At 44.6% G+C, this 60948-nt stretch overlaps 3 protein-coding genes across 3 annotated transcripts; 2 read left to right on the top strand and 1 right to left on the bottom strand.

The window, feature by feature from the left end:
- Positions 1-536: 536 nt before the first annotated feature.
- LOC311100058 (FUN14 domain-containing protein 2-like) lies at positions 537-10012 on the top strand. Its single transcript, XM_084140800.1, has 5 exons — positions 537-594; positions 6682-6847; positions 6982-7057; positions 7265-7393; positions 8782-10012. Exons 1-5 carry the CDS (start codon positions 576-578, stop codon positions 8857-8859), a joined length of 468 nt encoding a protein of 155 aa, XP_083996926.1. The 5' UTR covers positions 537-575; the 3' UTR covers positions 8860-10012.
- A 2491-nt stretch (positions 10013-12503) lies between these two features.
- On the bottom strand, positions 12504-13155 carry cmc4 (C-x(9)-C motif containing 4 homolog). Its single transcript, XM_084140463.1, has 3 exons — positions 13079-13155; positions 12892-12956; positions 12504-12782 (listed from the first exon to the last, which is right to left on the bottom strand). The coding sequence occupies exons 2-3, from the start codon at positions 12947-12949 to the stop codon at positions 12637-12639; spliced, it is 204 nt and encodes a 67-aa protein (XP_083996589.1). The 5' UTR covers positions 12950-12956; positions 13079-13155; the 3' UTR covers positions 12504-12636.
- Positions 13156-13528: 373 nt separating this feature from the next.
- On the top strand, positions 13529-17776 carry LOC311099685 (lys-63-specific deubiquitinase BRCC36). The gene is made up of 8 exons (XM_084140403.1): positions 13529-13744; positions 14146-14267; positions 14460-14545; positions 14652-14740; positions 14832-14887; positions 15106-15237; positions 16529-16572; positions 16699-17776. Exons 1-8 carry the CDS (start codon positions 13640-13642, stop codon positions 16845-16847), a joined length of 783 nt encoding a protein of 260 aa, XP_083996529.1. The 5' UTR covers positions 13529-13639; the 3' UTR covers positions 16848-17776.
- Positions 17777-60948: the final 43172 nt, after the last annotated feature.

The raw sequence follows: 60948 nt of genomic DNA, 5'->3' as shown, positions 1-60948 counted from the left end.
ATAAGGGTAGTAGGACATATGAGGCACTAGGGATCGAAATGGTACTGTCTCGCTCTGCCTATCCTTTCTTTGGATTGGTGGATACATCTAATTATTTCAATACTTTTTTGAATATTCGATGAGGGCTGTTGACGTCCACCGCCTGTATTCAATGGAGAGATACTATACTACAGCCTCATATCATGAATATGCATAGTCATCTCGAGACAACTCCGATATAAAGTGTTTTTTCTCAAAGTTGCCGGGATGTGTGCTACTTATATCAGTACACTCGTAACAACCTAAGCATTATGAAACTCCTATTCGATCAAATAAACCTCACATAGCAAATAAGCCATTCAATTTTTTGTTAACCAAATTAGACACTCATTCATTGTCCTCTATACAAAAACTCATCGCTTGGAGAGCAAAAGAAATTAAACGCCACCTGCTGGAGAAGACAGATTTTTGACAGAGTTGGGCCTCTCGCTTCGCCTCTTCCTCTGTGTACTAGGCCAGTTTTCTGCTGCGTCACGTGTTATTTCGGATGGGCTGTGGAATCAAATCCGGGTTGAAACGAAGTGACTTGAGAAAAAATGGCCGAGAAGAAGAAAGGTGAGAAACAAGCTAGCAACAAATATTTGAAATATAATAAATAATTTAAATAGATTGATCTAGGTAACTATCCACAAAATTGAGTCTTTAATCTGATTGAAAATATAAAAATACTGTCACGCAAACTGCGTGCGTTTGCCTTTCTTTACGTTAATGCACTTGAACACTGTCCTTCAGAAAGTTAACTAGCATGTGCAAAATGTTATGCTAGCTAACAATCGCAGTTAGTTAGCTAGATAGCAAGAGCTCAGTGTGAAATGCGCATCAGCGTGCCTTGTTTGCAAGTCACAACGCCTGCTATTTTGAAAAATGCTGACTAAATCCATGTTGTTCGCAGCTATAAATGTAGTTAGCTAGCTTCCAGTGCCCCTGGTTGTGTTGGTTGGTAGTTAGCTAATTTTAGTAGTTCAGTAGCTGGTTAGCCTAACTACACAACATTTACTACGACACACACATTGGGTCAGCAATAACTTAGTTATATAATACTTGGCATTACACCTTCCTTAGCTGATATGACACTTGACTGGTGTGTCGTATAGGGGATAGTGAAGGCCATGTTATGGGACCCTGCCTACTTATTTTGTCCAATCTTGTAGAATTACTAACCACTTAGTTTTCTTCTTCGATGAGGTTTAACGGCGGTTGGCATCGATAAAGGGTGCATTACTGCCACCTACTAGACTGGAGTATAACTCCCTTGTAAAAAATCAAATAAATAAATACATCAACAAATACCCTACCATCTAACTTTACACTCACTAAAAACCCACCACCCTACTCCACTATTCAAATATAGTCCTACCTCAGGCCAACATCCTGAAAGGACGGGACACCACCACACCCTGTAACTCTTCTGACGTCAAGTCTCGTACACCCAAATACCTCTCTACAGCTGCCACCACAACCTACATTTTCTGCGACTTACATTCCATCCCTGTAGTACAGTTGATAACCATTGCTATAAACGCTAAAAATCCAATCTTACTGAAGCATATATTACTTGTTGGCGTATCCCTCTGTACTGGTACAGATCTACTACTCACACCACTCCTCTCAGGATCCCTCCCCCTTGACCTATCTTCCTCTACTTTCTTCACAACTCTAACCCTGGAAACCTCAACCTGCCTCTCTCGCACTGGACATTTCTGATCCCCAGCCCCATGGGACCCCTACAATTAACACATACCACTACTTTCCCAGCTACACATTCCTTTGTCTCATGCCCTTCTGTACACTTCTCACACCTAACCTCCCTCCTACACACTGCTGCCACATGGCCATAAGCTTGACACCTGTAACAACGTAATGTATTCGGCACAAAAACTCGTACGGGATAACTTATATATCCTAACATCACTTCGTCGGGCAAGAGCTCAACATCAAAACTTAAAAGGACAGACAATGTCTCTTCTGTTTCACCACACACGCCATCCTGTCTGCGTCGCACCAAACGAAGAGCATCACAAACACAGGGAATCTTCCCCTTCAGTTGGTTAACTTTCACATTTACCGCTACCCTAGTAATCACTCCTTTCAATGGCACCCTTTTCTTGAGAGCAAAACAATTCACATCTTGTCCCCATTCGTTTAACGCGGAGCGCCTGCTCACTCTGACCAACAGAAACACTTATCACCAGACCACTTCTGGTTATCTTCACCGATTCCACAGCACCCAACTCTGGGGGCAAGGGCGCCGGAGAAGATGGCTGCCGTTTTACAGCCCTCTAACCAATTGTACTAATATGTGTGTTTTTCTGCGTTATTTGTAATTTATTTGGTACATAATGTTTCTGCCATCGTCTCTTATAACCAAAAAGAGCTTCTGGATATCAGGACAGCGATTACTCACCTCGTATTGGACGAATAATTTTTCTTCAACGAGGCGGCCGCGAAGGATATCCTACAGACACCCGACAAGGCCCAAATCCCCGTCATTCGCATGAGGAAGAGACAGAGATATTGTGGACGTAGGTCGGGGTGCCTTGTAAGGATCCGACGGCGAGCGAGTAAACTGCCGCTCCCATCAATCCTATTAGACAATCTTCAATCATTGGAAAATAAATTGGATGACATAAGATTACGGTTATCCTACCAACGGGACATTAAAAACTGTAATATCTTATGTTTCACCGAGTCGTGGCTGAACGACAACATGGATAACATACAGCTAGTGGGCTATACGCTACATCGGCAGGATAGAATGGCTGACTCCGGTAAGACAAGGGGTGGCGGTCTGTGTATATTTGTAAACAACAGCTGGTGCACAAAATCAAATACTAAGGAAGTCTCAAGGTTTTGCTCGCCTGAGGTAGAGTATCTTATGATAAGCTGTAGACCACACTATTTACCAAGAGAGTTTTCATCTATATTTTTCATAGCTGTCTATTTACCACCACAAACCAATGCTGGCATTAAGATTGCACTGAATGAGCTGTATAAGGCCATAAGTCAACAGGAAAACGCTCATCCAGAGGCAGCGCTCCTAGTGGCCGGGGACTTTAATGCAGGGAAACTTAAATCCGTTCTACCTAATTTCTACCAGCATGTTAAATGTGCAAGCAGAGGAAAAAAAACTCTAGACCACCTTTACTCCACACACAGAGACGCATACAAAGCTCTCCCTCGCCCTCCATTTGGCAAATCTGACCATAACTCTATCCTCCTGATTCCTGCTTATAAGCAAAAACTAAAGCAGGAAACACCAGTGACTCTGTTAATAAAAAAGTGGTCAGATGACGCAGATGCTAAGCTACAGGACTGTTTTGCTAGCACAGACTGGAACATGTTCCGGGATTCTTCAGATAGCATTGAAAAGTACACCACATCAGTCACTGGCTTCATCAATAAGTGCATCGATGATGTCGTCCCCACAGTGACCGTACGTACATACCCCAACCAGAAGCCATGGATTACAGGAAACATCCGCACTGAGCTAAAGGGTAGAGCTGCCGCTTTCAAGGAGCGGGACTCTAACCCGGACGCTTATAAGAAATCCCGCTATGCCCTCTGACGAACCATCAAACAGGCAAAGAGTCAATACAGGACTAAGATTGAATCGTACTACACCGGCTCTGACGCTCGTCGGATGTGGCAGGGCTTGAAAACTATTACAGACTCCAAAGGGAAGCACAGCCGCGAGCTTCCCAGTGACACAAGCCTACCAGACGAGCTAAACCACTTCTATGCTCGCTTCGAGGCAAGCAACACTGAAGCATGCATGAGAGCACCAGCTGTTCCAGATGACTATGTGATCACGCTCTCCGTAGCCGATATGAGTAAGACTTTTAAGCAGGTCAACATTCACAAGGCAGGGCCAGACGGATTACCAGGACGTGTACTCCGAGCATGTGCTGACCAACTGGCAAGTGTCTTCACTGATATTTTCAACATGTCCCTGACTGAGTCTGTAATACCAACATGTTTCAAGCAGACCACCATAGTCCCGTGCCCAAGGACACTAAGATAACCTGCCTAAATGACTACCGACCCGTAGCACTGACGTCTGTAGCCATGAAGTGCTTTGAAAGGCTGGTCATGGCTCACATCAACACCATTATCCCAGAAACCCTAGACCCACTCCAATTTGCATACCGCTCCAACAGATCCACAGATTATGCAATCTCTAAGACTTCTCTCCAAAAGACTTCTCAACAGCTTCTACCCCCATGCCATAAGACTCCTGAACAGCTAATCATGGCTACCCGGACTATTTGCACTGCCCCCCCACCCCATCTTTTTACGCTGCTGCTACTCTGTTAATGATTTATGCATAGTCACTTTAACTCTACCCACATGTACATATTACTTCAACTACCTCTACTAGCCGGTGCCCCCGCACATTGACTCTGCACCGGTACCCCCCTGTATATATAGCCTCCCTACTGTTATTTTATTTTACTTCTGCTCTTTTTTTCTGAACACTTTTTTGTTGTTTTATTTTACATTTACATTTTAGTCATTTAGCAGACGCTCTTATCCAGAGCGACTTACAGTTAGTGCATACATTATTATTTTTCATACCCCCTGTGGGAATCGAACCCACAACCCTGGCGTTGCAAACGCCATGCTCTACCAACTGAGCTACATCCCTGCCGGCCATTCCCTCCCCTACCCTGGACGACGCTGGGCCAATTGCGCGCCGCCCCATGGGTCTCCCGGTCGCGGCCGGCTACGACAGAGCCTGGATTCGAACCAGGATCTCTAGTGGCACAGCTAGCACTGTGATGCAGTGCCTTAGACCACTGCGCCACTCGGGAGACACAATTTTACTTTTTTATGAAAAATAAATGCACTGTTGGTTAAGGGCTGTAAGTAAGCATTTCACTGTAATGTCTGCACCTGTTGTATTCGGCGCATGTGGCCAATAAAATTTGATTTGATTTGATTTTTCACCCACCCTGAAACCACAAATGGATCAGCCAAAAGGCAAGGGTCCACTTTTTCCAAACATTTCACTCCTACCAGACTCATCTTTATCCTGACCCTCGGTGCAAGCCTCTGGCTCCGAGAACTTCACCACACCTACCCCCTCCGATACTTCGCCCTCACTCACTTCCATTTCTCCTCCTGTCTTCGATCCGGTGTTCAGCTCACTCTGCTTACACTTTCTACCATTCTTCTTTAACAAACAATCTCCCTTTTCCCTTCTATTTTTAACTGATTCAAGCTCACCCTCTTCCTCCCTCTCCCTCTTAGACCTCTTGCCTCTCTTTTTCCCTCCATTCCTCCTCTGTATTCCAAGTATACGTCTCCTTATGATAATACTGCACTTCTCCTGACATACATCTTGTTCTTGCCCTCTCAAGGGACGCCATTTTCCTTACGGTCTATCACTAACCACGTTTCCATCCACATTTTTTATGCCAGTAAAGTCATACCATATTTAAAAAATCACGACAGCCGTGATGGAAACAGGAAGTTTCGTTACAATTGTATAAATGCCGACAGATAATTTGTTTGTTCGACATGGTGGGATCTTTTTTTGCGAGAAATTGCGGTGGAAACTCCTTTATGCGCAAATAGTGATATAATAGCCATCATATTGAAGTAATCTTGGAGTGTGTGTGGTCCTCCCACTACGACTCGGGAAACCATGCAGTTTATTAGGCTACAGATGAAATAATTTATGAACTTCAGAGGGTGGTGAAAGTACCTGGTGATTATGATGCTCCTTTGCAATAAATATCGAGGGTCTTATTCTGGTGACATGATGGTCGACGCTTGACTGCTGTTTGACAAATAAAAATATTCTTGCTGTCATCCATAATAATCTCATCATGTAGACTAGCCTACCCAAGCACAGCCTACCCGCATAGCCACATGAAATAGGGGTGCTGTGTGTGTATATGAATATAAGTAGTGCACTGGGCCTTTACTAGTCCTGTATTAGCGACCGATATCGCCGTTTGTAGAGCGGGCAATACATTTATTTTTTATTTTTGTAAAATGGCAGCCAAGCATCGATTATCCTTTGGCCTCTGCATGTCTCCGAAGGCTCCGCAATTGCGTCACACCCTCCATACGGAGCCTCCGTCCACATTTTTGGATCAAGCATAAATTGGCTTTTAGGGTAGGGATGTCCCAAGGATCCCGGATAGCACTGACCTTAAAACAAACAGGGCCAATTCCATAAAACGGAACAAAAGTGTTTCACTATCTATGGTATGCATCAAAAAGGATTTGGTGTCTGCCAGGTCAGTTTGTTTGTTCTTGAGACCAAATCTCTTGACTACTGAGCTGATCACAAGGCTGTCTGACTGAAAGTGAAACTGATGGCCATCTGGTCTCTCTGGGCTGGTCTATTTTAGGCCTCTATTTTGAAGTGTCCAGAGGCCTGGATTTGTAAAGGTCAGTGTAGTCTACTTTCTGGCATCAGACGCAGCATAAGACACACAGTATTTCCACTGTTGGAGGTGAAGAAGAGTCCATCCAACATGCATTTCACAGTGTCCTGCAAGGTCATGTGAGCCATGGACAATCAAGCATATGACTTTGAAATCAATGAAATAATTGGCTATATCAAATTACAACTAGATAGTTACATGGTGGTGGGTCTGACACATTTTTTATTGTGATTTGTTCTTCTAGATAAGAGTGAGGAGGTGGTAGAGTATCTTCTAGATAAGAGTGAAGAGGTGGTAGACTATGCCAAGAAACAGAGATGGTGGAACAAAATATTTGGCAAGAACTCTGGGCCAGTAGCAGAGAAGTATGATGTTGCCACGCAGCTTGCCATTGGTGGAGTGTCTGGCTGGTGAGTCAATCAGTCCTGATTGTGTAATATGAGTAAATAAACGGAAAAGCCATGTGAATCTGCTGCGGTGTTCTACAATTTAACCAGTTATATGACTTGGCAGGTCTCTGTTTGACAGCTGTTTTTCCTCTTAGGTGTGCTGGGTATTTGTTCCAGAAAGTTGGGAAGCTGGCGGCTTCAGCAGTGGGTGGAGGCTTCTTTTTGCTTCAGGTAGGGCGTGACTTCTAATGCTCTGCATCAGTTTATTTTGTTTTGTGTTTGAAAATCCATAGTTCTAAACAACACCTGGCCAACTTATTTACCTACATTTAACACATATTTGACACTCATGTTTCACATTAGGACACATGGAAGTGTGTTATGGCACAACCCCAGACACATTGCCATTATTGGCGGGTGTGATTCATTTCCTTCTAGATTGCCAATCACACAGGATACATCAAAGTGGACTGGAAGAGAGTGGAGCGGGACGTAAACAAGGCCAAGAAGCAGCTGAAGTTGAATACAGAAAAGCCCAGTAAGGAAGTCAGGACAAAAGTGGATGAGGTAAGGGGTCATCATGGTCTACTATAAAATGGTGGATGTTTCCTATCTGATTCATGTCTTATGATCTTTTTGGTGTTGTGATTCTATCGTTTCAAATATGATGTTGAAGCTATCCACACCTTTTTACTCCAGAGTATAAAAGAGAACAATGTCAAAGATATGGAAGCCCGTTCCTATGTATCGAATGGTAGCGGGATGAACAGGCTGTGGCTCGGGTGGTTGATATCCTTGATTATCTTTTTGGCCTTCCTGTGACATCTGGTGCTGTAGGTGTCCTGGAGGGCAGACAGTGTGCCCCCGGTGATGCGTTGGGCAGACCGCACCACCCTCTGGAGAGCCCTGCGGTTGCGGACAGTGCAGTTGCCGTACCAGGCGGCGATACAGCCCGACAGAATGCTCCCAATTGTGCATCTGTAAAAGTTTGTGAGGGTCTTAGGGGCCAAGCCAAATTTATTCAGCCTCCTGAGGTTGACGAGGCGCTGTTGTGCCTTCTTCACCACACTGTCTGTGTGGGTGGACCATTTCAGATTGTCTTTAAACGCTAAGGAACTTCTCCACTTCGGTCCCGTCGATGTGGATAGGGGCGTGCTCCCTCCTGTTTCCTGAAGTCCACGATCAGCTCCTTTGTTTTGTTGACGTTGAGTGAGAGGTTATTTTCCTGGCACCACTCTGCCAGGGCCCTCACCTCCTCCCTGTAGGCTGTCTTGTCATTGTTGGTAATCAAGCCTACTACTGTTGTGTCGTCTGCAAATTTGATGATTGAGTTGGAGGCGTGCTTGGCCACGCAGTCATGGGTGAACAGGGAGTACAGGAGGGGGCTGAGCACGCACCCTTGTGGGGCCCCAGTGTTGAGGATCAGCGAAGTGGAGATGTTGTTTCCTACCTTCACCACCTGGGGGCGGCCCGTCAGGAAGTCCAGGACCCAGTTGCACAGAGCGGGGTTCAGACCCAGGGCCGCGAGCTTAATGATGAGTTTGGAGCGTACTATGGTGTTGAATGCTGAGCTATAGTCTTGATACCATTTGAAAGGAAACACTTTGATGTTTTTGGAAATGTGAAATTAATGTAGGAGAATATAACACATTAGATCTGGTAAAATATATAATACAAACAAAAAAACATGCGTTTTCTTTTTTTTTTTGTTCCATCATGTTTTATGAAAAAATGTATGCCCTCACTAACTGTAAGTCGCTCTGGATAAGAGCGTCTGCTAAATGACTAAAATGTAAATGTGTATAATGGCACAATCATAACTTTAATAATGTTTTTTTTTTCCGGGCTTGGCCTCATAAGCTCATAAAGAACGGGCTTCCATACTATGAACAATGCTTATCAATACTCTGCACAACTTAACCATGCATTGGTGTTTTTTTATATATTTTTTTCAGGTGCAGACATTTGTGAAGAAGAATATTGTCCTCACAGGAGGTTTTGCTGGGGGATTTCTGCTGGGCTTGGCCTCCTAAGTCTACTAATTGAATCTGTCTTTATTTAATATTGTGTCAAATACAAGGCTGAAAAAAGCTTAAACCTAAGCAGCTATCTAGATATGCAAGTAGACTACATATCAATTATATCATATGTCAAACTGTAACTCATAGCCTTGATGTGTGTTTTTGGGCTTATGGGCATGTGTCCATTTGAAAACAGCCATTTAAAATACTATGTTTGTAGTTGAGGCTTATGCATGACCTGTGCACATTTGGTAGGAGCATTGTCTTACTAGTTAATTTATTATGACATTTTCCTATGCATTATTTTGGTATGGGACAGTACTTATTTGAGAGATGGTTTGAAATCCACCAAAATAGGTTTATCTGGATGCATATAAATGTATTCAGTCAGATGGAACTGGCGCAAAGCCCTTTTAACTTGTTTTCCCTAATGTGGGATTTGTTTTGTAATATCCTTCATTTTCTAAATTGTTAAGATCAAGGTTGTATGTGTGTTTATATGTTCCTTCAAACCAAAGGGTCTCAGTTACAAGCAGAAATACATGTATGAGTAAGTACTGTACAAGGGGACTAGGAGGCTGCAGTAATGGTATTACAGAAGTTATATTTTCTTACCTAAAAATAATTGAAATTCCAAAGTGTAATTCAAGGACAATCATGGTGTGTGCATATTAACCATCCCCAACACTAGTGACTTATTTACCAGTGGATGAGGATGCGTGTCAAGTACTTACTTGAGACCAAGGAGTTAGAAAGCCAGACTGGACATCTGGCTTTATAAATCCCTGCTTGAGACTGAAATCTGAGTCATATTTGTTTTCAAGTACAGATTGTGTTGATTATAGTTGCACCATCAAAAGCTGCCGCACAGCATAAAAGATTCCAGTGTACTTACAAATGACTATGGACAATTTGGAAGATATCAATAGCCCTTTGTAGGGAACACATGTGATGAGGAAATGCACTAATATAAATTCAGGTTTGCTACAATTATTTATCCAATGTTTGTTATTCTCCTCAATGCAACCCTTACCCAAGTACTTAGCAAAGTGTAAAATGTGCAGTTCAAAAGCTTAATGGGTATTTTTTTCACTGTTTAAAATTCAATATTTTGTTACAAACAAAATGTAAAATTCTGGGAGAAGTAATAAAAAAGTGAACAGTCTTTTAGAATGATTTTGTTTGCCAGAGTTTCACTGATAATACAGCTACAGTCAGGGGCGTAACTTTGTTTTAGAAGTTGGAGGGACATAACTTGGTGGGGGGTCTGGGGGTCCTCCCATTTTTGGTGGCACCTAAAGCTAATTTCCTGCATTTCTACACAATCTAATATGACCCATGGCCCTTCTAGCCATCACTATTTAGAACAACATAAAGTAAGCAAAAATGCCAAGTCATCAAGCTAGGTAAGAGATCATTATTAATTATGTGTAAGTGATTGATAAGACTGAACTAGATCAATGATAATTAAATAATCAATATTGTGTTGCGCCTTTAACCAATAGCCTAACAAATGAACAAGTCTTACAAATAAAGTACAAAGACTTTTGATTGTCTTTATTAATTAAGACATACTCTACATCAAATTTCAACCAGACCTCCTAGCCAGCCCGAGCCGCCTGGACACCCGACCCCCACCAGTCTAGTCAATAACTCAACTCTCTCCCCAACACAACTTCCTTCCCATCTTTTTTTTTATGTCTCAAGGAAAGGTTTGGAAAACAAAAGTTGTATAAAAACACCTACACATTAACACACAGAAACAGTACACCCTCCATATAATTCATATCATAGGCCTACTAGTATTGTAGAGCTCCTTTTACTTGCACACAATATAGCTGGATCGCCCCGTCCTGTCCCTAGGGGTCCACCGCCCTGCAGCGCCCCAACCCAACACACCCCACTCAGCTTTAGGATCTTAGTGAAACATTCATTATTGGTTTCAGGTGTGTTAGGCCAAGGCCAGAGTGACAACCAACAGTACAGCAGACCCCCGGGGCCAGGACTGAGCAGCCCAGCAGCTAGGGATTGCCTAAATAGGTATCTCCCCTGACGTGGGCATGTTTTCAATACAGACTCCTTTTGTCGTACAGTATTCCATATAAGGCATCCAGACCTTATGAAAGTTGCACAGTATACCCTTAATTTTGTAATTAATCAAATCTAGTAATACATAACTTCACATGTATTCTATCCATTGTGGGAGGATAACAGGGAGAAGGGAGAATCTGTAGACATGCTGAGATAGAACATACTCTTTGCCAGAATTCAGCCAGCCTTCACAGGACCATAACATATGCAAATGTGTCCCCTTTCGTGTTTTACACCTCCAGCAGAATAATTACATTTCTGTGTGCATGATATTCAGTTTCACTGGTATATGGTACATTAAATGGATGGTCTTAAACTGCAGTAATTTATGTCTGAGACTATATGAACATGACTGGGCATTCTAACATATCTGTATCCATTCATCATCATCAATAGTGTCTCCCAGGTCTTCCTCACATTTTTGTTTGACATGTTTTGTGTCATAGGGAAAAGCCTCTATCAACCCTTGATACAGTTCGGAAATCAACTTGAGGTTTGTCAGACTGCCTTAAAATAGTTTCAATCTTTGAAGCTTCTTGCTTGTCCAGTGTTTGCTGTACAGAGAAAATAGTGTTGTATCACCTCCGCTCCATCACAGACCGGTCTTCCCTGGCTGCCTGACCCTGATGAGACCCCTGTCACCATCTGATCCTGCTCAGATGAGGCCTGACAAAGAATTACATTTAACATTTATACATTATGTCTGCTAAATGGCATATTATTTATTATTATTATATTATACATGAATAGAATCAATGGTTCAACAATTGAAATGACCATTATTCCCAGATCCCAGACTGTAGCCTACCCATCAACTCAAGATGGAACTTTGTATCCATTCACTGATTGCTATAATACACTGCAAAATTCCCCTGAGCTCTGTAGACTGGTCTTCCCTGGCTGTCTGACCCTGCAGGGACACCTGTCACCATCTGATCCTGCTATGACATGATGAGCATAGTGTCGTGTACTGACTGCACCATGACAGTGAAGCCTGTAGAGCTGTTTATACCGTGTCAGTGTATAAAGTAGGGAATAGCTAGGGAAACTGACTGATCAATAACGTTACATTGCTATACTGACTAATAACTGACATTGCGCTGAAAAAACAGAATATCAGTCTTCAATTGTTTGACCGGTGTTTCATCGTTTGATTCAGGTCTAGTGTGATTGAGGCAAAAATAATCGCTGAAGTTAGCTAACTTTGGCTAGCTCTGCTAGCTAATGGTACATCATCAAATGTACTTCTGTTGAAATGGGACAAAACAAAGGCTACAAAACATTTCCATACACACAACAGCTGTTAGATACAGCTACCTGACATAGCTATAGGCTAGCTAGAGCTGAACTGGCTGTGATAGCTACTAGTTTATTCACTTCCTTCGAGAGGGGATGAAACATTAGCTAACGTAAAATGTCAGTTACACTACTAGCTCAGCACTGGGAATAACATAATTTTTCAAAAATGCAATTTCAGAATGTGGGCGAGTGATGTCCCTCCCGTCCCCAGTAAAAGTTGCGCCCCTGGCTACAGTACTTGAACACTGGACTCCATTCCCCTAGGATCATTTACTGTCATTATAAACAACTTTATTACATTTGAAGCATTGTCATTATGTACAGTTTACAAATAAGACCGTTGTCCGGTGTCCACAATCAGGTCACAAATAAGACCGTTGTCCTGTGTCCACAATCAGGTCAGGATGCACCTGGGCGTTTAGGCTCTGAAGACTTCTGTTCCCTAGCGAACCCTGAGCAGCAGATGGAGTTCTCACCTGCGTGCTCACAGCACATACGCATAGCTCTTATCACATCCTCGCACCTGCTCTCTATGTACTTGTTTGCTGGAAGACAAAGACAGCGGGCTTGTAATACATGAAACCCAATCAGATATATCAAAAGTTATTCACGTTAGAAATCATTTAAATAGATAATGTTGTGGAAAAACCTCACCTTGTAAACACTTCTGAATTGCGCATGCTTGCTTCTGACAAGGATCTTTCTGTGGCATTTTACCACTATCAAGAAAACACAGACATGCAAATATACATATTTGATTACTTGGACAACCAGCATAAACTATTAACCACCTGTACATATTGCAATTATCCTACGATATTAAACTGTCATGATTCTACACCTGTTTGTTCTTCAAGAGCTCTACAAACGTCCCCGGAATCCCGGGTGTTTACCAAATGTCATCCGACTGGATTGGCTGCCCTATGGACTTTGCTGATTAAATTGCAGATAATTATAATTACATTATTTTGTAATGTCTATAAATGTATTTTCTGTTTGTGGATAACGTACGACTGTATAAAAAGTGTATGATTTTGTGGGCTAAGTGGTAAAATATAGCTAGGACCACATGGGGAGAATCTCGATTGCATTCTCCTCGCGTCCTCTCTCCTCGCCTCCTTCTCAAAATCCATTGGCTGAGAAATCCACAGGTCCCGCCCCTCTGATATTCTCCTCCAATGGGAAGGAGGCGAGGAGAGAGGCCGCGAAGAGAATATAATTGAGATTTACCCATGGACTAAATCCGCCGCCTTGCAACAACGGACTGTTATTGATGTAACACACGTTTTGATACGGAAGTAGCTAACTATCAAGCTAACTCTAGCTCGTGGAGTTTGATAAATAGCTAGCTAATCATTTATGTTTTTTTTTTTTTTAAACGAGGCAGTTATAGTTCTATAACATGGCAGTGAGCGCAGTTCACCTCGAATCAGATGCCTTTTTGGTTTGCATGAGTCATGCATTAAGTACCGAGAAGGAGGAAGTAATGGGACTCTGCATCGGAGAGGTAACGTTTGCTAGCTAGTTAACGTTAGCCTTTTAGCTAAATAACTTTATCAATCAATCAAAGTTTATTGGTCGCGTACACCGTTGAGCAGATGTTATAGTGGGTGCAGTGAAATGCTTGTTACTATCGCAATACAGATAGATAGATAGATAGATAGATAGATGGCTACATGCATTCTAGTATGATTAATCAGGCTGTAACTCACACTTGGTATATACAATTAATTGTGTATATTCCTGCCTGATTAGTCAGACTACATGCATGCATCCCTTGTTGTTACATTCATATTCTCAGTTGGCATATGTCCCCAACTTCGTATAGTGAGTGACACATTTAATTGATTCTAACTAGCAACCCTGCTAAGTATTCTGCTTTCTCAGTCACCTGGTTTGTTTACACAGGTGGATAACAACCGCATCGTCCACATTCATTCTGTTATTATTCTCCGACGCTCAGACAAGAGGAAGGATCGCGTGGAAATCTCGCCTGAGCAGCTATCTTCAGCGGCTACCGAAGCTGAGATATCCTTTGTGCAACATGTCTCATTCATGAACTTAAATCTCTGTCTTCTGGTGGTGTCTTGCAGGATATCAATGTGACCGTCAGTGTCATGGATGTCACAAATGTCACTGTGACAGGTAGAGGTCTCATAGGATTCCTGAGGACACAGCCATTGTATCATTTTGCTAATCTATTTCCTTAGTAAGAGCTACAGGTTGGCTGAAATGACTGGACGGCCGATGCGTGTAGTTGGTTGGTACCACTCTCACCCCCACATCACTGTGTGGCCATCACATGTGGGTAAGAACCAGAGCACCCCTCTACCACATCAATTCCACAACTTTAGATTTCACTGTCATGGCAAACTGTTTCAGTCGGTGTCTGAGTCATTCATTTTCTACAACAGATGTAAGGACACAGGCCATGTACCAAATGATGGACCAGGGCTTTGTTGGGCTGATATTCTCCTGCTTCATTGAGGATAAGAACACAAAAGTAGGGTTTAAGTGATAGCAATTTAAAATATATAAAGTTATTTTGATATACAAAGGGGCATTGAATTAATTAAATGATTATTTTCTCTTAGACCGGTCGAGTTCTCTACACCTGCTTCCAGTCTGTGCAAGCCCAGAAAGGCTCTGAGTAAGTGTGCCCCTGTTTGGTAACCACTGTTTGCAGTAAAATTAATATCCTATCCAGATCTCAGTTAAACAAAATTAGGTGTTATCTCCCTCATGACTACTAATTAGAGGAAGATTCAATTGATTCAGTCCTTTTCAAAGCAGTTGTCCACAAAAAATAAGCCATTTAATAATATCGGCACAAATACTGAATTGCGTCCCTGATCTGTGTTGATAAAGGTACGAGAGAATCGAGATCCCAATTCATGTGGTTCCGCACGAGGCCATTGGGAAAGTGTGCCTTGAATCAGCAGTGGAGCTCCCAAGAATCCTCTGCCAGGAAGAGCAGGATACCTACAGAAAGATTCATAGGTATGTAGCCTCGGAAGCCCAGGGGTGCGTTGATTTTGGTTCAACGTTTGCTTCGTTGCGTGACTGTTTGTACTGAATGATATGTTTCACCAAAACGTTACCTGGAAACCCAATGTTGAATTACATTGAATTCTATGTAGGGCAGAAATGAGCGTTTGAATCAGGAAAGTTTCTTCTCACGACCTCTACAAGCCAGAATGTTAAATACAATTATATTTTAATGTACTTAACCAAGTCCGTGCAGTTGGTCATTTTGGCGTTAGGAATGTGAGACAATATATCCACAGGAAAGTATAATTACATCAACTTTTCAACGCGCTGGTAGTGCATTCAGATTTCTATCACCTGAAGCATGTGCACAAGAAAAGAAATACATGCACGAGACACATCCATATTTGCCGAGCTCGTGCACATGTTTACATGGTTCTTGTGCGCATGCTTCAGGTGATAGAAATCTGAACGCACTACCAGCGCTTTGAAAAGTTGATATCATTATACTTTACTGTGGATATGTCTCACATTCCTACCGCCAAAAGGACCAACCGCACGGACAACCGGTAAAGTACATTAAAATATAATTGTATTCAACATTCTGGCTAGTAGAGGTTGTGAGAGGAAAATGTACTCATTCAAATGCAAATTTCTGACTGACGTAGAATTCAATGCAATTCATCGTCAGGTTTCCAGGAAACCCAAAACGGTGCACACCATTCTTCAACAGCCTTTAAGGTACATTTGGTGGTTGTGGTGAGCTGTGGCCTGATAAATATGGGTGTGACCATTTTCAAATGGCAAAACTCCTGCAGCACACCATACACAATTGCCCTCTGGGCCACCATAATCATGTCATTCATCAACTGATTGTTTAGTACAGTTCCATTCAATTATTTAACGTTCAACACTGTTCTGTCGTACTGAACGCACCCCAGGCTTCTAAAGTTTTGTTCGAAAGCCTGGGGAAGTTCTCCTCAGGAAGATGATAAAAAGGGGTGGAGTCTAGATGGAAACTAGTGATGCATTGAAGGTATTTGATTAAACTGGCCTGGGTTGCACCGGGCTATGGCCCGTCACATGACCGGGCGAAGCCAGTGAGGGAGGCGCTCCCTGGTACCTCTTTTTTGGAATGTGTTGAGCCCCCCTGCAACTGCCTCTGCCACACTGAACAACACATTTCCCCTTTGTCTACCATAATATACAAAATTGTCATGCTGCAAATGCAGGACTCAGGGCAGCTCATTGTGTATTGCTCATTGTTAATGGAGTAATTTTAAAGTATTTCATTCCTTTGCAGCTTAACTCACCTGGATCCGATCACGAAGATACACAATGGCTCAGGTTGGTGTCATGTATTTGTTGACAACTGATATTTGATTGTATCAGCATGCACATTTTAATATCACAGACAGTGCAGCTGTCTTGACTGTGCTTTCTCCTCCTGACGTGTGTGTGTGTACGTTTCAGTGTTCACTAAGAACCTGTGCAGTCAGATGTCTGCTGTGAGTGGTCCCCTGCTGCAGTGGCTGGAGGACCGTTTGGAGCAGAACAGACAGAGCGTCATTGAGCTGCAGCTGGAGAAGGAGAGACTAACTCAGGAGCTGGCAACCATGTGAGGGAGAGGTAAGGAAAATACTAATGTTTCTGCAGTGCCATACACCTTCTCACACGAGGACAAATGACTAAGGGAATCTCATCATGGCTAACTGAACTGTGGACGTGAAATTTAAACCACCATCTACCTGAATCTTTCTCCATCTGAACAAAGTTTTCGCTCTGAACACTTGTCTTTGCCTCCCAATGCCACCACACACCTTAGGGGGTGTTTTCCTGTTAGGTCATGCTCTGTGTACTACTAAACGCTATACTGTATTTTCAAGAACATTGTCACTCCCATACTAAAATGTAGTTTTTAAAATTCACTTTAGTTCCTTGGCACTGAGCATTTGATGCGTTTTTCATTTTCATCAACCTATATTTATGTTTTGAATGGAAGGTACAATGGACCTTGAGCATGAAAGGATGTCCCTATGTGAATTGACAATTTTTAAAATGTGACGTAGTATATCCAGGTATTTGCTTATTCAAGTATTTTATGTTTCATGCTTCTTTATTTGTGCTCTATAAGTCATCTCCTTGACACATATATCTGATTGCTTGTAGTTATGAATGTTTTCATGAGTTAGTTCATGGAAATGTATTGCTATTCCAAACCATTAACCTGATCAGCTCCTGCAGAGTTTGAGTTCTATGTGAGACTTTTGGTCAGAAAAGCTCAGAGTATGTTGGTTCTCTTAGAATGGCAGTACGAGAGGCGGTTTGTAATTAAGTATTTCATATGAGGGAGGGGTGGTGGAGGAGTTGGGATATTACTCTGTTTGGTTAATACAGCATTTTTAGCTAAACGACGTCTACATGTCAATTTATGTCTGTATTTTGGTGGAATCATCTTAGCTTATTTAGCAGCCAATTGCTTAGTCATCGTTGTGCCTTGTCATGCTTGTATGGGTTCTGTTTGAGGGATTAAACAGCCCCCCCCCACCGAGTCGTACTTTTTTTTTCTTGATGACTCACTGTCTTAAATATTTGTGTCAGTTGATTGAAGCCATACCAGTTCCAAATCTAGGCTACACCACATTCATATGCAGCTCAAATTGGGTGAGCAGTCATTTAAATATGACTGGCTTCAGAGTCATATTTCAAACATCTACATACATTTAATTTTTAGTACAGGAATAGGTCTGCAATCTACCAACAGCACGTTTTGATGTTGATTGGTTAGAAAAATCCCACATTTTCAGATGGCCTGGTTTTGTGTGTACAATAGAAATGATGATTATTTTATTTTTTAGCTTTGAAAAAGATTGTCTTCTGACCTTCTCTGAGAGTTGCTATAGGAACAGCTCTGCCCATCTGCTGGAGTGGTTCAGTATTCTGAGTCATTGTGCTGCTGCATTCACATCAGGCAGAGAGAATGAGCAATTTCCTGAGAGACATATCTTCATTATGGACTTATTCAATGATACCTCACGATGCTGAAATAGCCTTTAGTGAGGTGAAAGAGTTGGTATGTGAAAGGAACTATAGGGGGCCCTGTTAGCAGTAATACCAACCCAAAATCAGTGACATAAGCACAAGGCATCATGTATGGCAGATGGTGTAGACGGTATTAATTTTTTGTTAAAATTAGATGTAATGTCTCTAGAGCTGACTTGAAATCTGGCAATCTAAATGCTTTGGCTGTCATCCTAATCACTATCACAACAATAATCATCCTCATTACAGCCTCAATCATTTTCAAATGTTCTATGTTATTCCTCTAGGTCGAGGCATTGTCCTCCAGCGATACAAGGCTTTCTGCATCTCAAAAATACAAACAAAGACAGCAGATGCATGCTAAAAAGGTACTGAGGCTGGACTGGCCAGAAAACTGAAGTGAATATTATGTGCTGTATTCTCACTTGGTCTCGTGTAATCACATTTTCATCAACATCCCAACACACAGATGCTCTGGTTCTCTGCGTGTCATAGCATTGCTAATGTGTGATGGCATTCCCTGCATCGTTCACTGTGCATCCGAGACTCTCTAGTATAGGGATGGAGGGAAGGGAACCCATGATTCTCAGGAAACTGAGGTTGGGTGACAGGTTGATTTATTAAAAACTGCTGACCCGGAACTGCGTCTGCACCAATGCTGCCTACTGTAATTCATGGTGACTTCTGCCTCAGCCCGGCCAAGGTTATATAGAACTGTGATATACTGTATTGTTTCAGAATAGATACATGGCTAAAGTCATCCTCCGTTAAACCTTTCAGATGACTTTTTAACGTGCCACAGAAGGGAATGCTGTTTCAGGTGTCATACACTACCATTGCCACAAATGAAGCATAAAAAAAGTGCACCAGGCTGTAATTTGTGGTAGATTTATTCAAATACTGTCATTGCAATTTAATCCAGAGGGGAACATCTATTTGCATTTCTTTCAGTGGGTGTATTCCAAGCAATAAATTCAATTTTATTGACCTCAGATGGTGAGGGTTGAATGCTTTTCAGATTGGATATTTTATTATAATAATAATAATTTAGTGGGTGCTTATTTGTTCTATTTCACACAAGTGTGTATTAATAGGCATTTGTGAATTGGGGAAATGTGTTTTTTGCATATCCCAACTCTCCCTAAGAAACCCTCGGAGAGGGGTCACGGCCAGGGTCAGCCATTATCAACGGCGACCCTGGCGCAATTAGGGTTAAGTGCCTTGCTCAAGGGCACGTCAACATATTTTTTGACTGATGACTCTCCAGTTTTCAAAGGTTTGTTTATCTTTTCTTATTATTTATTTTTTGTCTGCTATTGCTATGGAATCCTTGTGCGAGACCAGTGGCCATGACATCATCCCATTTACAGTAGACAGCATATCTTTCCATCCCCCAAGGACTCAAGCATAGAACAGTGGTTTGATGGAAAGGTCAAGATAAAGCTGAATTAATAATAACATGCATCAGCTGTAATTTGCTCTGTGGATGGAAATAACCACATTGTCATAGCCCATTGTTTGTGCTGGAAAAACTGGCCTTTCTCCCTAAGCACCCCCAATTCTTAAAAAAAAAAGCCAGAGAAACTAGGGCTAAAAATCAGTAAAATATGCTACAATACAACAAATAAAAATGTCCATATGAAATAGAGGCATTGAAAACCAAACATACACCACTATTACTGACCTTTTTTTTTTTTTTTTTTTACCTTTATTTAACTAGGCAAGTCAGTTAAGAACACATTCTTATTTACAATGACGGCCTACACCGGCCAAACCCGGACGACGCTGTGCCAATTGTGCGCCGCCCTATGGGACTCCCAATCACGGCCGGTTGTGATACAGCCTGGAATCGAACCAGGGGTCTGTAGTGACGCCTCAAGCACTGATGCAGTTCCTTAGACCACTGCGCCACTCCGGAGCCCCTGTACACACAAATGGGTAATTTGCATAAACATCTTGTTTTTAGACTACTATGGTCCCTACTATGGAAATGATGTTGATGGTGTGGATGATGAACATAAGAGAACAGTACAGTACTCGATTTCAAACAATGGTATTTCCACAAGGGGGCAGTGCAAGCCTACTTACTGTGATGTTTACACATCAAGGGGTCTTTTCTGCTGCTTGCATGACATGCAGGCCTGAATTTTCATCACATAACTCAACACACCATTTAAAAACGCTGATTACTTTATCTTACTAGATCCTGTACGTTTAGCACATGTAGGTTGCATGTACTCTCAAATATTAGCTTTGCACATGAGAATAAAAGCGACAAAAGCACGGACTGGATCTGGTTAGTCCTATGGACTATTGGCACTCTTATTGTTAAGCCTCTCTGGTTGTGGAGGATGTGAAGATCTAGAGAAAGTGACACCACCGACATCATAGCAGTTCCCCTCCCATAATTTCTGTGTTTATTACTCCTGGCAGAAGGGCACTTTTTATTGAGTGTGAAGAGAGGAATGGAGTGAAAAAATGAATCAGAGTGGAGGGAGGGCAGGGTAGGGAATGGGAGCTGCGGTGGAAGGCCAGCCCATGATGGGACACAACAGGGTTAGGGCTACAACAGGGAGTATCGGGAGGCTGGCACACAGGTGCATTTCTGGCTTCAGGGTCTTGATGAACAGTCACGTCCCAGATAGTGACAGTGCTTTATGATCTCTGAAATAGACAGGGGCCGATCAGACACTGTCCTCTGCACGGCCGTACGCAAACGCACACATATACACACTGCTCCTAAAGCCCCTTAGTGAAAACCTGAAGCCACTGGAAGCATACATTAAATTAACTTTACCTGCCCCATGCAGACCCGGCGCCAGGATAAAGTGACTAAGGGGGAAGTTGAAATCGGCGTTATATTAAATTCGAATTATATTGAATTCTGCTTATATCACACTATACAACAATAAACATAAAGTTCAAATGCCGAGACTCAGATCAATGAGTCCTTTTGAAGTGACAGGTAGGCTACAGATTTCGCACCAATCTCCGATGCGCTGTATCAGCACAATGGACTGCGTCCTACACACGAAAGCAAGGCCGTGTTGGTAATGAATATAGTCTACAAGATAGATAGGGTAATTCACCTATTACAAACAGCCTATGTGAATGCAGCTGTCTTACCAAAATAATACAAACTAAATTAATGTGCAGCCCACACTGATGCAACCAATACAGTTTTTAAACTCCCACAGCCAGGGTCGCAAAATGCAACTAAATGGTCGCAGTCTGGAGACCTACCTTGTAGACTTTTCACTATTGGCACACTCTCTAACTTTCGTTTTACTTCAATGAAAAAGGCCTCCATCTTCACAATCAACAGTAGCCTAGGGCAAGGCTCCTCTCTCTCCTCAGCAGCAGGCCGGCTCCGGACAATTACAATTTTAATTATCGGCTTTTCATTTATTTTATATGCCAAATTACCGGCTAACGGAAACCCTGCGCCCCAGTGGCTTTCCATAGACCCCTTACACACACTTAGGCGTCCTCTGTCCATTGTGCTAACACAACGCAGTGGAGATACATATTTGAACTTTTTTGGTATTTTTATATAGGGACATAAAACTAAAACTGAGGGGCACAAGTTTCAACTGAAGGGGCGAAGACCAATGCTCCCTGTAAACTGTGCGCGTGCACGCGCGCACAGTAGCCCCAAGACTGCCTCGCAGCTCCCGGCAGAAATATCCCACAGAGAAAAGCACGAGATTGAACTTTCTAGAGCAGTGGTCACCAACCAACCGCCGCGATCGACTGGTAGATATCCAATGCATTCCTAGTCAATCGTCAAACATTTCTGTAAAAAACCCTACGATAAAGCCTTGTATTCCTATTTTTATTTTTATTTGTCTCGGACTGTTGTCAGTAGGTGCACCCGATTCAGCTGCCCTGCGCGCCGGGTAGGCGACTGTTGCCATGTTGAACCATTTCATGTGTCTGAAGGCACAAACTCTGCCTTCCCAGAGAGCGAATCAAGTGCACTATAAATCTATCGCTGGCCAATTGGATGGCTCAGATTACCATGTCTGCAGTAACGTAGCAGGCATAAACGAAAGCTACAGCAAAATTGATACTGTGAGATTTCAAAACGTTTAAAACCATGACTAGAGAGACTGTCGACCAATACAGCAAAGAGCTGCTGTTTTTATGAATGTTTAAGTTCTTACTCAGCATTGTCAACACTTTGCATTCAACACTTTTATAAGCCATAAATGGCTTTCTTCCTATTTTCACTCAGGGCTACAACAAGCACTGCAGCAGTAATGAATGATTAGGAAAGTAAGACATTACCCACAGTGGGTCTGTGTTGTTATCGTCACCTCTAGGCTTTGTTGAAGGACGTCACTCACTAACGTCACTCTGCATGCTTTACACTGGCCTCCCTGTTCTTGAACCAAACGCTAAAATAAACATGCTACCAATGGCTGAATATAACAGGTGCATTTATGCTCTTGAACAACAAAGGAAAAATATAAATTCCCCCAACCCCATATTAATTCCAAATAATTTGGATACATAGATAATATACTACTGTTAACCCATGTTCTTTTTGTCATTGTTTGGATACATTTTGGATCCTGATATTTCTAGAGCCTGTGTTTATTTACCAGTTCCAGCTCATGGCCCGAAGAGCTCTCTGAGAATCTGTCTTAGTGTTTCTGCCACCACCTCTACCATGAGGACCTTCATCTTTTTTATGGGTCGCAATCTTTGATTTTGTCTGAGATGTATTATTTCCATTACAAGAATGGTTCTCCGCTCTTAGTTAAGATCTGAAGCAGTTTGTTGCATACCCTGGACAATCAGCAGCAGTGTCGGCTCCCCCCTTTTTGATTTACTTATTTACATTTAATAACAAACTGTGATGTCGTAAATCACAGCATGCATGAAAAAAAAAAAAGATGAATGTGGCAGTTACAGCCGCCCGTGGTGGTTGTATAGGTGAGGTAGGAGTCAAAGTGAATACTAAAATGTGATTGCATTTCCCAGGCCTGAACCACGGTGACAGGACACTCACTCCCAGAGATCGTCAGACCACTGATTTCTTATGAGAGCCATTGATTCCTCACAAGGGTTTATTCCAACCCTATTGCATGGATTATCTATGTTTCGTTTCCTTGTTGTGAGTTACAGATAGCCTTTAAAAAGGCTTTATGTGGACATGTTCTGAGCCAATCTTTTCCTCTATACTAGTTTTATTGTCCATCATTCATAGCCTTGGGGCTGGAGAGTTACATTGACCACAGAACCGTAGAATTCCGGTAAACCATTTCATAACTTCCATTTTCTAGATGGAAGTACACAATATATACAAAAGTATGTGGACACCCCTTCAAATTCATGTATTCGGCTATTTCAGCCACACCCGTTGCTGACAGGTGTATAAAATCGAGCACACCGCCATGCAATCTCCATAGACAAACATTGGCAGTAGAATGGCCTTACTGAAGAGCTCAGTGACTTTCAACGTGGGACCGTCATAGGATGCCACCTTTCCAACTAGTCAGTTCGTAAAATTTCTGCCCTGCTAGAGCTGCCCCGGTCAACTGTAAGTGCTGTTATTGTGAGGTGGAAACGTCTAGGAGCAACAACGGCTCAGCCGCAAAGTGGTAGGCCACACAAGCTCACAGAACGGGACCACAGAGCGCTGAAGCGCGTAGTGTGTACAATTTGTCTGTCCTCGGTTGCAACAGTCACTACCGAGTTCCAAACTGCCTCTGAAAGCAACATCAGCACAAGAACTGTTCGTTGGGAGCTTCATGAAATGGGTTTCCATGGCCGAGTAGCCTCACACAAGCCTAAGATCACCATGCGCAATGCCAAGCGTTGGCTGGAGTGGTATAAACTCACCGCCATTGGACTCTGGAGCAGTGGAAATGCGTTCTCTGGAGTGATGAATCACGCTTCACCATCTGGCAGTCCGACGGACGAATCTGGATTTGGCGGATGCCAGGAGAACGCTACCTGCCCCAATGCATAGTGCCAACTGTATAGTTTGGTGGAGGAGGAATTATGGTCTGGGGCTGTTTTTCATGGTTTGGGCTAGGCCCATTACTTCCAGTGAAGGGAAATCTTAACGCTACAGCATACAATGACATTCTAGACGATTCTGTGCTTCCAACTTTGTGGCAACAGTTTGCGGAAGGCCCTTTCCTGTTTAACATGACAATGCCCCCGTGCTCAAAGCGAGGTCCATACAGAAATGGTTTGTCGAGATCGGTGTGGAAGAACTTGACTGGCCTGCACAGAGCCCTGACCTCAACCCCATTTTTGGGATTAATTGGAACGCCGACTATGAGCCAGGCCTAATCGCCCAACATCAGTGCCCAACCTCACTAATGCTCATGTGGCTGATTGGAAGTCACTGCAGCAATGTTCCTACATCTAGTGGAAAGCCTTCCCAGAAGAGTGGAGGCTGTTATAGCAGCAAAGGGGGGACCAACTCCATATTAATGCCCATGATTTTGGAATGAAATGTTCGACGAGCAGGTGTCCACATGCTTTTTGTCATGAAGTGTATATAAAATGAGATATGAGAGAGAAGATGAACAGGTGAACCCTTCAGATACACCAGCAGTAGCTCCCCTGATAGAACACAACAGTGAGCTGTGACACTTCCCCTTGTTTTTGTTCAGGAGCAGGTCTCTCTGGTCCCAGCCCTGAACCCTGGCCCACGCTTCTCCAGGCAACCCTCTCTGGTTGACAATCTTCCCCTGTTTAGTGAATTGTGTTTGGGCCAGAAATGCAGGAAAGGTGCCTATATGTGTTCAGTCAGATGAGTCGAAATGTGGCTGCTTGGTTCACTTGTGGTTGTCTGGATGGATGATAACACTGGTGCTCAGACAGGCTCTTGTGACTTCAGCTGGGCTGCAGACAGTTGCCTTTTGTTGCAGTGAGCTGTGTTGAGCTAAGCTGAAATGAATGCAGTCTACCTACCCTTGGGGGGGTGGTGTCATGAGTCTCCTTTTTGAAATATGTGCATTTTCCATGTCCTGTTAAAGGTCCAATGCAGCCGTTTTAATCTCAATATCAAATTATTTCTGGGTAACAATTAAATACCTTACTGTGATTGTTTTCAATTACAATGGTCAAAAATAAACATAAATAGCTTCTTAGCAAAGAGCAATTTCTCAAGCAAGAATTTTGCTAGGACTGTCTGGGAGTGGTCGGAGTTTGGAAGGGAAAATGGAAAACTTGCTGTTATTGGCTGAGAGGTTTGGAACTCTCTTTCTTATTGGTCTATTAAGTAATTTACCGCCTGGTGATGCCACCAGGCAGGCCAAAACTCCATCCCACAAAAACAGGCACAAATTTCAGGCGGTCTTTTCAAACAGCTCTTACACTAAAAGGACATTATCATCATTTTCACAGTTCCACATTATTATTTCAACCTCATAGTGTGGAAATATATATAAAACACAGGATAATCATGTTTTTGACTGCACTGAGCCTTTAAACATTTCACTTAAGTGGCTCCATGTATGAAAGGAAGGATTTTTTGTCACGCTGTCACTACCAAGCATAGAGGGACTCACGGTCGGTCGGTTTACCCTGCTGAGAAGGATCCAAATGTGCCTCCCAGGTACCATGATGAATCAAGGACCACATTAAAGTCCAACATCTGAAAACTTGGTTGGTGTGAGTGTGTGTGTATGTGTGTCTATTTCTTCTCTGGCGGCAGTAAAAATGTAAATAGCAGCTCAATCAACATGTTGACCTCTCACTCTCTCTATGGCAACCTGTGAGGACAGTGTCATCAGTAAGCTCTACAATAATTCTAGGAAACACTTTTGCTGATTCATAAAGTGGGCAAATCCTAACTTCAGTAACTCTCTCCCCCACTTGTGTTTAATAAATGCCTGTCACAGCCCAGGCAACCCACCACATCATGATGAGGGAGAAATCACATTTATAACTGCAGAGGCCATTACTGTGATTGTGACTAAACAACACCAAGCAAACATTTTTCAACAAATGAAGCGGAAGGGCCATTCAGCCCTCTTACACAGATCAACTTGTCCCAAATAATAGAGCGAGGTAGAGGAGCCTATTGTGAACTCTGCAAGGCAACCATGTGCACCAAGCGTGCCACAGTCACTGCACTTCCTGTGTCACAAAGACAAGATGTCACTTTGAATTAGGACCAGGCGTGGGTTAGAACATATACTGTAGGCCACTGTGACAAGAGGTCTTTAGTTGAAATCAAAGTAATTGTTTGATGTGAGACCAGAATGACTGTGTGCGTGATAAGACTGTTTATTTATATTTGTGTGTCTATGAGAGGGATGGGATGTGTGCCTTCACATGGGCGGATGGATATTATACTGTCTCTTGCATGCCCTGGAATTAGAGAGGCTATCTGACTTGGACTGATGTAATGTAAAGAGGTTTCTAACCCTGAAGATGGACAGGACATATGACATCACCAGCCAGTAGCCACAGACTATTTCTCCTCTGGAAAGAATAATTCAAGGCTTATTGTTGGCATGGTTATCTACAGCATGTATTGATTATATAATAATCAGCAACCGAATGTGAAATGCACTCCACATTAGGGCAGTGTGCAATATCAAATTATCACTCATTCTATTTCTGTCCTGTGACACTGTACTCATTTTGTAGCAGCAAACAACTATATTTGGTATCGAATCCCTACTAGTCCCACTGCAGATAACAAGTAAAGCACATCATGCATGGTCAATCCATTGAGTGATGTGAGGCTGCTATAACAGGAAATGAGAGGCCGTCACAGATGAGCAAGCTCCTTGTGGTCTGGAGAGAGACAGGATATGAGATACTTGACCTCTGACCCATATCACTGTAGATCACAATCTCTGCTCCTCTGGATCTCTGATTTCGTCAAAACAAAGTGGTAAGATCAATACCCACTAGGCACAAACTGGAAGAATCAACGTTGTTTTAACCAAACCCAACCCTGCTTAGCTTTGATATTTGTCACTGACTACTACCAATGTGTTATTGTGAGAATTATTATTGAGCTCTCTTAATACAGTGCATTCGGAAAGTATTCAGACCCTTTGACTTTTTCCACATTTTGTTACGTTACAGCCTTATTCTAAAATTGATTCCATAGTTTTTTTATTCTCAAACAAACTACACACAATACCTCATAATGACAAAGCAAAAACAGTACTTTGTAGAAGCACCTTTGGCAGCGATTACAGCCTCAAGTCTTCTTGGGTATGACGCTACAAGCTTGGCACACCTGTATTTGGGGAGTTTCTCCCATTCTTCTCTGCAGATGTTCTCAAGCTCTGTCAGGTTGGATGGGAAGCGTCGCTGCACACCTATTTCAGGTCTCTTCAGAGATGTTCGGTCAGGTTCAAGTCCGGGCTCTGGCTGGGCCACTCAAGGACATTCAGAGACTTGTCCCGAAGCCACTCCTGCGTTGTCTTGGCTGTGTGCTTAGGGTCGTTGTCCTGTTGGAAGGTAAACCTTAGCCCCAGTCTGAGGTCCTGAGCGCTCTGGAGCAGGTTTTCATCAAGGATCTCTCTGTACTTTGCTCCGTTCGTCTTTCCCTCGATCCTGACTAGAATCCCAGTCCCTGCCACTGAAAAACATCCCCTACAGCATGATGCTGCCACCATCATGCTTCACCGTAGGGATGGTATTGACCAGGTGATGAGTGGTGCCTGGTTTCCTCCAGACGTGACGCTTGGCATTCAGGCCAAAGAGTTCAATCTTGGTGTCATCAGACCAGAGAATCTTGTTTCTCATGGTCTGAGAGTCCTTTAGGTTCCTTTTGGCAAACTCCAAGCAGGCTGTCATGTGCCTTTTACTGAGGAGTGGCTGCCGTCTGGCCACTCTACCATAAAGGCCTGATTGGTGGAGTGCTGCAGAGATGTTTGTCCTTCTGGAAGGTTCTCCCATCTCCACAGAGAAACTCTGGAGCTCTGTCAGAGTGACCATCGGGTTCTTGGTCACCTTTCTGCCAAGGCCCTTCTCCCCCGATTTGCTCAGTTTGCCCGGGCGGCCAGCTCTAGGAAGAGTCTTGGTGGTTCCAAACTTCTTCCATTTAAGAATGATGGAGGCCACTGTGTTCTTGGGGACCTTCAATGCTGCAGAAATGTTTTGGTACCCTTCCCCAGATCTGTGCCTCGACACAATCCTGTCTTGGAGCTCTACGGACAATTCCTTCGACCTCATGGCTTGGTTTTTGCTCTGACATGCACTGTCAGCTGTGGGACCTTATATAGAAAGGTGTGTGCCTTTCCAAATCATGTGCAAATTAATTGAATTTACCGCAGGTGGACTCCAATCAAGTTGTAGAAACATCTCAAGGATGATCAATGGAAACAGGATGCACCTGAGCTACATTTCGAATCTCATAGCAAAGGGTCTGAATATATGTAAATAAGCTATTTCTGTTTTTTATTTTTAATAAATTAGCAAAAATGTCTACAAACCTGTTTTTGCTTTGTCATTATGGGTTATTGGGTGTAGATTGATGAGGGAAAAAAACAATTTAATCAATTTTAGAAATAAGGCTGTAACATAACAAAATGTGGAAAAAGTCAAGGGGTCTGAATAATTTCCGAAGGTATGTATAGACATTATGGACGGTATATGAATAGAAAAGGTGTGTACAGCAGTGGCACAGTGGTCTAAGGCGCTGCATCGCAGTGCTAGCTGTGCCACTAGTATATGTATCTGAATAGTAAATGTGTGTACAGCAGTGGTGCAGTGGTCTAAGGCACTGCATCGCAGTGCTAGCTGTGCCACTAGAGATCCTGGTTTCGAATCCAGGCTCTGTCGTAGCCGGCCACGACCGGGAGACCCATGGGGCGGCGCACAATTGGCCCATCGTCGTCCAGGGTAGGGGAGGGAATGGCTGGCAGGGATGTAGCTCAGTTGGTAGAGCATGGCGTTTGCAACGCGAGGGTTGTGGGTTCGATTCCCACGGGGGGCCAGTATGAAAAATAAAAAAATATATAATGTATGCACTCACTAACTGTAAGTGGCTCTGGATAAGAGCGTCTGCTAAATGACTAAAATGTAAATGTAAAATGTTATATAGTATGAGCCTTGACTAGAATACAGTACAGTGGGGAAAAAAAGTATTTAGTCAGCCAACAATTGTGCAAGTTCTCCCACTTAAAAAGATGAGAGAGGCCTATAATTTTCATCATAGGTACACGTCAACTATGACAGACAAAATGAGAAAAAAAAATCCAGAAAATCACATTGTAGGATTTTTAATGAATTTATTTGCAAATTATGTTGGAAAATAAGTATTTGGTCAATAACAAAAGTTTCTCAATACTTTGTTATCTACCCTTTGTTGGCAATGACACAGGTCAAACGTTTTCTGTAAGTCTTCACAAGGTTTTCACACACTGTTGCTGGTGTTTTGGCCCATTCCTCCATGCAGATCTCCTCTAGAGCAGTGATGTTTTGGGGCTGTCGCTGGGCAACACGGACTTTCAACTCCCTCCAAAGATTTTCTATGGGGTTGAGATCTGGAGACTGACTAGGCCACTCCAGGACCTTGAAATGCTTCTTACGAAGCCACTCCTTCGTTGCCCGGGCGGTGTGTTTGGGATCATTGTCATGCTGAAAGACCCAGGCACGTTTCATCTTCAATGCCCTTGCTGATGAAAGGAGGTTTTCACTCAAAATCTCACGATACATGGCCCCATTCATTCTTTCCTTTACACGGATCAGTCGTCCTGGTCCCTTTGCAGAAAAACAGCCCACTGCTTCACAGTAGGTATGGTGTTCTTTGGATGCAACTCAGCATTCTTTGTCCTCCAAACACGACGAGTTGAGTTTTTACCAAAAAGTTCTATTTTGGTTTCATCTGACCATATGACATTCTCCCAATCCTCTTCTGGATCATCCAAATGCACTCTAGCAAACTTCAGACGGGCCTGGACATGTACTGGCTTAAGCAGGGGGACACGTCTGGCACTGCAGGATTTGAGTCCCTGGCGGCGTAGTGTGTTACTGATGGTAGGCTTTGTTACTTTGGTCCCAGCTCTCTGCAGGTCATTCACTAGGTCCCCCCGTGTGGTTCTGGGATTTTTGCTCACCGTTCTTGTGATCATTTTGACCCCACGGGGTGAGATCTTGCGTGGAGCCCCAGATCGAGGGAGATTATCAGTGGTCTTGTATGTCTTTCATTTCCTAATAATTGCTCCCACAGTTGATTTCTTCAAACCAAGCTGCTTAGCTATTGCAGATTCAGTCTTCCCAGCCTGGTGCAGGTCTACAATTTTGTTTCTGGTGTCCTTTGACAGCTCTTTGGTCTTGGCCACAGTGGAGTTTGGAGTGTGACTGTTTGAGGTTGTGGACAGGTGTCTTTTATACTGATAACAAGTTCAAACAGGTGCCATTAATACAGATAACGAGTGGAGGACATAGGAGCCTCTTAAAGAAGAAGTTACAGGTCTGTGAGAGCCAGAAATCTTGCTTGTTTGTAGGTGACCAAATACTTATTTTCCACCATAATTTGCAAATAAATTCATAAAAAATCCTACAATGTGATTTTCTGGATTTTTCTTTCTCAATCTGTCTGTCATAGTTGATGTGTACCTATGATGAAAATTACAGGCCTCTCTCATCTTTTTAAGTGGGAGAACTTGCACAATTGGTGGCTGACTAAATACTTTTTTCCCCCACTGTATATAGATATGAAGTGGGTAAAACAGTATGTAAACATTAAAGTGACCAGTGTTCAATTACTATGCACAGCTGAAGTCGGAAGTTTACATACACTTTAGCCAAATACATTTAAAATAATTTTTTCACAATTCCTGACATTTAATCCTAGTAAAAATTCCCTTTCTTAGGTCAGTTAGGATCACCACTTTATTTTAAGAATGTGAAATATCAGAATAATAGTAGAGAGAATGTTTTATTTCAGCTTTTATTTATTTAATCACATTCCCAGTGGGTCAGAAGTTTACATACACTCAATTAGTATTTGGTAGCATTGCCTTTAAATTGTTTAACCTGGGTCAAACGTTTCGGGTAGCTTTCCTCAAGTTTCCCACAATAAGTTGGGTGAATTCTGGCCCATTCCTCCTGACAGAGCTGGTTTAACTGAGTCAGGTTTGTGGTCCTCCTTGCTCGCACACACTTTTTCAGTTCTGCCCACAACATGTCAATAGGATTGAGGTCAGGGCTTTGTGATGGCCACTCCAATACCTTGACTTTGTTGTCCTTAAGCCATTTTGCCACAACTTTGGAAGTATGCTTGGGGTCGTTGTCCATTTGGAAGACCCATTTGCGACCAAGCTTTAACTTCCTGACTGATGTCTTGAGATGTTGCTATCTCCCGAGTGGCGCAGTGGTCTAAGGCACTGCATTGCAGTGCTAGCTGTGCCACTAGAGATCCTGGTTCGAATCCAGGCTCTGTCGTAGCTGACCGGGAGACCCATGGGGCGGCGCACAATTGGCCCAGCGTCGTCCAGGGTAGGGGAGGGAATGGTAGGCAGGGATGTTGGTAGAGCATGGTGTTTGCAACGCCAGGGTTGTGGGTTCGTTTCCCACGGGGGGCCAGTATGAAAAATATAAAAATAATGTATGCACTCACTAACTGTAAGTCGCTCTGGATAAGAGCGTCTGCTAAATGACTAAAATGGTAAATATATCCACATAATTTTCCTTCCTCATGATGCCATCTATTTTGTGAAGTGCACCAGTCCCTCCTGCAGCAAAGCACCCCCACAGCATGATGCTGCCACCCCCGTGCTTCACGGTTGAAATAGTGTTCATCGGCTTGCAAGCAGCCCCCATTTTCCTCCAAAGATAATGATGGTCATTATGGCCAAACAGTTATATTTTTGTTTCATCAGACCAGAGGACATTTCTCCAAAAAGTACGATCTTTGTCCCAATTTGCAGTTTCAAACCGTAGTCTGGCTTTTTTATGGCGGTTTTGGAGCGGTGGCTTTTTCCTTGCTGAGCGGCCTTTCAGGTTATGTCGATATAGGACTTGTTTTACTATGGATATTGATACTTTTGTACCTGTTTCCAGCATCTTCACAAGGTCCTTTGCTGTTGTTCTGGGATTGATTTGCACTTTTCGCACCAAAGTGTGTTAATCTCTAGGGAGACACAACGCGTCTCCTTCCTGAGCGGTATGACGGCTGCGTGGTCCCATGGTGTTTATATTTGCGTATTATTGTTTCTACAGATGAACATGGTACCTTCAGGCGTTTGGAAATTGCTCCCAAGGATAAACCAGGTCTACAATTTCTTTCTGAGGTCTTGGCTGATTTCTTTTGATTTTCCCATGATGTCAAGCAAAGAGGCACTGAGTTTGAAGGTAGGCCTTGAAATACACTGCTCAAAAAAATAAAGGGAACACTAAAATAACACATCCTAGATCTGAATGAATGAAATAATCTTATTAAATACTTTTTTCTTTACATAGTTGAAGGTGCTGACAACAAAATCACACAAAAATTATCAATGGAAATCAAATGTATCAACCCATGGAGGTCTGGATTTGTAGTCACCCTCAAAATTAAAGTGGAAAACCACACTACAGGCTGATCCAACTTTGATGTAATGTCCTTAAAACAAGTCAAAATGAGGCTCAGTAGTGTGTGTGGCCTCCACGTGCCTGTATGACCTCCCTACAACATCTGGGCATGCTCCTGATGAGGTGGCGGATGGTCTCCTGAGGGATCTCCTCCCAGACCTGGACTAAATCATCCGCCAACTCCTGGACAGTCTGTGGTGCAACGTGGTGTTGGTGGATGGAGCGAGACATGATGTCCCAGTCGTGCTCAATTGGATTCAGGTCTGGGGAACGGGCAGGCCAGTCCATAGCATCAATGCCTTCCTCTTGCAGGAACTGCTGACACACTCCAGCCACATGAGGTCTAGCATTGTCTTGCATTAGGAGGAACCCAGGGCCAACCACACCAGCATATGGTCTCACAAGGGGTCTGAGGATCTCATCTCGGTACCTAATGGCAGTCAGGCTACCTCTGGCGAGCACATGGAGGGCTGTGCGGCCCCCCAAAGAAATGCCACCCCACACCATGACTGACCCACCGCCAAACCGGTCATGTTGGAGGATGTTGCAGGCAGCAGAACGTTCTCCACGGCGTCTCCAGACTCTGTCACGTCTGTCACATGTGCTCAGTGTGAACCTGCTTTCATCTGTGAAGAGCACAGGGCGCCAGTGGCGAATTAGCCAATCTTGGTGTTCTCTGGCAAATGCCAAACGTCCTGCACGGTGTTGGGCTGTAAGCACAACCCCCACCTGTGGCCGTCGGGCCCTCATACCACCCTCATGGAGTCTGTTTCTGACCGTGCACATTTGTGGCCTGCTGGAGGTCATTTTGCAGGGCTCTGGCAGTGCTCCTCCTGCTCCTCCTTGCACAAAGGCGGAGGTAGCAGTCCTGCTGCTGGGTTGTTGCCCTCCTACGGCCTCCTCCACGTCTCCTGATGTACTGGCCTGTCTCCTGGTAGCTCCTCCATGCTCTGGACACTACGCTGACAGACACAGCAAACCTTCTTGCCACAGCTCGCATTGATGTGCCATCCTGGATGAGCTGCACTACCTGAGCCACTTGTGTGGGTTGTAGACTTCGTCTCATGCTACCACTAGAGTGAAAGCACCGCCAGCATTCAAAAGTGACCAAAACATCAGCCAGGAAGCATAGGAACTGAGAAGTGGTCTGTGGTCACCACCTGCAAAACCAGTCCTTTATTGGGAGTGTCTTGCTAATTGCCTATAATTTCCACCTGTTGTCTATTCCATTTGCACAACAGCATGTGAAATTTATTGTCAATCAGTGTTTAAGTGTTCCCTTTATTTTTTTGAGCAGTGTACATCCACAGGTACACCTCCAATTGACTCAAATGATGTCAATTAGCCTATCATAAGCTTCTAAAGTAATGACAACATTTTCTGGAATTTTCCAAGATGTTTAAAGGCACAGTCAACTTAGAGTATGTAAACCTCTGACCCACTGGTATTGTGATACAGGGAATTATAAGTGAAATAATCTATCTGTAAACAATTGTTGGAAAAATTACTTGTGTCATGCACAAAGTAGATGTCCTAACTGACTTGCCAAAAATATAGTTTGTTATCAAGAAATGTGTGGAGTGGTTGTAAAACAAGTTTTAATGACTCCAACCTAAGTGTTTGTAAACTTCCGACTTCAACTGTACGTAGGGCAGCAGTCTCTAAGGTGCAGGTCTGAGTACTGGGTGGTAGCCGGCTAGTAACAGTGACTAAAGATCAGGGCATGTTACTGGGCGGAGGCCGGCTTGTGGTGACTATTTAACAGTCTATTGGCCTGGAGATATAAGCAGTTTTTCAGTCTCTCAGTCTCAGCTTTGATGCACCTGTACTGTCTCCACCTTCTAGATGGGAGCGGGGTGAACAGGCCGTGGCTCGGGTGGCTGAGGTCCTTGATGATCTTCTTGGCCTTCCTGTGACACTGGGTATTGTAGATGTCCTGGGGGCAGGCAGGGTGCCCCCGGTGATGCGTTGGGCTGACCGCACCACATAGCCCTACAGGATTTTAAATTGCATATTCAACAACTTACAAAAAAATTGAAGCTGAAATTGGGATTTTATTTTAGGAATAAGGCCTGTTTTTCTTTTGAAGCCAGAAGGAGGCTAGTATCAGCTACATTTATGCCTTTACTAGACTATGGGGATATTTTATATATGAATGCTTCCGCTCAGTGTTTGAGATCAATTGACACTCTTTACCATGGTACTTTGAGATTTATTTTAAACTGCAAAACCCTTACGCACCACTGTACTTTGTATACCAGGGTTGGCTGGCCTTCTCTAGTCACTCGTAGGCTCAGTCACTGGTATACTTTTATTTACAAAGCCATTTTGGGTTTACTACCTTTTTATTTGGGCATTTTTATTGTTCAGAAATGTGGTGGGTACTCTCTTCGTTCACTGGACTTTATCCTGCTAACTGTTCCAAATGTCCGAACTGAATTTGGTAAAAGGTCTTTTATGTACTCTGCGCCATCGTCTTGGAACACCTTACAAAATAATTTTAAACTGGAAGAACTTGTCCCGATTGGTGTTTTTAAATCTCGGATGAAGGATTTTGAGGCTGATTCCCTGACCTGTCAATGTTTTTAATTGGCTGTTTTTGATATTGTTATACTCTTGTGATTTCATGAATGGTTTTTACTAGATTACTTGTAGTTTTTCATGTTGTCTGTCTGTAATTTTTTTGTAATGACTTGGTGCTGCCTATCTTGGCCAGGACGCTCTTGAAAAAGAGATTTTAAATCTCAATGAGCCCTTCCTGGTTAAATAAAGGTTAAATAAAAATAAAAAAAAGGATGCTCTCAATGGTACATCTGTAGAAGTTCGTGAGGGTCTTAGGGGCCAAGCCGAATTTCTTCAGCCTCCTGAGGTTGAAGAGGTGCTGTTGTGGATGGACCATTCATGTTGTCAGTGATGTGCACGCCGAAGAACTTGAAGCTGTTCTACCTCTCCACTGCGGCCCCGTCGATGTCGCAGGTCTGTGGCGATCTTCACAATATAGATATCTGTGCAGAATCTCGAACAGCCATTGATCACTTGCACAATGTACTTTTAATGGCACAATGTACTTTTAATGGATCTCAACTACAATCGAGATCATTTGGTTGTGATATTAGATGAAGCACAGTGATAACACATTAAGTCGTTGAATTAATAAAAATATCTGACATTGTATTCCCATTTGAACTTTGTTGTGCTTTTAAATGGCTGAAAGTGCAGCAGTGATAACACATTTAGATGACAACTAAACCAAAAATTAGACATTGTTCTTCCATTGGAATTTGGTTGTGCTTTTAGATGGTTGAAATCATAATGATAACATGTTGGGAATTCAACAAACATCTGGCTGTCTTTTTGAGTGGGTGAATAAATGTTGAAATCTCATTGGTCAACGTCTCAACCAAAAATTACCCACATTTCCACGTTGAAATGACGTGGTGTGCCCAGTGGGTAGATAGAATGGTTCAAATGTCTTTGCAAAGAGATACTTCTGAAAGAAATTATATCCTCATAAGAGTTTTTACAAAATGGAATATCCTTAACACCTGGTTAAACTTGAATATAGTGAAATCCAACAGAACAATATTAGGGGGACAGTCTCTGTATGTGTCTGATCCTAATTGTTCCTTGCATGACAAATGTGTTTGTTTGCAACAGACAGGTTAAGCCACATAACTGTTCTACAGAGAGATTGAGTCCCTGATTTGTGAGTTTCAGAACCATTGCCAATCTTGCTCTACAGTTCCATCGGTGTGTCGACAGGGCACTCCCTTCCTCTCTCCCTCCTGTGCCTCAGTCAGCCCTGTGTTTGTATCGACAGAAAGGTAGTGTTTGGCCTTGTTCGATATGGCGGCCGATTCACTGAGCCGCAGCTAAAGAGATCATACCATAGACCCAGGAGAAACGGTCCCCCCCACACCGGCCGGATCTCCCTCTGCCTCTGTTGTCATTACCAAACACAATCAATCTCCATTGGGGTCAGGGTCAGAACAGCATTGTAGCTTCATTTGTGGGGATGCCATTTCTCTATTTGGGCCAGGGAAGAGAGTTGGGCAAAAATGTCATGGTACATGCTATGGTATGCAAACTTGGATGTAATCGTCTAGGGTGCAATGCTCTTGTTCCACTGAAATCATGTGTCATTGTGGAATATATATACACTACCGGTCAAAAGTTTTAGAACACCTACACATTCAAGGGTTTTTCTTTATTCTACAATGTAGAAAATAGTAAAAATAATAGTGAAGACATCAAGACTATGAAATAACACATATGGAATCATGTAGTAACCAAAAAAAGTGTTAAACAAATCAAAATATATTTTATATTTGAGATTCTTCAAATAGCGACCCTTTGCCTTGATGACAGCTTTGCACACTCTTGGCATTCTCTCAACCAGCTTCATGAGGTAGTCACCTGGAATGCATTTCAATTAACAGGTGTGCCTTCTTAAAAGTTAATTTGTGAAATTTCTTTCCTTCTTAATGCGTTTGAGCCAATCAGTTGTGTTGTGACAAGGTAAGGGGGTATATAGAAGATAGCCCTATTTGGTAAAAGACCAAGTCCATATTATGGCAAGAACAGCTCAAATAAGCAAAGAGAAACGACAGTCCATCATTACTTTAAGACATGTAGGTCAGTCAATACGGAAAATTCAAGTGCAGTCGCAAAACCATCAAGCGCTATGATGGAACTGGCTCTCATGAGGACCGCCACAAGAATGGAAGACCCAGAGTTACCTCTGCTGCAGAGGATAAGTTCATTAGTTACCAGCCTCAGAAATTGCACCCCAAATAAATGCTTCACAGAGTTCAAGTAACAGATACATCTCAACATCAACTGTTCAGAGGAGACTGTGTGAATCAGGCCTTCATGGTCTAATTGCTGCAAAGAAACCACTACTAAAGGACACCAATAAGAAGAAGAGACTTGCTTGGGCCAAGAAACACGAGCAATGGACATTAGACCGGTGGAAATCTGTCCTTTGGTCTGATGAGTCCAAATTAGAGATTTTTGGTTCCAACCGCCTTGTCTTTGTGAGACATGGTGTGGGTGAATGGATGATCTCTGCATGTGTATTTCCCAACGTAAAGCATGGAGGAGGAGGTGTTATGGTGTGGGGGTGCTTTGCTGGTGACACTGTCTGTGATATATTTAGAATTCAATGCACACTTAACCAGGATGGCTACCACAGCATTCTGCAGCGATACGCCATCCCATCTGGTTTGGGCTTAGTGGGACTATCATTTGTTTTTCAACAGGACAATGACCCAATACACCTCCAGGCTGTGTAATGGCTATTTTACCAAGAAGGAGAGTGATGGAGTGCTGCATCAGATGACCTGGCCTCCACAATCCCCCGACCTCAACCCAATTGAGATGGTTTGGGATGAGTTGGACCTCAGAGTGAAGGAAAAGCAGCCAACAAGTGCTCAGCATATGTGGGAACTCCTTCAAGACAGTTGGAAAAGCATTCCAGGTGAAGCTGGTTGAGAGAATGTTAAGACTGTGCAAAGCTGTCATCAAGGCAAAGGGTGGCTATTTGAAGAATCTCAAATATAAAATATATTTTGATTCGTTTAACACTTATTTGGTTACTACATGATTCCATATGTGTTATTTCATAGTTTTCATGTCTTCACTATTATTCTACAAAGTAGAAAATAGTAAAAATAAAGAAAAACCCTTGAATGAGTAGGTGTTCTAAAACTTTTGACCGGTAGTGTATTTATATCCTATTGTCGATACTTAATGGTTACAGTCTAATAACAGAGGGAATGCAATATCACCAATGATGTCTGCATGTAAAATGAGGAATTAGAGCTGCTTATCATGCTCTCTTTCCTGTTGTCCAAAAGCCTCTCCTTGAAGACAAAAGAGACGAAAAGGTGACTCATGGAAGAAAATAATGGGACGGGAGAGATTTGAGGAGCGTCTGGCAGGCTATTCTCAGGTTCAGTGGTTCATTTGATGGGTGGGGCTTTACCAAGCAAGTAAATAAAATATGTTTTGCTGTATCAGGCACTTTCAACAAATTAAAGTCAATATAGCGGAACGTCTGCTCCTCAGGAGGCAGCAGGGACGAGACAGAGAGAGACCTGGGCTCTATGAGCTGCTGCTGCATGATGCTCCACTTCCACACTCCATCGTTCCCAGCCCAGCCTCTCCCCTCTCTGCCACCCTCCACGTATCATTAGAATTATTAATAACACCTGTCCAATCAGACAAACCACTGAACCTCTCTGACCTTGAAGGGATACTTCGGGATTTTGGCAATGAGGCCATTTATCTACTTCCCCAGTCAGATGAACTTGTGGATACCATTTTAATGTCTCTGTGTCCAGTATGAAGGAAATTAGATGTAGTTTTGGGAGCCAATGCTAACTAGCGCAATGACTGGAAGTCTATGGGTATCTGTTAGCACGCAGAGACAAGTTCATCTGACTCTGGGCAAGTAGATAAAGTCCTCATTGCCAAAATCCCGAAGTATCCCTTTAACGTGCCAAAATCCATATACTCCTATGATATACAGTCGCTCCACCCACTCTTAAATGTTTGATGTTAAGGTTTTACTGGTGAAACATTTCCCCTGGATTCCCTCAATACCAGCATGACATTTATAGATTGTGTCTTACAGAGAATAAGGAATACTCTAAAAAGTAACATATTGTACATGGCTTCCAACAGGAATTCTCAATTGCAACAATTATGCAAGAAAGAAAGGAAGACAACCGGAATAGAACAAGTACAGTTGGATCCCACGTATCTCCCAAAACTGTCCCAAACTGGCTTTTTGCCCGCATTCGCATGAAAGTACAAACTGTCCATATTTTTGTCTGGTATCTGTTCTGATGGGTGTTCCGGACCCAGTCTGCAATCAGAGGGAGAAGTTAAGAGGCAGTGGCTGGGGTCCAGATCAGATGGTACCTTTCTTCCCCTCACTGCTCCCTAGAGTCCCTCTGCTGTCTGTGGAACCGTTTTCTGTAGTTTCTCCACACTTTCCCTCCATCTCTCTGCTCAGAGTCCTGCTATTTGGATTGCTAGCTGTTATTTAAAGACCTAGTGCAGTCAAAAAACTCAATTTTCCTGTGTTTTACATATATTTCCACACTATGAGGTTGGAATAATACTGTGAAATTGTGAAGATTATGATAATGCCCCTTTAGTGTAAGAGTTGTTTGAAAAGACCCCCTGACATTTCTGCCCGTTTTGGTGGGATGACATCACCAGGTGATAAAGTAGTTAATAGACCAATAAGAAAGAGATTTCCAAACCTCTGCCAATAACAGCTACTTTTCACTTTTCCCCTCCCCACTCAGACCACTCCCAGACAGTCCTAGCAAAATTATTGCTTGAAAAATTGCTCTTTGCTGAGAAGCTAATTTTGTTTCTTTTTGAATTTAAAAAAACAAAACAATCACAATAAGGCAATTAAATTGTTAACCAGAAATGATTTGATATTGAGATATAAACGACTGCATTGGACCTTTAATCCAACTCCATTTCCCACAGCCACATGTACGCATGTTAACTCTCACATGAACACATGCACATTGTCTCTGATTCCAAGAGCAGAGTTTTATCTGATAACCCTCCATAAGCCTGTTATTATGGCTACCTAAGCATGAAATGATAGCAGAGTTACACATTTGTTGGTATTCATTGACAGCAGTAACATAATTATGAAATTCTTTAATGTGGAAAAAACTCAGTGTACATATTGGTTACAGAGGACCTTTGCATAGACAGTATATACCATTTTGGACATTTCAACAGTGAATGTCCTTTCCACAATTTCAAGTATGTTGCTGCGAGAAATGTAGGTGTATCCATGAACTCTCTTCTGATGTGTTCCAATGCTGTAATCTGTAAGGGGCTGTCACCTGGTTGGAGACTGGGCCACCCTGACAGCCAGTCTTTATGTGTCGACTCAAGACAAGAGCTATTACATTTACGTCATTTAGCAGACGCTCTTATCCAGAGCGACTTACAGGAGCAATTAGGGTTAAGTGCCTTGCTCAAGGGCACATGGACAGATTTTTCACCTAGTCGGCTCGGGGATTAGAACCAGCGACCTTTCGGTTACTGGCACAACGCTCTTAACCACTAAGCTACCTGCCGCCCCAGGCTATTGTAGAGATTTAAACTATGGGAGCGGGAACCATCAATCTGAGAGGAGGGCCTGCGAGAAGGCCGCCCCCCTCATACCTCCATAGATACCCTGTCACAAGGCAGCAGATTGGCTCAGATACACTCCATTGAGCTCCTCATCTTCTTGATTTAAAGGTTTCTCGGGTGAGGAAGACAGAGTGGTAGGGGAGTGAGATAAAAAGGAGTTAAAACGGGTGAGATGCTTTCTGTCCTCTACTCTCTCGCGTCACCAGTCAGTCGGTCCAGTAAAAATCAGGACACCCTTCAGAAATAGGCAGTTGCAATGATAACTACTAAGTTTTTCCAGAAAATGTTATGGTCTCTTGTGAAAAATGGTCTCTTGTCAATGAGGCTTGAAATGGTGTACCTTGCTGGATAAGATACTGTACATGACTAGGATGATCAACGTGGCTCTGTTGTGCAGAGGTGCATGAATGGGTTTTCATGTACCAATGTGCCTTCACTCTCTCCTGCCATCTCTTCCTGTCCTCTCATTAATAATAACCAAGGGGCTGCATCTGCAGTCATTTCATCCACGGTCGCCTCGCCCCCTTGGCTGGGTGGGACTTCCTGGAGAAGGGCCTGTTTTCAGTGTAACCCAGTCAGCACAGACTGAGGTGTTCTGATGCGGAGCAGCAGCTTTCAGCCATACAGCCAAGCAAGGATTGAATGTATGCAGCAGTCCCTCAGCTCTCTCTGGGTCCTGGAGTGTGACGGAGGCAAGTTTTACAGACGGGTGGATCTTGCCATCCCCAGAAGCTACCAGCGGCCAGTGGAGAATGGCTTTCCATTCTGCTGTATTAAACCAGTAATGAGGACAGACCAGCCTTCCCCATGCAGCTCCCACCTCCTGTTGTCACATCAGGGCTGGTTCCAGGCATAAGCGACATAAGCAGTCGTTTATGTTCTAGCGCTGCAGCTTGTTCAGCAGGATAGAGGGCCTTGACTCTGGTTTATGCCATGACCAACCTGCTACCCCCGTGGGTGGTACAGTTGTTACAGGCTTGTAGGTCAAGACCACCCTGGAGGAAAGGTGCCATTGTAGGGAACTAAGGGAAAACACCATCATACAGCAGCTTTAATGTATTCCTCAAGCAAGGTATTAGTGATCTGTGGTATGCAGTGGTGTATAGCTGATGGTACTGCATGTATGACAGCAGGCATACATACAACTATTATTGACAAATGGTGCAGGTGATTGAGGTTGCCAACTAAGAATGTCAGGATGTGAGAGTAATTGAATATTGATTGATAAACAACCAGAGGAGGCTGGTGGGAGGAGCTATAGGAGGATGGGCTCATTGTAATGGCTGGAATGGAATAAATGGTTTCCATATCTTTGATGTGTTTGATACCTTTCCATTTATTCCATTCCAGCCATTACAATGAGCCCATCCTCCTATAGCTCCTCCCACCAGCCTCCTTTGTAAACAACATAACTTTAAAGTACCAAAAACAGAAATAATAATAATTCACTGAAAGACGATGCCCAAAGCTTACCCGTGATGTTGCGCAACGATTTAAGTAAATAAGTTGTCGTTTTAGTCAAAGTAGGATATACAGTGCCTTCAGAAAGTATTCATACCCCTTGACTTATTCCACAATTTGTTGTGTTACAGCCTGAATTCAAAATTGATTAAATATATTTTATGTTCCGGGTTACTGTACCTCTGAGAATAACATTGACGTATACACTGACATGGTGACTGAGTTCATCAGGAAGTGTATAGGGGATGTTGTTCCCACTGTGACAATTAAAACCTAACCAAACCAAAAACCGTGGATAGATGGTAGCATTCGTGCAAAACTGAAAGCGCGAACCACCACATTTAACCATGGCAAGGTGACTGGGAATATGGTTGAATACAAACAGTGCAGTTATTCCCTCCATAAGGCAATCAAACAGGCAAAACATCAGTACAGAGACAAAGTGGAGTCGCAATTCAACGGCTCAGACACGAGACGTATATGGCAGGGACTCCAGACAATCACGGATTACAAAGGGAAAACCAACCACGTCACGAACACCGAAATCTTGCTCCCGGACAAGCCAAACACCTTCTTCGCCCGCTTTAAGGATAACACAGTGCCACAGACGCGGGCCGCTCCCGTGGACTGTGGGCTCTCTTCTCCATGGCCGAGTGAGTAAGATATTTAAGCGTGTTAACCCTCGCAAGGCTGCCGGCCCAGACGGCATCCCCAGCCGCGTCCTCAGAGCATGCGCAGACCAGCTGGCTGGAGTGTTTACAGACATATTCAATCTTTCCCTATCGCAGTCTGCTGTCCCCACTTGCTTCAAGATGTCCACCATTGTTCCTGTACCCAAGAAAGCAAAGGTAACTGAACTAAATGACTATCCCCGTAGCACTTGTAAGTCGCTCTGGATAAGAGCGTCTGCTAAATGACGTAAATGTAAATTAAGTGCTTTGAGTGGCTAATTAAGGATCATATTACCTCCACCTTACCTGACACCCCTAGACCCACTTCAATTTGCATACCGCCCCAATAGATCCACAGACCATGCAATCGCCATCGCACTGCATACTGCCCTATCTCACCTGGACAAGAGGAATACCTATGTAAGAATGCTGTTCATTGACTACAGCTCAGCCTTCAACACCATAGTACCCTCCAAGCTCATCATTAAGCTTGGGGACCTGGGTCTGAACCCTGCCCTGTGCAACTGGGTCCTGGACTTCCTAACGGGCCACCCCCAGGTGGTGAAGGTAGGAAACAACATCTCCACTACGCTGATCCTCAACACAGGGGCGTGCTCAGCCCCCAACGGGGTCACAGTGGAGAAGCTTAAAGTTCCTCTGCGTACACATCACTGACAATCTGAAATGGTCCATTTACATTTTACATTTGAGTCATTTCGCAGACGCTCTTATCCAGAGCGACTTACAGTTAGTGAGTGCATACATTTTTCATACTGGCCCCCCATGGGAATCGAACCCACAACCCTGGCATTGCAAGCACCATGCTCTACCAACTGGTCCACCCACACAGACAGTGTGGTGAAGAAGGCGCGACAGTGCCTCTTCAAACTCAGGAGGCTGAAGAAATTTGGCTTGGCGCGTAAGACCCTCACAAACTTTTACAGATGCACCATTGAGAGTATCCTGTCGGGCTGTATCACCGCCTGGTACAGCAACTTCACCGCCCGCAACCTCAGGGCTCTCCAGAGGGTGGTGCGGTCTGCCCAATGCATCACCGGGGGCACACTGCCTGCCCTCCAGGACACCTACAGCCCCGATGTCAAAGGAAGACCAAAAAGATCATCAAGGACATCAACCACCCGAGCCACGACCTGTTCACCACGCTATCATCCAGAAAGCTGGGACCCGAGAGACTGAGAAACAGCTTCTATCTAAAGGCCATCAGACTTTTAAATACCCATCACTAGCCGGCCTCCACCCAGTACCCTGTCCTGAATTTAGTCACTGTCCCTAGCCGGCTACCACCCGGTTACTCTACCCTGCACCTTAGAGGCTGCTGCCGTATGTACATAGACATGGAATCACTGGTCACTTTAATAATGTTTACATACTGTTTTACTCATTTCACATGTACAGTTGAAGTCAGAAGTTAACATACACTTAGGTTGGAGTCATTAAAACTTGTTTTTCAACCACTCCACACATTTCTTGTTAACAAACTATAGTTTTGGCAAGTCGGTTAGGAAATCTACTTTGTGTATGACACAAGTAATTTTTCCAACAATTGTTTACAGACAGATTATTTCACTTATAATTCACTGTTTTACAATTCCAGTGGGTCAGAAGTTTACATACACTAAGTTGACTGTGCCTTTAAACAGCTTGGAAAATTCCAGAAAATGATGTCATGGCTTTAGAAGCTTCTGATAGGCTAATTGACATCATTTGAGTCAATTGGAGGTGTACCTGTGGATGTATTTCAAGGCCTACCTTCAAACTCAGTGCCTCTTTGCTTGACATCATGGGAAAATCAAAAGAAATCAGCTAAGACCTCAGAAAAGAATTTGTAGACCTCCACAACTCTGGTTCATCATTGGGAGCAATTTCCAAACGCCTGAAGGTACCACGTTCATCTGTACAAACAATAGTACGCAAGTATAAACACCATGGGACCACACAGCCGTCATACCACTCAGGAAGGAGGCGCGTTCTGTCTCCTAGAGATGAACGTACTTTGGTGCGAAAAGTGCAAATCAATCCCAGAACAACAGCAAAGGACCTTGTGAAGATGCTGGAGGAAACAGGTACAAAAGTATCTATATCCACAGTAAAACAAGTCCTATATCGACATAACCTGAAAGGCCACTCAGCAAGGAAGAAGCCACTGCTTCAAAACTGCCATAAAAAAGCCAGACTACGGTTTGCAACTGCACGTGGGGACAAAGATCGTACTTTTTGGAGAAATGTCCTTTGGTCTGATGAAACAAAAATAGAACTGTTTGGCCATAATGACCATCGTTATGTTTGGAGGAAAAAGGGGGTCGCTTGCAAGCTGAAGAACACCATCCCAACCGTGAAGCACGGGGGTGGCAGCATCAAGCTGTGGGGGTGCTTTGCTGCAGGAGGGACTGGTGCACTTCACAAAATACATGGCGTCATGAGTAAGGAAAATTATGGGGATATATTGAAGCAACATCTCAAGACATCAGTCTGGAAGTTAAAGCTTGGTCGCAAATGGGTCTTCCAAATGGACAATGACCCCAAGCATACTTCCAAAGTTGTGGCAAAATGCTTAAGGAAAACAAAGTCAAGATATTGGAGTGGCCATCACAAAGTCCTGACCTCAATCCTATTGAAAATGTGTGGGCAGAACTGAAAAAGCGTGTGCGAGCAAGGAGGCCTACAAACCTGACTCAGTTACACCAGCTCTGTCAGGAGGAATGGGCCAAAATTCACCCAACTTATTGTGGGAAGCTTGTGGAAGGCTACCCGAAACGTTTGACCCAAGTTAAACAATTTAAAGGCAATGCTACCAAATACTAATTGAGTGTATGTAAACTTCTGACCCACTGGGTGTCACGGTTTCGGCCGAGGCTGCCTCTCTTCCTTGCTCGGGCAGGCTTTGGCGGTCGTCGTCCCCGGAGTACTAGCTGCCACCGTTGTATGTTTCGATGTTCGTTTGGTTTTGTCTTTATGTTGTACACCTGTTATCGTTTAGCGTTCATTAGTGTGTCCTATAAGTTCTCGTTTTGTTTGTCATGTGGCATGTGTGATTTCGCTTACTGTCTCTTTGACTGTGTTTCGTTCCTCCTCTGTTTTGGAGAAGTTTTCGCACTTGTTGTGCGCGTAATTATTTTGTGTGTGGTTTACGCCTGTGTGCGTAATCGCTGGCCTCTTGGCTCTTTTTGGATCATTTTGGAGTGTTTGTTCACTAAAGTCTGTTGGACTGAGCTTCTGCGTCCTGCGCTTGATTTCCTGCACCACATCTACACACAGCACCTTCTGACAGAATCACACATCATCATGGAATCAGCAGGAGCCGCAGCCGCACCTGAGTCACTGGAGGAGCGCGTCCACGAGCAGAACGACCAGATCCTTCGGATCGGGACCGCCCTTCAGGACGTGATAAACACCCTGCAACGATGGGAGAACAGAGGGGCACCCGCAGCTCCACCTACCTTGCCCTCACCATCGGCCAGTCCTGCCATTCAAGCTCCGGAACCCGGGGGGATTCGGCTCTCGCTCCCGAGGGCGTATGAGGGCAACGCTGCCGGATGTCAGGGGTTCCTCCTGCAGGTGGAACTATACCTGGCCACCGTACACCCGGCGCCCTCGGGGCACGAGAGCGTCTCCGCCCTCATCTCCTGTCTCACCGGCAAAGCGTTGGAATGGGCCAACGCCGAGTGGAGGAGGATAGACGCCTCCACGATCACATACTCGGAGTTCTCACGCCGCTTCAGGGCTGTGTTTGACCATCCACCTGAGGGGAAAGCGGCGGGGGAGCGTCTATTCTCCCTCCGGCAGGGGAGGAGGAGCGCCCAGGAGTTCGCGTTGGAATTCCAAACTCTAGCGGCGGATGCAGGGTGGAATGAGCGGGCCCTCATAGATCACTACCGTTGTAGTCTACGGGAGGACGTCCGTCGTGAGCTGGCCTGCAGGGATACCAGCCTCACGTTCGACCAGTTGGTGGACATGTCCATCCGGCTGGACACCCTGCTGGTCACCCGCGGACGTCCCGAGTGGGGTTCGTCCATTCCACCCTCCAGCACCTCCGAGCCGAGCCCGATGGAGCTCGGGGGTGCTGGCGCTAGAGAGAGGAGGGGTCGGAGCACGAGGGGGGCCGTCCCTTGCACCAACTGTGGTCGTGGAGGACACACCGCGGCCAGGTGCTGGGGAGGGTCTCCTAGGGGAGAAGACGGCAGGCCCCGCACTGGGGAGTCCTTCCAGGTGAGTAGGCGTCCCACTTACCCAGAGCTCTCTGTTGTGCACTTCTGTATATCTGTGCGATTTCCACAGGTTGCACCTCATTCCCAGCATAAGGCGCTAGTAGATTCAGGCGCGGCTGGGAATTTTGTTGATCGTACATTTTGTGTAGAATTAGGGATTCCCCTTCTTCCGGTTGACGTCCCATTCCCCGTGCATGCCCTAGATAGCCGTCCGTTGGGATCGGGGTTAATCAGGGAGGTCACAGCGCCACTTAGGATGTGTACGCAGGGGGGTCATGAGGAGACGATCCAGCTATATCTGATCGACTCTCCTGCGTATCCGGTGGTGCTGGGAATTCCCTGGTTGAGTACCCATAATCCTTCCATTTCGTGGCAAGAGAGGGCTCTTATGGAGTGGTCTGCCCAGTGTGTGGGGCGATGTCTAGGTGTTTCCGTGGGGGCGACCTCGGTGGAGAGTCCAAACCAGGTGCCCGCACTGCACATTCCCCCTGAGTATGAGGATTTGGCGATCGTGTTCATTAAATCGAGGGCGACCAGTTGCCTCCTCATAGGCAGGGAGATTGTGCGATAGACCTCCAGGCAGGAGCAGCACTCCCACGGAGCCATGTGTATCCTCTGTCTTAGGAGGAGAAGAGAGCTATGGAGACTTACATAGACGAATCTCTGAGACAAGGATACATACGGCCATCCACTTCCCCTGCGTCCTCGAGCTTCTTTGTTGTGAAGAAAAAGGATGGAGGATTACGCCCGTGCATTGATTACCGTAGTCTCAATCAGATCACGGTGAAATACAGTTATCCACTCCCTCTGATTGCGACTATGACGGAATCATTGCACGGGGCGCGTTTCTTCACAAAACTAGATCTCAGGAGCGCATACAACTTGGTGCGCATTAGAGGGGGCGATGAATGGAAGACAGCGTTTAGTACCACCTCAGGTCATTACGAGTATCTCGTCATGCCATACGGGTTGATGAACGCTCCTTCAGTCTTCCAATCCTTCGTGGATGTGATCTTCAGGGACATGCAGGGACAGGGGGTGGTCGTGTACATTGATGACATTCTTGTGTACTCTTCTACCCGAGCCGAGCATGTAGCCCTGGTGCGCCGAGTGTTGAGGAGGCTGTTGGAGCACGACCTGTATGTCAAGGCAGAGAAATGTCTGTTTTTCCAGAAGGTCGATCTCCTTTTTGGGTTATCAGTTGTCTGCGTCAGGGGTGAGGATGGAGGTTGACCGGGTGTCAGCCATGCGTAATTGGCAAACTCCAACCACTGTAAAAGAGGTGCAGCAGTTTTTGGGGTTTGCAAATTACTACCGGAGGTTTATCCGGGGTTTTGGACAGGTGGCAGCTCCCATAACGTCTCTGTTGAAGGGGGGTCCGGTGCGTTTGCAGTGGTCAGCCGAGGCGGACAGGGCTTTTGGGAAACTGAAGGACCTGTTTACTTCGGCTCCGGTGCTGGCGCATCCGGATCCCGCTTTACCATTTCAGGTCGAGGTTGACGCGTCCGAGGCCGGTATAGGGGCCATACTTTCGCAACGGTCCGGCACGCCACCTAAACTCCGCCCCTGTGCTTTTTACTCCAAAAAGCTCAGCCCGGCGGAGCGAAATTATGACGTAGGGGACAGGGAGCTGTTAGCCGTGGTACAGGCCCTAAAGGTGTGGAGGCATTGGCTTGAGGGGGCTCAACACCCTTTTCTCATTTTGACTGACCACCGTAACCTGGAGTACATCCGAGCGGCTAGGAGACTGAACCCTCGCCAGGCGCGGTGGAACATGTTTTTAGCCCGGTTCGTATTTAAGATCACGTACATCCCTGGGTCCCAGAACGGTGAGGCAGACGCGCTGTCTCGGCGGTATGACACGGAGGAGAGGTCCGTTGAGCCCACCCCCATCCTGCCGGAGTCTTGTCTGGTGGCACCGGTAGTGTGGGAGGTCGATGCTGAAATCGAGCGGGCGTTGCGTACCGACCCTAGTCCTCCACAGTGCCCGGAGGGTCGGACGTACGTTCCGCTCGAGGTTCGGGATCGATTAATTTATTGGGCTCACACGTCACCCTCCTCTGGACATCCTGGTATTGGCCGGACAGTGCACTGCCTTAGCGCTAAGTACTGGTGGCCAACGTTAGCCAGGGATGTGAGGGTTTATGTCTCCTCCTGCTCGGTGTGCGCCCAGTGTAAGGCGCCTAGACATCTGCCTAGGGGTAAGTTACAACCCCTGCCCGTTCCACAACGACCATGGTCTCACCTCTCGGTGGACTTTGTCACAGACCTTCCCCCCTCGCAGGGGAATACTACTATACTGGTCGTTGTGGATCGGTTCTCTAAGGCCTGTCGTCTGCTCCCAATGCCGGGTCTTCCCACTGCCCTACAGACCGCCGAAGCTCTATTCACCCACGTTTTTCGGCACTACGGGGTACCCAAGGATATTGTGTCTGATCGAGGTCCCCAGTTCACCTCCAGAGTCTGGAGGGCGTTTATGGAGCGTTTGGGGGTCTCGGTAAGCCTGACCTCGGGTTACCATCCGGAGAGTAATGGGCAGGTGGAACGTGTTAACCAGGATGTGGGTAGGTTTCTTAGATCTTATTGCCAGGGCCGGCCGGAGGAGTGGGCGAGGTATGTGCCCTGGACAGAAATGGCCCAGAACTCTCTCCGCCACTCCTCAACCAACCTAACCCCTTTCCAATGTGTGTTAGGTTACCAGCCGGTTCTGGCACCATGGCAGCAGAGCCAGATCGAGGCTCCTGCGGTGGATGACTGGGTGCGGCGCTCGGAGGAGACGTGGAACGCTGCTCACGTCCACCTGCAGCGGGCCATCCGTCGTCAGAAAGCGAGCGCCGATCTCCACCGCAGTGAGGGGCCGGTGTACGCACCTGGTGATCGAGTCTGGCTCTCTACCAGAAACCTGCCCCTCCGCCTGCCCTGCCGGAAACTGGGTCGGCGGTTTGTGGGGCCGTTTAAAGTCCTGAGAAGGTTGAACGAGGTGTGTTACAGGTTACAACTGCCTAGTGATTAACCCCTCGTTCCATGTGTCTCTTCTCAGGCCGGTGGTAGCTGGTCCACTCCAGGAAGATGAGATCAGAGAGACTCCTCCGCCCCCATTGGACATCGAGGGGGCTCCGGCGTACACCGTTCGGTCCATCTTGGACTCGAGACGTCGGATGGGGGGTCTCCAATATATTGTGGAGTGGGAGGGGTACGGCCCGGAGGAACGGTGCTGGGTGCCGAGGAGGGACATTTTGGACCCGTCTCTCCTGACGGAGTTTCATCATAGTCACCCGACGCTCCCTGCTCCGCGTACTCCTGGTCGTCCCCGAGGCCGGGGTCGGCGCACGGCTGGAGCCGCGCGTCAAGGGGGGGGGGGGTACTGTCACGGTTTCGGCCGAGGCTGCCTCTCTTCCTTGCTCGGGCAGGCTTCAGCGGTCGTCGTCCCCGGAGTACTAGCTGCCACCGTTGTATGTCTCGATGTTCGTTTGGTTTTGTCTTTATGTTGTACACCTGTTATCGTTTAGCGTTCATTAGTGTGTCCTATAAGTTCTCGTTTTGTTTGTCATGTGGCATGTGTGATTTCGCTAACTGTCTCTTTGACTGTGTTTCGTTCCTCCTCTGTTTTGGAGAAGTTTTCGCACTTGTTGTGCGCGTAATTATTTTGTGTGTGGTTTACGCCTGTGTGCGTAATCGCTGGCCTCTTGGCTCTTTTTGGATCATTTTGGAGTGTTTGTTCACTAAAGTCTGTTGGACTGAGCTTCTGCGTCCTGCGCTTGATTTCCTGCACCACATCTACACACAGCACCTTCTGACACTGGGAATGTGATGAAAGAAATAAAAGCTGAAATAAATCATTCTCTCTACTATTATTCGGACATTTCACATTCTTAAAATAAAGTGGTGATCCTAACTGACCTAAAACAGGGAATTTTTACTAGGATTAAATGTCAGGAATTGTGAAAAACTGAGTTTAAATGTTTTTGGCTAAGGTGTATGTAAACTTCCGACTTCAACTGTATATACTGTATTCTAGTCAATGCCATCCTATTCAACTATTACTGTATTCGGTATATACTATTCTATCCTACGTATTCTACAGCTATACTAAATATTCTATCCACATACTGTCCATAATGTCTATGGACATTACAGTACCCGTCAAAAGTTTGGACACACATATTCATTCAAGAGTTTTTCTTTATTTTTTAAAACTATTTTCTACCTTGTAGAATAATAGTGAAGACATTACAAATATGAAATAACACATATGGAATCATGTAGTAACCAAAAAAGTGTAAAAAAATTCAAAATATATTTTAGGTTTTAGATTCTTCAAAGTAGTCACCCTTTGCCTTGATGACAGCTTTGCGAGGCATTAGAAAACCTCCCTGGTCTTTGTGGTTGAATCTGGGTTTGAAATTCACTGCTCGACTGAGTGACCTTACAGATAATTGTGTGTGTGGGGTACAGAGATGAGGTAGTCATTTAAAAATAATGTTAAACACTATTATTGCACACAGAGTGAGTCCATGAAACTTATTATGTGACTTGTTAAGCCAATTTTCACTCCTGAACTTATTTAGGCTTGCCATAACAAAGGGGTTGAATACTTATTGACTCAAGACATTTCAGCTTTTCATTTATAATTAATTTGTAAAAATGTCGACATTATGGGTTATTGTGTGTAGGCCAGTGACACAAAATCTCAATTGAATCCATTTTAAATTCAGGCTGTAACACAAATAAATTGGGAAAAAGTAAAGGGGTGTGAATACTTTCTGAAGGCACTGTATTTGGGCTTGAAGTGGGAAATCCGAAGTGGGTTATTAATAGAAATATGTGTCAATGGCGTGTGTTTCAGGCCTGGGTTTTATTTGAATGTTAACACCCACCAGCATCAAATCAAATCAAATCAAATGTTATTGGTCACATGCGCCGAATACAACAGGTGCAGACATTACAGTGAAATGCTTACTTACAGCCCTTAACCAACAGTGCATTTATTTTTTACAAAAAAAGTAAAAAATAAAACAACAACAAAAAAAGTGTTGAGAGAAAAAAGAGCAGAAGTAAAATAAAGTGACAGTAGGGAGGCTATATATACAGGGGGGTACCGTTGCAGAGTCAATGTGCGGGGGCACCGGCTAGTTGAGGTAGTTGAGGTAATATGTACATGTGGGTAGAGTTAAAGTGACTATGCGTAAATAATTAACAGAGTAGCAGCAGCGTAAAAAGGATGGGGTGGGGGGGCAGTGCAAATAGTCCGGGTAGCCATGATTAGCTGTTCAGGAGTCTTATGGCTTGGGGGTAGAAGCTGTTGAGAAGTCTTTTGGACCTAGACTTGGCACTCCAGTACCGCTTGCCGTGCGGTAGCAGAGAGAACAGTCTATGACTAGGGTGGCTGGAGTCTTTGACAATTTTGAGGGCCTTCCTCTGACACCGCCTGGTATAGAGGTCCTGGATGGCAGGAAGCTTGGCCCCAGTGATGTACTGGGCCGTACGCACTACCCTCTGTAGTGCCTTGCGGTCGGAGGCCAAGCAGTTGCCATACCAGGCGGTGATGCAACCAGTCAGGATGCTCTCGATGGTGCAGCTGTAGAATTTTTTGAGGATCTGAGGACCCATGCCAAATCTTTTCAGTCTCCTGAGGGGGAATAGGCTTTGTCGTGCCCTCTTCACGACTGTCTTGGTGTGTTTGGACCATGATAGTTCGTTGGTGATGTGGACACCAAGGAACTTGAAGCTCTCAACTTGTTCCACTACAGCCCAGTCGATGAGAATGGGGGCGTGCTCAGTCCTCTTTTTTTTCCTGTAGTCCACAATCATCTCCTTTGTCTTGGTCACGTTGAGGGAGAGGTTGTTGTCCTGGCACCACACGGCCAGGTCTCTGACCTCCTCCCTATAGGCTGTCTCATCATTGGCGGTGATCAGGCCTACCACTGTTGTGTCGTCGGCAAACTTAATGATGGTGTTGGAGTCGTGCCTGGCCATGCAGTCATGAGTGAACAGAGAGTACAGGAGGGGACTGAGCACGCACCCCTGAGGGGCCCCCGTGTTGAGGATCAGTGTGGCAGATGTGTTGTTACCTACCCTTACCACCTGGGGGCGGCCCGTCAGGAAGTCCAGGATCCAGTTGCAGAGGGAGGTGTTTAGTCCCAGGATCCTTAGCTTAGTGATGAGCTTAGAGGGCACTATGGTGTTGAATGCTGAGCTGTAGTCAATGAATAGCATTCTCACGTAGGTGTTCCTCTTGTCCAGGTGGGAAAGGGCAGTGTGGAGTGCAATAGAGATTGCATCATCTGTGGATCTGTTGGGGCGGTATGCAAATTGGAGTGGGTCTAGGGTTTCTGGGATAATGCTGTTGATGTGAGCCATGACCAGCCTTTCAAAGCACTTCATGGCTACAGACGTCAGTGCTACGGGTCGGTAGTCATTTAGGCAGGTTATCTTAGAGTCCTTGGGCACGGGGACTATGGTGGTCTGCTTGAAACATGTTGGTATTACAGACTCAGTCAGGGACATGTTGAAAATGTCAGTGAAGACACTTGCCAGTTGGTCAGCACATGCTCGGAGTACACGTCCTGGTAATACGTCTGGCCCTGCGGCCTTGTGAATGTTGACCTGGTTAAAAGTCTTACTCACATCGGCTACGGAGAGCGTGATCACATAGTCATCCGGAACAGCTGGTGCTCTCATGCATGCTTCAGTGTTGCTTGCCTCGAAGCGAGCATAGAAGTGGTTTAGCTCGTCTGGTAGGCTTGTGTCACTGGGCAGCTCGCGGCTGTGCTTCCCTTTGTAGTCTGTAATAGTTTTCAAGCCCTGCCACATCCGACGAGCGTCAGAGCCAGTGTAGTACGATTCAATCTTAGTCCTGTATTGACTCTTTGCCTGTTTGATGGTTCGTCGGAGGTCATAGCGGGATTTCTTATAAGCGTCCGGGTTAGAGTCCCGTTCCTTGAAAGCGGCAGCTCTACCCTTTAGCTCAGTGCGGATGTTTCCTGTAATCCATGGCTTCTGGTTGGGGTATGTACGTACGGTCACTGTGGGGACGACATCATCGATGCACTTATTGATGAAGCCAGTGACTGATGTGGTGTACTCCTCAATGCTGTCTGAAGAATCCCGGAACATGTTCCAGTCTGTGCTAGCAAAACATGCTAAATGGCATTGTTTATTTGTCAGAAACAGCTGCAAAGTGCATCCTCTTCACAACTGAGCTAACCCAAACAGCCTTGTGTCCCCTTGGCCGCCTGAGTCATGGAGCAAATTAAAATAGGGGGTACAAACTTGTTTTTTCACACCTCCACTTTTTCACTAGAAAATGTACATATTCCCATTGGATAAATTGTACATTTCCACTTATTTTTTTAGCTAGTCTGTATAAAAAATATACAGTATCTAACCATTTTATAAATGGTATAATTGCGTGATATGATTGCATTTTTCAACCAAGTTCCCCTCGTCGCCCCAAGATGATTGGCTTTGACCACTAACGCTTTGTTACACTACATGAAAAAAAAAATGTATGCACTCTGGATAAGTGCATCTGCTAAACGACTAAAATGTAAAAATGTAAATGCTATTGGTGCGTCTAGAAGCCACAAGTGTCAGTCCTATAATGAAAAGGCACCGGTGAAAGAAAACAAGTTCCTTGAGTTTATTTATTTTGTTGTGCTGATGTTACATTTGTATTGGTGTTTCGTGTCAGAAGCACCTAGGGTGTTGTTACATGCAGGGTTCGGGAGTAACTGATTACAAAAAAACTGTAATCCATTACCTTACCAGCAAAAATATTGTAATCAGATTACAGATACTTTTGAAAAACTAGATGATTACTTCTAGAATTACTTTTAATCCTAGAAGTAATTGTTTGCGAAAAAAGTATTTTTTTGCAAAACAATTATTTGACACCTTTGTTTTCTCAATGACATTCAAATCAGCATTGAAATAAGATGTTTACGTTTTTCCACATGAAAGAGTGTGACCAGAAGTCAGAGACCACTATGATGACACAACCAAATGCGTTAGATGGATCGCGGAAAAAGGGCGGGAATAGTCTTCCAATGGTGCGACTGCTGTCGGGATCCAAAGATTATCCAACTTGAATAAACGCTTGGAGGTAAGGACGAAAGCAGTGGTGTAGCCAACATGGATAAAACGTTTTATTGATATCTACATAGAGCATTGATGTAAATCACACTGCTGCTCTCTCATTTAACTATTTGTGCATTACGGATTGTGGTTGTTGTGGATGGCTGTTCACAAATGTATATGTGTGTCACGTTCGTTGTGTAAAGGATCGGACCAAGGTGCAGCGTGGTATGCATACATAGTCGTTATTTTAATAAACACCGACAAAATAACAAAATCCAACAGAACGTGAAGTTCAAGAGGCTAAACATCAAACAAGCCAAACAGAAACAAGATCCCACAACTAAGGTAGGCAACATGGCTGCCTAAGTATGATCCCCAATCAGAGACAACGACCGACAGCTGCCTCTGATTGGGAACCACACCAATATATAAATTAGATTTCATGGCTGCCTAAGTATGATCCCCAAAGGTGCGGACTCCGGACGCAAAAACCTGACTCATTAGAGGAGGGTCCGGGTGGGCATCTAGCCTCTGTGGCGGCTCCGGATTCGGACGTGACGTACGTAGTAAACTCTTCTCCCATCCTGCCTCCCCTTTGCACGCCCGGTCCGGTCTGGACCCCGGCGCGATGCTCCCCCTCTCAGTCCTCCCACAATGCACCAAGCCCTGTTTGGACCCTGGTGTGGGAGCCCTCGACCCTGGAGAGGGGCTGACGTTTGGTCCCGGCCCAGCAGTCGTCCCGTGATGCACCAAGTCCTGTCTGGACCCTGGTGTGGGAGACCCCGACCCTGGAGAGGGGTTGACGTCTGGCTCCGGCTCGGACCCCGGTGGAGCGGATGGCTCCGGCATGAGGGAAGAGTAGACGACCGGACCCGGACTTAGCACCGGTGATGCGGACTGCCCTGGCTCTGGTATGGAGCAGATAACCGGAGCTGGACTAGGCACTGGTGGAGCGGACTGCTCTGGCACTGGAGTGGAGCAGCTGACCGGAGCTGGACTCGGCACCGGTGGAGCGGACTGCTCTGGCACTGGAGTGGAGCAGCTGACCGGAGCTGGACTTGGCACCGGTGGTGCGGACTGCTATGGCACTGGAGTAAAGCAGCTGACCGGAGCTGGAGACTTTGGACTGCAGACCGTCGCAGAGTGGAGGCTTCGTGCCATGGATCATCACTGGAGGCTTCGTGCCATGGATCATCACTGGAGGCTTTGTGTCAGTGCGGGGCGCTGGCACAGGACTCACTGGGCTGTGGACACGCACCACTGGTTTGGTGCGAGGAGCAGGCACGGGCCCTACCAGGCTAGGGACACGCACCACTGGTTTGGTGCGAGGAGCAGGCACGGGCCGTACCAGGCTGGGGACACGCACCACTGGTTTGGTACAAGGAGCAGGCACGGGCCGTACCAGGCTGGGGACACGCACCACTGGTTTGGTGCGAGGAGCAGGTACAGGCCGTACTGGACTGGAGACACGCACCACTGGTTTGATGCGAGGAGCAGGTACGGGGCGCACCAGGCTGGAGACACGCACCACTGGTTTGGTGCGAGGAGCAGGCACGGGCCGTACCGGTCTGTGAAGGCGCACTGGCGGCACAGTGCGTAAAGCCGGCGCATAGCCTGGTGCCTGCACGGTCACGCTCCTCAAAGCGAGTACGGGGCGTTGGCTCTGCTAAACCTGACTCCGCCAGCCTCTGCTCTAAGGACCGAGCTCTCTGCTGCTGGAGGGTTAACTCCTCTCTCAGCTCCTCCTGTTGCTTGGCCAGCTCCACTGACTCCTCCTCCCTGTGGGCCTCCTGCAGCTCCTCCTTCTGAAGGGAGAGCTCCTGCTCCCTCTTAATTAATAGCTCCCGTAAGGCAGTGGTCTCCTCTCTCAGAGTACTGAGCTAAAGGTCTTGGAGGGCATCTATCATAGCGGCTTCTTCTATCGCTATCTCCCTCTCCACAATCAGCCCTTCCAGGGCCTCCTGCTGCTCCGCCAACCACCCTGTGTGCCCCCCCCAAAAAAAAATTCTTGGGGCTGCCTCTCGGGCTTCCTTCGTGATCGGGACCTTTTGAGTCGCCGTTTTTTCTCCCTTGCTGCCTCCGTCTGCTCCCAAGGAAGGCGATCCATACCTGCCTGGATCTCCTCCCACGTCCATGATCCTTTTCCGTCTAATATCTCCTCTCATGTCCATGATGTCTGCTCCTCCTGTTCACGCTGCTTGGTCCGTTGGTGGTGGGATCTTCTGTCACGTTCGTTGTGTAAAGGATTGGACCAAGGTGCAGCGTGGTATGCGTACATAGTTGTTATTTTAATAAACACCGACAAAATAACAAAATCCAACAGAACGTGAAGTTCAAGAGGCTAAACATCAAACAAGCCAAACAGAAACAAGATCCCACAACTAAGGTAGGCAACATGGCTGCCTAAGTATGATCCCCAATCAGAGACAACGACCGACAGCTGCCTCTGATTGGGAACCACACCCGGCCAACATAGAAATATATAAATTAGATTTCATGGCTGCCTAAGTATGATCCCCAATCAGAGACAACGACCGACAGCTGCCTCTGATTGGGAACCACACACGGCCAACATAGAAATATATAAATTAGATTTCACACCTTGACCAACTCAACTAGAGATCTCAATGTCAGGGCGTGACAGTGTGTATATTAACCCAATAATGGTTGAATTAAAGAAGTTTGAGCTGCCTATCAATCCTATCAGATTTCGAAACCTATCCTATATGATTCCTAACAGATTTTGGAACCAGTCCTATTGGACTCATATAGGATTTTTTTTCTTCTCTCAAGTAGAGTCCTATAGGACTACATTAGGACTGGTTCCAAAATCTGATAGGATTTTTCTATTGGATCTTGTATTGGAATCCTATAGGATCCTATAAGATTTAATCCTATAGGATATAATCCCATAGGAGTCCAATAGAACTGGTTCCAAACTCTGATAGGATATGGCATATGAGGGTGCAGTGAGATACCCCGATGGGTTGGATGATACTTTTCTCATCAATCATCTTGAAAAAACGTATAGCCAAAAACTGGAAATCAACCAATCCTCCATTGTTAACACAATGGAAAGGTAAATTGCTTTATTATCTAAATGTTGAAAGTGAGTGGGTGACGGCGAGAAACAAAATGGTGCAGTTTGAGGCCATGTGGCGGGGAGTGATATGGGCAGTGGAGATTAGGGATGCCATTCCATGAGAGCAGCATTTCTTTTTTAAGTCGACGCAATGAGCCCAATAGGTCCTCCATGACAACAAAATAATCATAAACAACAGAGTAGGCTAATAAGTACTTAGTTTTGGGTCATACTCAGGTAAACAATTTGGCTAATCTATATTTCCATATTTCCAAGATCAAGGGGTATTACATTAATTGGAATGACTGGAAATCTGACAGACTTTGGTTTTTAATGTAAAGATATAACCTAATCGTATTATTAACTGTGTTAAAGTAGCATGCAATGGGTTAGAAGAAGCCTACATAACCAACCCATAAAGTAAAATGCAACATCCATTTATGGCCAGCTATGTAAACTCTAACATTGATTTATCCTGAAATAGCCTAGATGTATTTCAATTGGTAATATTACATTTTCTCTTCTTCTAATGCCAATTAGGGTGAAAGTAATCTAAAAGTAACTGAAAGTAATCAGATGATGTTACTGAGTTTGGGTAATCCAAAAGTTACGTTACTGTACCCATTACAATTTTGGAGAGGTAATTAGTAACTGTAACGAAATTACATTTAGAATGTAACCTATGCAACCCTGGTTACATGTCATTTGCAGCGTGCATCTTGAGCCAAGTCATTGTAGCCTATCATTTCACTTCCCCTGTGAGAACCGTGAGAACCATGAGCACGGGCTGATTTGGCTTTGAAGTACCGCAGCCAAAGACTGCCAGCAGCCTACCTACTAAAGGTTGCATCTGTCCATTACAATGTTGAAAAGCGCATGTCTCTAAATCTTTCAATAGTTATCCATATTACCGGAGCTTCATCTTATTACTATTCTATTGCGGATTCGAGTCTACAATTTATGGAAAATGCCAAAGATAGTGGTTTTCCCTAAATGCTTATGACAAACCCAGCTGCAGAACCAGCCATAGCCTAGCCAGCTGGCTAATCTTTTGAATACGGTGTAGTTAAAGAAAAACAGCCACAAAAGATAACATTAGCTAGCTAGATAAGGTTAGCAAGATAGCTAGCTAGAGAAGGTTAGCATGCTAGCTAACTACACTGACAGATGTCGGTGCCCTATTTGTTGATGTTTACATTTACATTTTAGTCATTTAGCAGACGCTCTTATCCAGAGCGACTTACACTTAGTGAATGCATACATGTTTTTTTTGTTTTTTTTCATACTGGCCCCCTGTGGGAAACGAATCCACATCCCTGCCGGCCAAACCCTCCCCTACCTTGGACGACGCTGGACCAATTGTGCGCCGCCCATGGGTCTCCCGGTCGCGGCCGGCTGTGACAGAGCCTGGATCTCTAGTGGCACAGCTAGCACTGCATGCCTTAGACCACTGCGCCACTCGGGAGTGTTTCTCCACTCCACGTGAAAATCACCTCGACGTTCCTTCCCACCCCCAATTCGTGAATATGTATTGCCTCTGTCGTTCTTCGGAGGTGGAACCTAAATGAGCATTTCGGCTCAAGAACAGGAATTACGTAGAAATTGGGGTCAGTGGATTACATAATTCTGAATGAATTATAAGTCCCAGTGCATGGTTAGTGGTCATTTGAAGCAGAGCTGTGTGCTGGCTATAACTAATAGTATGACCCCTACTGATGACAGCTCATTTTTCAGTTTTGATGAAAAAGTCTTGCTCTTATTGCTGGCCATAGCTCATACAATGGTTATTATGTCCAACAAACAGATGGTATTTTAAAGAAACAATGCTTGCTTTTCAAGAAACAACACTTGCTTGTTTTTTCATGTTGAATGATGTAAAACATATGGACAGGATTTTCAAGTGGAATTTTTGGCAACACTTTATTTTAAGGGTACCTAATAAACCATTTATGGCATTTATAAATTGTGTGTTCACCATTTATTGATCATTACTCCTAGATTTGTAAATGTTAGTAAGCTAGTTATTCACATATTTATATATATTTCCTTAAACATCCTGTGTTGTGTGCTTATTCTTTTACCAGGTAGTGGTACTGATATAATGTCTACCAAAGCATGCACATCTTATTATGAGAAATTACACTGGTCACTCACAACATTTATAAAGTATAAATAGGGCTCACTTTTGTGGTGAACACACAATTTATATATTCCTTATTAATGGTTTATTAGGTACCCTTAAAATAAAGTGTTGGTGAATTTTTGTCTTATGTTCTTTTTGAGAGATTTATTCATATCAGAATGGTATCATCCGTCATTTTTCTGTGTTCAGTGCTCACTACTATCATATCTCACCAGAAGATGTTGCTGTTGCTCTTGGTCCAAACATACAACTAACCAGCTCCTACAGTATATTCCGTCTGCTGGTTTTTCATGTAAAGGGAGAAATAGGAAAAGAGAACATGAAAACCTG

The sequence above is a fragment of the Coregonus lavaretus genome, assembly GCF_964263955.1.
Source record: "Coregonus lavaretus genome assembly, chromosome: 24".
NCBI lineage: Eukaryota > Metazoa > Chordata > Actinopteri > Salmoniformes > Salmonidae > Coregonus > Coregonus lavaretus.
The sequence above is the reverse complement of the archived record's forward strand: the minus strand, read 5'-3'. Positions and strand labels throughout refer to the sequence as shown.

Excerpts from the sequence above, each read along its gene's own strand:
- LOC311100058 (XM_084140800.1), top strand. Across the intron at positions 6,848-6,981 it reads ATTGGTGGAGTGTCTGGCTG|GTGTGCTGGGTATTTGTTCC; the intron begins GTGAGTCAATCA and ends TTTTCCTCTTAG. Across the intron at positions 7,394-8,781 it reads TCAGGACAAAAGTGGATGAG|GTGCAGACATTTGTGAAGAA; the intron begins GTAAGGGGTCAT and ends TATTTTTTTCAG.
- cmc4 (XM_084140463.1), bottom strand. The coding sequence starts at position 12,949 with ATGCCACAGAAAGATCCTTGTCAGAAGCAAGCATGCGCAATTCAGAAG. Across the intron at positions 12,783-12,891 it reads AATTCAGAAGTGTTTACAAG|CAAACAAGTACATAGAGAGC; the intron begins GTGAGGTTTTTC and ends TTTGTCTTCCAG.
- LOC311099685 (XM_084140403.1), top strand. The coding sequence starts at position 13,640 with ATGGCAGTGAGCGCAGTTCACCTCGAATCAGATGCCTTTTTGGTTTGC. Across the intron at positions 14,546-14,651 it reads TGTGTGGCCATCACATGTGG|ATGTAAGGACACAGGCCATG; the intron begins GTAAGAACCAGA and ends TTTCTACAACAG. Across the intron at positions 16,573-16,698 it reads GAAGATACACAATGGCTCAG|TGTTCACTAAGAACCTGTGC; the intron begins GTTGGTGTCATG and ends TGTACGTTTCAG.